Source organism: Ictidomys tridecemlineatus, chromosome 9, assembly GCF_052094955.1.
Source record: "Ictidomys tridecemlineatus isolate mIctTri1 chromosome 9, mIctTri1.hap1, whole genome shotgun sequence".
Taxonomy (NCBI): Eukaryota; Metazoa; Chordata; class Mammalia; order Rodentia; family Sciuridae; genus Ictidomys; species Ictidomys tridecemlineatus.
In genome coordinates, this window is record NC_135485.1 from 87,899,594 (window position 1) to 87,971,682 (window position 72,089).

Sequence of the window (72,089 nt, forward strand, 5' to 3'; positions counted from 1 at the left end):
ACCCCTACAGGGAGCTATAGAGTTTTTAATTAATGTGTCCAGGGTTGCACCATCCTGCCCTTCCCCCTTCAGCCCACCTGTTTTCCACCTTTGGGCCATCCCAGGGAGCATTCCTGAGCATTTCAGGGCCTAGGCCTGTACTCAGGAAGGAGAGAGATAAGGGAAAGAGGTCAGGAAAACAAAGGAAGGCTAGGAAATATAAAAAAAAAGGACAGAACACCTTGCTTCTTTTTTTTTTTTTAAGAGAGAGAGAATTTTTTAATATTTATTTTTTAGTTTTTTGGCAGACACAACATCTTTGTTTGTATGTGGTGCTTTGGATCCCTGGGCCACATGCATATTAGGCAAGCATGCTACTGCTTGAGCCACATCCCCAGCCCACACCTTGCTTCTTGTGATACCAGGATACTGGCTATGGCCCCCTTCTTCCTCCCAGGAGAAGTCTATGTTACCCCTTTTAAAATAAACCCTGCTTTATATGTTTGCCTTGGCATGCTTCTCTAATGTGAAACTTCAACATTTGAGGAAGCAGAACTCTTCACCATATCAATGTCTGTGTTAGTTATCCTGCTTTGATCATGACCCAATGTATGCATGAATTAAACCATAAAAATGTGTCTCACAAATATATGTAAATAGGCTCTACTAATCAAACAAATTAATTTATAAAAAGGCTCACCCAATTAAATCTCCTTTATTTTTAAACTCAGAATCAATTTATTAAGACCATCATTACATCTGCAAAATTCTTTTAATTTTATTATGCAAGGTATCCTAGTCACAGCAAAGAAATACCAATATGTTCATTTGTCCTGCTCATACTAAAAGCCAGTGGTTTACACAAGCACTATGTCATGAGTAGTCATCTTAGAATTATTCTTACCACACCTCCCAAGCTAGATAAGATCCTGAAATAACACTGTGAAAAATGCCATTACTTCATAGTTATTGCTGTAATTACCTCTAAAATAGATTCAACATTTGAGTCACAGAAAGAATTAATGTCTATCACTGTATCTGTAGCAATGTTGAGCATATATTCATTGACATGGACTCTTTGTGAAAAATTAAATAAGAATCACATAATATGTTCAATAGAGTATTTTGACATTCTGTCTTATTCTAATGGTATATATCTTTTATGATGTTTAATTTTGATTGCCTATACATTAGTTGTATTTTAATTCTGAACCATTCAATATTATCAAAACATAACCATACTATTCCAACATAGAGTAGAAATGTTACCATTTTAATATCTAAATCTTTTTTTTTTTTTAAAGACAGAGTGAGAGAGGGGAGAGAGAGAGAGAGACAGAGAGAGAGAATTTTTAATATTTATTTTTTAGTTCTCGGCGGACACAACATCTTTGTTGGTATGTGGTGCTGAGGATCGAACCTGGGCCGCACGCACGCCAGGCCAGCGCTCTACCGCATGAGCCAAATCCCCAGCCCTTAATATCTAAATCTTTAACCAAACCCAAATATTAATCAGTTAACTGTTCTTCAATAGGTATTTATTGAATACTTTCTTTGTGCTTAGTTCTATAGCAGGACCCAATATTACCATAGAACTTGAACTCAAGTTCTATTTTCTATAACTTTTCTTAGAGAAATAGGTCTATGATATATGAAGTAATAGCCAAGAATGAATCATACCTCACAGTGAATCCTAAGATATTTGGTATTGACTAGCTATATGAGGTACAGGGTTTCAGGAGAAAGAGATCAGTGGAGTTTAGAAGGTTTCAAATGAAATCTTGTGCTTAGAGGAATCACAGAATAACTGGCAAGAGAAATATGCTGGAAATGCACCACTATTCGGAAAGTTTTCCAGCACAACTGGGTTCAGGGAAGCAGGAGTAAATTACTCTCGGTGAAGAAATCTAATACCAACTTTGTTTTTCAGAGTAAAGAGGAAGAAGAATTTGAGTCACAAATACCAAGTCTTCATTTTCTTCCCCAAATTATCTATGCCATGGCTTTGACTACATCTAGTATTCCAACAATGTTTAATTAAAAAAAAAAAAAAAACTTAGATTTATATCTGCTGAGCCTAGATCTGAGGATATAACCACTCACCTTTACTGAGCCCATTCTTATTATATGCAGGTCATTGCTTTGACTGCAAAAGGATTATGTCACAAACAATCTTAAATACTTCAAAATGAGATTCATGATCTTCTCTTTAAAATCTGCTCCTTTTTCAGTCTTCTCATAATTTTCATGTGCTTCAAAATTAGAATCACTCTCGACTCTTACTTCTCTCTCAAATCTGTTTATCTAAATAAACCAAGTACCTATGGTTTAGATGTGGCTTGTCCCCCAAAGTTTCATATGATAGAAATTTGGCCCCCATGTAATGGTGTGAGAAGTCATAGAACATTTAGGAGGGGAGCCTACAGGTTATTGGAATCTGTGCATTTGGAAAGGATTACTTCTTCTGTAGAACACAAGTTTATTACTGCAAAACTGAGTTGTCATAAAACAAGAAGACTGACCTCCCACTTTCCAGTCACTGACCTCTGGTTTCCTGTGCTGCCTTGTGATCTTGATCTCACTCTTCTCATGATGCCACACCTTCAAGGAGGCCCTTGACAGAGTCAATTCCATCATCTTTGTACTTTAAGTCTTCAAAACTATTAAAAAAAATGAAATTCTTGACTATATGTGTTACCCAGTCTCAAATTTTTTTTTTTCAGAGAATTTAATTTATTCAACCATCGTAAGTAAGTATTGAGCCTATGAGTATCTGCTTCATGCTTAATACTGCTGCAATGCTAGGGGCTAGGGATTGAGAGCAAAAGATGTTATGAAAGGTTTCCCTTCCCTCAGGGGCCTGAAATACAAGGAGAAAGCATTAAATAAATATCCACAGTAAAAACAATGTTTCTAATTGCCATAAAATATTTTATAGAGGTAATATATGCTCTTAGCACTTTTAGGATCACGACATAATTATGATTCACTATGATTCTAAAGATAGTAGTGGGATTTTACTTAGTTTCAGAAGAATTGTGAAGATGTAAATGAAGAGCTACAGAGGAAATGCTATTCCATGTTGTCTTTATAGCAGTGAAATATGGACTAATATTTAAGTCCTTTCTTTTTCATATTCTAAAACTCACCTGCACTACTTCTCTTATCCAGGCAACATCACTGTCACTTGAACTAGACAATGGCTAATCTCATTACAAATGCTCTCAATTTGTTCCACTTTTCTCAACACAGTAGCAAAGTGCAAATCCATTTCTCCCCAAGTGAGTAACTATCAATGTCTTACTATTTAATTTAAAACACAAATCCTTTATATTTTGCACAAGACTCTTTTGTACCCCTCTATACACAAGAACATACACACACACACACATACACACATACACACACACACACACACACACACACACACACACACACCACTTATTAATTATATAGTGTGTATTTTACTAAGTTCTAAGCCAAGGGGCTCTAATTCAGTTCTCCAAAGGAACCAAACACCAAATCATTGTCATACATGGTTCATTTTCTCTGGGAGGATTCTCACACTCAACTTCTTTGTCTAACTTCATCATCCCTACCTTGTATCTCTAAACCCAAATGTCCCATCTCAAAAGCCTCCCATAACTCCCTACATGGTAAATTAAGGTGTTCCTTATATACTCTCACATTAACTTATCTCCCTGTGTAGCATGAACCATCGATATAATGAAATATGATAACTTAATTTGTGCTATTTCTCTGCTTAATTTTTCTTTCAAATAGACTGGAAGCATTTGTAGGTACCTGTCCTGTTCACCCCATATCCTTAGTTTTTAATACTGCACTTGACCAAGGAACATATATTTAAGTTTAAAAATTAATTTTCACCACCAAGAGCAACTAAGTCTCATGGCAAGAAAAGTAGTAAAATATGTCCTTAAAAATAAATACATAAATAAATAAAATTAAAACTACAGTTTTCCCAAACTCACATTAAGACTATTATAATTTTAGGTTCTTTTTTTTTAATATTTATTTTTTAGTTTTTGACAGACACAACATCTTTGTATGTGGTGCTGAGGATCGAACCCGGGCCAAACGCCTGCCAGGCAAGTGCGCTACCTCTTGAGCCACATCCCCAGCCCCATAATTTTAGGTTCTAAATCATGAAAAACTTTATCTGCATGATAAATATTTTAGGAAAAAAAATAAACATATTAAAACAGTATTCCTACTACTGATAAAATGAGCTTTTAGCAAAGTTATAAAGATATATTCTAAATTTTCAAAAAAACTTCTTCCCAAAAAATTAACCAAAAAAATATCAAAGTTGTAAATCAATTTAATTAAATAATTACAAAACTCTTCTTAAAAACATGCTCTAAAATTGTTTATTGACTTGCGGTTTCATCATTTAAAAGGCATTAAAGAACAAAGCTGCATGAGACAAATTAGAATCAATGTTTTACATACACAGGGAAATAGTTTGACTTTTACCATCAAGTGCATTTAAAGAAAAACACAGTATAAGAGGAAAGGTAGATACTGTGATAAGAGGGAAGAAAGGAGAGCAAGCTTCAGTTAGAGAAAACCTCTTGGGATATAGACTACTATTTGTAAGAGAGTCTCTTATTTTTTTAAGTCTTTTCATTATTTATATAAAATTATGGAAGGAAAAGAAAAATGTACATTTTAACTGATTATTGACAAATTCTCTTAAATAGCTTTCTGCTTTAATATGATTCCTTAAGAGCAAAGAAAAAATGCTTTAGTGTTTGAGATTAACTTCACTTCTGTCTCAGTTATTAAGTATTAGTGTTTTAGCCAGGTGTGGTAGCATATTTGTGTAATCCCAATATATCAGGAGGGTGATACAGGAGCATTACAAGTTCAAGGACAGCCTAAGCGAGTTAGCAGGAATCAGCAATTTAGTGAGACCCTGTCTCACAATATAAAATTAAACAATAAAAATTAAAACTGACTGAGGCAAGCTCCATGATAAAGTCCTACTACCAAAACAAAAAGTTTTTTTTTTAATTCAGAAGTCTCTAATGCTTAAATCAGTGAAATATAAAAAGAGGATTGAGAGGGAGGGAGAAGGGATAATAAAAGAGAGGAACTATAGAATGAAATTGACCAAAGTATGCACATACATAACTAAATGTACCACAGTAAATTTCACCTTTATGTGTATTTATAATGCACCAATTAAAGTAAATAATTGGAAGGAAGATAAACAGAGTAAAAGAATTGGAACACGGGGAGGGTTGATAGAGGGGAAAAAGGAAGTACTGGGGACTAAAATGGAGCAAATTATATTCATATGCATATATGATTAGGTCAAAATAAATACTGCTATTATGTATGATTATAAGAACTAATAAAAATAATAATGTAATTAAATTATGGTTAAGGCTATATCAGATAGAAATGGTTGAGTTTCTCTAGCAGATGCTAGAGAAAAACTAAAATTTATGAAGGGAATAAGATTGCTAGAGTGAACATATTGTTGGAATGTATATTATTAAACATATACAGCCCATCATTGTTTTATGTTCCACTAAAAGGCACAGAGAACACATTATGTTATGGTTTGGATATGAACCCCCCTATCAAAAGCTCATGATTAGATTATAAACTGAATCCCGATTAGTGGATTGGTCCACTGGATAAATTAGTAATTTGGTAGGATTAATGTTCTGGGTGGTAGGTGAAAAAAGTGGGTCACTGAAGTGTGCCCTTGGTGATTTTATTTTATCTCCCTCCAACTCCCCTTCCTAGCTACCATGAGGGATAAACCCAGTCTAATTCCATTTTAAGACTGGGAGCCATCTCATCACAAAGTCATGAAAAGTTAATTTCTGTTTTACTATAAATTACTACAATTTCTAAACTTGTTTGGAATTCCTGCCTAAGCCTTGAACTTATTCATGTCTGGCTTTCCCTGACCAGGTAACATCCCTCTCTGAAACCTCAGTGGCACCTCATAAATTCTGATGTTGGGATCTGAATTTATTCCCTACCTTGGAATATCATGCCATGTGGTTCATCACCCTACTATCTGCCTTAGTATTATGTTTGTCAAAATCATGTTATCTGTAAGTTCTCAAGACACCCCCCTTTGCAACTTTTTGTGATATAAATTGTTGTTCTTGGAGGGCTGGGGTGCTGTTCTCTGGCCCGGGATTTCAGGTGAGACAGTTGCTGGCCATCTTTTGTGTACACAATTACAAGCTTGCTTTAATTTGATTTAAAATTGTAATCGGTGGTTTTTTCTTTGTGTCGGGGTTCAACAATGAGATGAGAAAATTTCTTCTGCCAGGTGCTCTACCTTACCTCAAGCCTAGAGCAATGGACTCATCCTCTGAAATCATGAGATCAAAATAAACTTTTTCTCCTCTAAGTTGTTCTGATCAGGTATTTCTGGCAAAGCAACAAAAAGTTAACTAACACACACTATTTGAAACAGGAATGTACTGAGAAGAGGGGCACTAGTTTCAGTAGGATATAGATTGATTTTTTTCTTCTCCATATATCAAAGTTAAAAGCACAATAGGTGTTCCAAATCTAGGTTTATTAATATTTGTGAGGATGATGACTTGGCCCCAAGGTCACAAGGTGGCAGGTAACCACCAGATGGCAGGAAGCTGAGATTACTATAAAGGCTCACAAAGTCAAAGGAGCAAGTCAAGAAGGATTGATACACAGAGAGTTGAGAGGGTGACTAAATAATGGTGTTAAGCTTGAGAGGAAAAAGTATCAGCTGATAATATGTGTGTTTCCTAATCCAAATGTGCTATCCATTCTTGGGAACCCATGACTTCAGAGGGAAATGTTTTCTGCTTGCTCTTAGACTCAGGTATCTGGATTCTCTGCAAATTTGGGGTTATAAACTTGGAGGGCAGGGAACATATCTGGGGAGTACAGAAAAACATGGCATTGTTCTAAATCATTGCAAACATCATGTCCTCTGGATTAATTAGTATAAAGAAGTCCCATTAACTGAACACAACCCCTTAGCTCAGCACATTTGGTCAATTACTTCATTAATGAGACTATTATCAGCAAGCACATGGTTGAATTTCTTGCATTGCAAACGTTCAGACCATTGATGAATGATGCTACTAGGTAATATAAAACATATCAGGAGCAGTGACAGCATTTGAAAATCATTCATTTTTTTACCCTAATTTTAAGAATAGAATTTTTAAAAAAAATTTTCCAAACTGAAAAACACATTCCCTGTTTTAAGATTTAACTTCTGAAAGAATGCACAAAATTCCTTTAAAAAATTCATGACATTTATCATCATCTGCCTTATCTGTTAAAAGAATAAATTTTACATTGAAACTTAACTTCTTGCAACATGCTACATCAATTTTGTTGAAAAAAATAAAAGATAGTAAAGAGAAAGTAGGAAGAAAAATCTGTTCAAAAACAGATGGTGTAGGCAAAATGATGTCCTCAATGTACAGTACCCCAGAATTTTATAGTCTGTATTTTGTATAACTTTCTTAAAGTTTAAAATTTAGACAAGAATTCTAAGGGCTCCAAAAGCTACATCTTGCATGATTTATTTCAGCAGCATTCTGGAAAAGGCAGAATATTTTCCTGTAAAGGGCCTCAAGGAATTTTTCAGAATGATGAACTTGTCCATTAAGATACTGCGTTTATTGATGCATGACCCTAGATTTGTACACTGTAAGAGTCACTTTCACTGCATTTAATTTGAAAAAAAGAAAAATACAACTCAAGATGTGGAAAACCAGAATGAGATGTTAACCATGAAAAAAGGAATCTCATTCCACTGGAAATACATAAGGTAACACATTGTAATAGGAAGGGAACATTTGATCTGAAAAGCTCTAGATGAAACAAAATGGAGTTTGAACAAAATCTGTTGCATAGTTAATTTGTTCCTTATGCAGCTACTTAGCAGCTTTGATTCTACTTTATATGTATACCACCATTGAGCTAATAGGACTAATAGGTAAACATTGCAGATAATCTCAAGATTTTTCTGTTACAATAAAATAAGTAAGAAATGGGTGCTAGAACCAATCCTGTTATTTTGAATTAGAATTAGAGATATTAGTATCAACTGGTATTCATTTTAATGCACATAGACATAGATGAGTAGATAGAAAGATATAAACATTTCAATAAATGTATATATATGGGCTAATTTACATATAAATATTTTTTGGTTGTCTCTACTAAGAAGAAGTAATACCCCAGTAACATAGACACATACCCAGACTTTCTTTCAACATACCATTATCCAATAAGACAAAAACACAGCTCTTTGAATAAGTAGTGCTACCAGAAGCAAAAATAAAAGATCAACCTAGGGTGTTTTGTAATGGGAATAAGCAAGCACAGTGCTGAGAAAAGAGGAAGGAAGAAATGAAGAAAGAAAAAAGAATAATTAACTTAAAAAAAACCTATAATACCAGTGAGAACTGTAAGATGATTTCACGTTATAAAATACTATACTTTTTTTTTTTTAGCTTTTGAATATAAGAATGTTTTTTATACCTTCAATTTTGAAAGTGGAAGAGCTAAGGTTTAAGAGTTACAAATTGTGAAACCCATATGTAAATACTAAATAACATTGTTTCTTCAAATTTCTTCCATTTATTTTGTCAGTGTGAAGTTTACCTAGTAATACCAAGTACTAAAATGTCAGAAAAATTTTAAGTGGTGAAGGCTAATTCTTACTTTTTAACTTCCCAAAGAAGACTTTTGGGAACTCAAATGTTTCTCACTGTTTGAAAAAGAAATATGCTTAATATAATTTACCTTAAGCACAATGATGGAAAGAGTTTACTTTCCTCTTTAAGTATTAAGTAGCTAGAGCAAAATGCTTAGGAATGTTAAAGTGGAAAGTTAACAAAGTGTGAAAAAAAATCAAGTGCATTTCTTTTGCATTGTAGAAATGAGTATTATATATTATACAGAAACTCTATAATGTATGTTGTTGTGTTTTATGTAAGGTAGAAATATTTCAATAGTTTGTCATTTGAAAATTGCATTGGCACTTTTTTTCACTTGAGGTTAATGATACACGACAAAGACATTTTCCTACTCATGTATTCCCAGAAATGCTCTAGTTAACGGTGCTTCACTAAATATCTCAACTTTTGTGTTCCTCTTTTAGTTTCCTACCTATTTCTCTGACCAGGAACCACCGATTAGTTATCGGTCATCCTCTCTTTAATCTGAAAAACAATAAGCGAATACACAAAGAAATTGAAAATATGGAACAGAATGTTCCCCAGGATCAATTTTAGTGATCAGAATGATCACCCAGAAAAGATGATAATTCTAATTCCTTATTTCTATAATCCAGGTAGAACTTTGAATCTCATGGTAAAAACATATTCAACACATGTCTAAGTCATAAGGTAAATAACTTGTATAACAAACTCAAAAACATGTCAATTAAACTGAACTATAAAATTCCACAATAAAAAGAATTCTGACACAATAAACATCTATTAAAAATAATGAAATTCAATAATGGCCAAGAAATTTTGGCATAGTGGAAAACACATTGAAATTTTAATTAGGAGACCCTTGATGTAGTGTTTTTTTTTTTTTTCAGTGCTTCAAAATGAAGTCTTGATATCAAAAGACAGGATACTCAAATTCAGAACTTGAGGAAACAGCACAGATTTGCAAAATTTTTTATGGTAGTTTATTAATAATCTACTTTAAAAAATTGAAGTAATTTCAAGGAAAATTTACTTCTACCTGTGGTGCTTGAATTTTCTGTATCCATAAAGTAGGGTGATGTGTTTTAGAACTTATGTATATATTTCTACCAACTCTAATGATTTTCATAGTTTTTAAGCATACTTTCATTAGGGCAACAACTGACTCTAAAACATCAAATACTTCATGAAAGAAACTCATGTAAATAGAAAATATGCACAATAATAGACTGTTTATGGTAATGATATTCATTAATTGTATACTTAATTCTACATTTTAACATAAGATATCAAAATTATTTAATGTTTTGTGATTTTTCTTGATCTAAACATTTATTTATTTATTTATTTTTGGTGCCAGTAATTGGACTCAGTAGCACTCAATCACTGAGTCACATCTGTAGCCCTATTTTGTATTTTATTTAGAGACATGGTCTTACTGAGTTGCTTAGTACATTGCCTTTTCTAAGGTTGGCTTTGAACTTGTAATCCTCCTGTCTCAGCCTCCTGAGCTACTGGGATTACAGGTGTGTGCCAAGCTTTTAATCTTGCTATCAAAAATAATTTCATTTAAAAAGCATACTTGTATCTACTTTATATTCTTTGAGACAGAGATGTAGGAGGATGAAAAAAATGCTAAATGTTAACTAATACTCAGGAAAAAAGAAAACTATAATAATTATAGTCAGATATTCCTAGAGCAAGATATTCATAATGAAGAAAATTATTTTAATACTTTATTTCTAGTGGAGGAGAAAATATTTTCCATATCTACTTTAAAATTTATTAAAATAAAAAATATTTGAAATCTGAATATAGAGTACCCCTTACAATAATTCAGTGTATGTTTTAACTGCTTGTTTATTGACCTACAAAACAAGTATTTGAGAACACAAGTGAATTTAGAGTTGTAATAACAGCAAAAGCAAAAATATAGAGAAGAAAAACTATTCTTTTTGGAAAGAATCATGGAAAAAATATATATATTCATAACCAATTAATTATTACATAAGAATCAACATCATCATGGTATCTTCAAATATTTTTAACCTATTAAACAATTTATCATGAGATCTCTTTATCAGATATCCTCCTACTTTTCATAATAGTTTTAAGACATATCTCTAAGGTATAAATTGGCCAAGAAAAATAAGTACAATAAAATAATATTAGTTTATGATTTCTAAAACTTATTAGTTTATGATTTATATTTATATTTTTTTCCTAAGAGTTAACTAATGATTGAATGCATGAGACTGTTGCATTACCTGATAAAATATATTACTCTTAGTAAATTTAGAATGTAGTCTGAAACAAATTTTTTTATTGTATAATCTCAGCTGTATTGCATATAATATTAAATATTTCTTGAGAATGTTTATGATAATTTCATTGTCATCATTGATTATCCTAATTCTGTCAGACATTTGAACTTTAGTCCTAATCATAGATTTAAGTGAATTGTTTTTAATCAAAGTATATCCTCTCATTATTTTACTACTGAAATATTTCTTCTGCTTGACACAAACACTTTTAGTCAACTTTTATTCTTCTGTGTTCAAAAGACCTGACAAGAACAACATAGAGGAGAAGAGTTCATTTGGGGGCTCATGGTTTCAGAGGTCTCAGTGCATAGATTGCAGACCACATTCCTAGGAGCTTAAAGTGTGGAGGAACTTAGTGGTGGAGGGCTGTCTTGAAGGAAATCAGCTCAGGACTTTACCAAGAACCAGAGAGAGATAAAGCTCATCTCACAAAATATATACCAAAGGCATGCTCCCAAATGACCTTCCTAATCCAGTCACAATCTATCTGCTTATAGTCACCACTCAGTTAATACCTCTCAGTGGATTAATTCACTGATTAGGTTAAGACTCTCACCTTGCGCCTCAAAACTTTCTTGCATTTTTTCAAACATAAACTTTTGTGGGACACCTTATATCTAAACCATAGTATAAGCCTTTTCTAAAACATTTCATCTAATAGTGTATGATTAAAATAGAACATGCTTTTTTTTTTTGGTACTGGGAATTGCACTCAGGGACACTCAACCACTGAGCCACATCCTCAAAACTATTTTGTATTTTACTTAAGAGACAGGGTCTCAGTTGCTTAGCGCCTTGCTAAATTGCTGAGGCTGGCTTTAAACTCCTGATCATCATTGTCTCAGCCTCCCAAGCCGCTCGGATTACAGGTGTGTGTCACTGCACCCAGCTAAAATAGAACATGCCCAAAATGTTTTATAGATTCTTGAATATGTCCTTTCTCTTATTTAAAGAAGAATTATGGAATTGTGCAGTGACACATTGTTTCCCTCAAAATGATTCTTTGGTAATTTCTTGGTCTTTATGAACCCAGAAAATATTTTAACATGTTGTCACTGGTTTTCCATTGGCTGATGTCTAAAATATGATTCACTATCTCAATAGCTCTGCTAAAGAATTGGATGAGTTTTATTGTGAATAGAATCTAATAATTATAGTTTTTTAAAATTTCTGCACTTTAAAAGAAAATAGATTTTAAATATCAGTAATAATAATAATCATTAGAACAAAACATTAATAAATAGATCATTTGTCATTTAAATTATAAACTATACATTCTCTTATGTTATGAGATAATCATAATCTATGATCTTATACAATTGTGAAAAAGAAAAATTAAAGTTTCTAAGAAGCAAAATAAAAAAAATTGTGACATCACCTTTTGTATTAGAAAATATTTGCTTAAAATTTGTTCTATGAAACTTTGGAGTTTAAGGTTATAGAAATTCTTTTATTTTCTCTAATGTTTGTGTTGATATGTTGCACATTCACATTAAAGAAAGGTTTTACACTATAAATGCTGAAAACCTATTTGTTTCAAAGTATAAATAATGTATATCATATTTCTACAAAAGTATATTATGATTCATATGTAAAAATGCTATGAAAATAAAATGTAAAACTGTTACAAATAATGGAAAACATAATATTTAGTATGCATATGCTTGATTTTAAAGAAATTTTGTAGGTATTTGATATTATTTTATAATTATGGATCAAAATATTTTATACATAAATATGAAAAAGACAGTCTTTTGGAATTTTTTCTGGATCAATAAATTAAATTTAAATTTTATATCAGATACATACCTCAGGTACATAATTTAGTCAGCAGTAACCAATGAGTAACTATTGTATTCATTCTAAAGCTGATAAAAGAGAAGAATGTTAAACTTGTTAAAATAGTGACATAAAATTTTTTGAAAAATTTAATTTATACAACTGAAAAAAATAAATTATAAATAAGTAATCTTCAAATCCAAATGATAGTAGATTATTTTGTGGGAGAAATATAATATACATATAAAATATTTGTATATTCAGGAGAATTATACCTTCTTAATTATTCAGAATTGACAGGAAACCAATTTCCTTAATTATGTATTCAATTTGAAATGAATAAACAAATTTATCTCAATGTTTACTTTTAAGTAATTTTATTGCTTATATAAGATCAAAATAATACTTAATCTTATAACAAATACAGAAAATTTATCACACTATCAATACTCAATGAACACTTCCATCTAATTTATTTATATCACAACATTTTTATAATATAATTAATTTAATGTCCTCAATGACATTTGGTCATATTTGATATTTTGCCATTAAATGAATAAAGAGTCATTTTAAAAATGGTATACTCATAGATGCATATGATTTCATAGTTCTGATTACTTTCTCAATAGGGAATAATAGAAGTTCAATTGTTCCATTGAAGATAACTGATATTTTTAAGTGTTTGGAAACATAATTTTAAGTTTGCCTTTGAGGTTAGTTGTGCAAATAAATAATGTTGGTATTGTGTATGAAATAGTTTGTTACCATTTATATTACCACCAAATCCTAAAGCTCTTAAATATGGGAAAATTATATGGATGAAAGTGTTATTTATGAGTTGTTTGTCTTTGTTATTGTACATAATTCTGTGAAATTTGAGTACACTTATTTGTTTTAGTTTTTTTGGGAGATTCAACATGTACTTAACATAATTTAAAATATCAGTCAACAGTCAGCTGTGGTGGCACAGTCTTGTAATCCAGCTGTGTTCTTAGCCTGCCTTAGCAATTTAGCAAGGCCGTAGCAATCTAGTGAGACCCGGTCTCAAAATAAAAATTAAAATGGTCTGGGAATAGCACTCAGTGGTTAAACATCCTTGGGTTCACTGTGTGGTAGAAATAAATAAAGACACAAATAACTAAAAATATCAGTCAACATTTTGCCATATTTTACCGTGTTGATTTTATTTTCATATTGTGACTTTTATTTTTCCTATGCATATTTTAAGGGAATAGTCATTTTCTTTCTTATTTTGTATGCTTTAAATTTTCCAATCATCCCTTCTCCAAGATTCAGATATCCACTTAAAATTTATGCTAGTATGATTTTATTTGCTATTTCATGTTGCCTCTTTAAATTAATTTTGATTTAATTATTGGAATATTTATTGGAAATTAATTTATTCACAAGTAATGAAATATGAGACAAGATCTTTATTTTTTTTGCTGCAAAATTGACAATTATCTAGATAAAAAAATTTAAATTATCTATTCAACAACCCACTCCTATCTTATTTGCTTGTGGTATTTCCGTTACATGTTAAATATTTACACATATTAAGGTCTATTTATGATATGTCTAATTATGCATTTATGTCTATACCTCTAAGGCAATATTTCAATTACCATGCATTATAAAACTCACAAATATCAAATATGGAGAAGTCCATCCATTTCATTAATTTTAAGGCAACTTTCATTTATCCTTGCTTATTATTCTTCTTGGAGTGCTTCAGAATTTTTCTGTGAATGTTTTTTGTTACCCTTTAAATTGAGGAATACCCTATGTATGTATGTGTGTGTTTCCCACTTAAGTTATTGCTTTTGTGAACAAGCAGCATTTTTTGCATTTCACTGTAGTTTTAAATAGAGTTCTTAAGAATAGTTCATGATTGCATGTGCAAGGATTAATCTTTATTGTCAACTCCAATGAATTCAGAGATGCCCAGAAATTAAAACCAAGAACAGGGGCCTTTGCAGTGACTATATCTGATGATGTGGTTCAGAGGCTTTAGATTTGATTTGTGAGAAGCAGTTGGGAAAGTGTGGATAAGTCGACTAGAGAAAGCCTACAATATTAAGAAGCAGAGCTTAAGAGGTGATTTAAGTGAGGGCTCAAAAGATCAGCAGACTTCTAGAAATACAGACAGAAAAGGTTATGATCATAAGGTTTCAGATGGAATGAGGACTCTACTGGGAATGGGTATAGAGGGAATATGTGTGAAAGTCTGGCAAAAAGTTGCTTGCATTTTATCAATGCCCTGAGACTTTGTGGGAGGCTGAGTTTAAAGATGATAAACTAATTAAACTAGCAGATAAATTTTCAAGGCAGCACAACATTCTGGATGTGCATAGAGTATTGATGGCTCTTTGGGGCTAATGTTACAGTAAGAATTAGGAACAGAAAACTGAGTGGAAAAGTTTGAAAAACTCCTTTTTTTAACCAGAAAAGAAACATATTTTAGTGTTGTGGCCAAGAAGAAAGTAGAGATTAGAACCATTAAAAAGAAGCCAAGCCATTGGGCAATACGAAATTTGCTTTGATGGCATCTTAAGAATTGGCAAGACCTTACCCATTTTAAATGTCTCAAAGGAGTCACTGTTTAAGCCTTTCATTTGAGAAGAGTGCTGGGGGGTCAGGGCACTTTGGAAATTTCTTCTAGGGATTTCTTTTGCTAAGTTCAGAGGGCATACCAGTTATGATTTTTGAAGGCTTCTAAAGAGCTTGCACCAGAAACAGTCCTTAGGACTGTCCAAGGGATGCAGCTTCAGAGAGCTTCCACTGATGTTTCAAAAGAAAATCTGGGAGACTCTACAGAAGGGTCAGAGCCCCAGCATGCAGGTCTTGACAAGCTAAAGTATGAAGCTTTGAAAGTAAAGCCAGACATGTAATGGAGACCCCAGAATATTAGAGATGTCAGTAATTGGGAACATCTGCTGAAGGAATTTTCATGCAGTGAGCAGAGCCAGCCCTAGAGAGTGGCCATGTAAGTTGCATCCAACAAGGCTATAGGACCACAGCTGCCCAAGACACCCTTATGTTCCCCAGAAGTCTGCTAAAGAGCTACAGGATTTAACATTTGCTATGTTTAGTTTATTTTGGTCCCATACCTCCTTCTAGGCCCCCATTCCTCCCTTTGGGAAAGGAAATGTTTACTCTCTGCCTGTCTCATTAGTGAAGCGTGTAACTTTTCTTCTGATTTTTATTGTGGCTCACAGCTGAGTTTGCTTTGAGTATTAGAGACTTTGAACTTGAACTTTTAAGCAATGCTAGAATTGTTTAGGTTTTGGGGGACTGTTGGAGAGGCACAAAATGTATCTTACAGTGTGTGATAGACATAAGCCTGTGGGGGTAAAGGGTGGAATGTTATGGATTGGCTCTTCATTGTTCTATAACAGCTCTTTTTCTAAAGTCTTGGTCATCAGATTATGATGCTATTGGGGAGTGATAAAACCTTTACAAAGTGGGACCCAGTGTAAGAAAGATAGGTCTTTATTATGTTACCATAAAATGACTACAAATTTTTTTCAAATATGCCAGTATATCTGATATAATGCCAAATTATAAGAAATATAAAGGAAAAAATTGTCCTACTTGCAAATTTTATAAGCCCAAATGAATGTTAAATTTTAATTTTCTTTTAAAATAGACAAAGATTTTGAATGTTGATATTCCACTTAGTGAATAGCTAAATTTTTTAATGGTTTATTAAAACAGTCTATGTAAAGAAAAATATTTCTGTTGTGTTACAGTCTAACTGAGCATACTGGATAAGCATTTAATGCTACACAATAATCCTCCTTATCTGCTGCATATTCTAAGACACCCACCTCTGAAGCCTCAGATTGTACCAAACCCAGTTTACACCATGTTTTCTCCATATATACATATCTATGATGAAGGTTAATTATAAATTAAACATATATAATTATTTATATTTATATAAATTAATTATATTTGAACTAATTAATTATATTTAAAACTAATGGATTATCTATTTTTGGAGTTTTCTATTTAATATTTTTAGATCACTATTGACTGCAGGTAACTGAAAGAGTGGAAAGTAAAACAGTGGATAGGAAGAAATCATGAAATAGAGCATTGACAGCAGCATGTGTTTTGTGAATCTACATAATAGATATGCATAACCTATCATATCACTTAAATTTAGTTATGTTCTTTTTCACTTTCTCATTTTTCTATACATATGCACACATAGACACAGGCATATAAACTTCCTGCGACTTCTTCCTTTTTATCCCTCATACATACACTGTACATAAAGTATACATAGGTGACACATCTGTATGGGCAGGTTTATGTATGTGTATATTGCATGTAGATAGAAATATAATTCATCCATATTTTCAAAATATCTGTGGGTACTTACCATATTTTAATATATGCAATTTCAAAGTTAGTTTAAATATTTTAAAATATTTAAATATTTAAAACTTCTTTTGCAGAGGAACAGCATATTATCTAATAAAAATTACTAAATTACAGCAATGAAAAAATATTTCTAACACTGGAAAAAATATACATTGCAAATCTCTATATATAGTCCATCTTTAAACAGTATCCAATATGAGTTTTTAGGTATTGCAGGGAATTTAGATTAGAGTTTATTACCTTTAATATCTATATAGACCAACCAATAATACAGATAAAGCTTGTGATATTCTACTTAAGACCTGTGATCAGTTAAACTAGGACCTGTGTTTCTGAGTGTGAAAGTAGCTCAATAAAACTAGGCAAGTATATTTCTTACCAAAGTTCTCATTGTTTAATGATAGATTATTATTATTTTTTCAATTAACACCAGGGGCTGAGCAAATATTTGTGTCTTTTACTGTCAGTGATCTCTGGTTCTAGCTCAAATTATTTTATTTTGGAAATTATGAAGTGAAGCAGAGCTATGATCACAAAACTAATTTGTAATGGAGCTCAACTTGCACCTGAGACTCTAATTATGTTGTCCCATGTTTTCTTGTCTGCTAAAAAAGAATTGCTTATCATCACAAATTACACAACAAATTAAACTATGATGAAATATGTTTTAAGACTCCTGAACATAAATGCATACACCATATTAAGATTTTTTTTCTTTGTTCTGAGTAGCTGATAATTCTGGAGAAAGACTTCTTTTTTAATGTAATCTCCTAAGCCTCTATTTTCTTTTAAAAATTAATTAAAAAATGAAAAGAAGATCTTGTGTCAATATTAAAGCAAAATTTCAATATTAAAGTTAATATGGAAACTATTTTTATTCAATAAAATTTTCAATTTGCAAGAAAATATAGAAACTTTATTATCATTGAACATCCTAGTGAAATTGGCATTTGTGACACAATTTTTCCAAACTTTTGTGCAATTAGCTTACTAGACAAATGTTAATTCCACATAGAGGAATTTTAAGAATAAGTGATTTGCAATATTATTTAAATTTCAAATTTTCCTACATAATCTTACACTAATCTTAAGGCTATAATTTGCATTCAGAATTCATTTTCAATGTCCTCAAGTTTTAGTTTGTTTGTTTGTTTGTTTGTTTTACCAAACTTTCTATTTTCATTGTTTTTTTGTCCCTAATTTTTCTAATCAACTCAATGGTACTTTCATTATGAGAAATACACTAAAAATGTAAATCTTTATTTATGTCAGTCTGGCCATCTACTTATTATACCATTTTATCAGTCTTTCCTCTCTCAATCCAATATATTTTCTAATCTTCAATAATTTTTTAAATATTGGTTTGGTTAAATAATTATTCTGCTAAAAGTTACTTCAATAATACTCATTAGCTAGTTATTTGTAAGTTTTTATCCTTATATTCAATATTATTTAAATTCATCCTAGGTAAGCTGTAATATTAATTTAAAATACTTAGAAAAATATTTTCACTTTTGGTTCTCTTTTAGAGAATTAGATTGATCATCTCTAAATATTAAACTGAGTTATTCATTGTTTCCTAATATTATTTTCCAACCCAGTTAATCTTTTTCACATATGGTAGGGTAAGTTGTTAAAATAATAATTTTATTTTGCTCTTCTTATAATTTCTTCTCATTAATTTTTGAATAAGAGGAAGTTTATTTTCCCAGAGGGAAAGTAGAAATTTTCATAGAACAAATTTTCTCCACTTTATTTCAGGAAGACCAAATACCTTGAGGGACTAAAGGAAAAATAAATGGGTAGGAAAGACCCAAGAGGAAGCCCTGGAGTGAGGGGAGAGGGAGATTAGCAGATAACAAAAGCAGAGGAGAGCAGTACTGATGTGGCAGAAAGTAAGGACTGGACTTCAAGTACTCTCAAAGAGGAAATGACTGCTATCACAAGCAAGATTTTCATGGAAAATTTTTGCATAGAAACAGTAATTTCCAGCATATTCAATTTGAATAAACAGCCACTTACTTTGCACATCTAATGTATAAATGTAACTGAAGGTTATGAAAAATAATATTCCTACAAGAAAGCCCCCAAAGGGAAAAAAAAAAAAAAACAGAAAGAAGGTGCAGCTTGGTAGAAGGGAGGGGAAATTAGCCAAGTATTAAACTTTCCCAGTAAGTCCTTTCCCCAAAACATGGGCCCTGAAGGAAGGGGGCGGATACTGAATGATGGGTTCTGGACTTTGACCTTCCTCTCCTGCCCTTGCAAATTAGTCCTAAATGGAGCCACAGTAAATTTGGAAACTGGGAAATAATGAATCCCAGGAAAAGAAAAGCAATGGGCAAGATTTTGAAAAACCAGCCTCTACCTCAGAGCAAAGCCTGTCCAAGAAAGGGACATGACCTTTGTCCTTGGAAAAACCCACAGAGCACTCCTAAGCACATTCCCACCCTGCTAAGTTGTTTATCTACAAATAATAGGAGAGATCTGCTGTGCCAGGTGTCCCTGACTCAGTCAGGCTAGGTGGGGATCCATAGCAGCCCCCTAGCAGCCACCAATCAGCATGAGACAGGGAAATACCTGGGATGCCAGATGACCCTCCCAGTAGTTTATGGTGGTTGATAACATTATTGGGAAACCATGTAGTTCAGCATGTACACCCCTCTTGGCTCAAACCAATCAGTTCAAACCAATACCCCTTTTGTTCTGACCAATCACCCCTACCCAACTTGTTCCCGCCAGTGAATGTGCTAATCATGTTTTAAAGTTGTTATTTGATTTTCCCGCGGTGTGTGATGATTTGCTATGATGTATGTAAAGTCCCTGTCCTCTCCAAAAAATGTATAAAAATGCTGCAAACCCTGGGCTCAGGGCTTCTCAGCAGCACCAGTTGCTGTGTGTGCACGCGGAGGACCGAGCTAGCTCGCAATAAACACCTCTTTGCTGCTTACATCGATCTTGGGTCTCTGGTGGTCTTTGGGGGTCCTGAATTCGAGCATAACAATTTGAGCCGGGTCTGGGCTCTTACCTCTCTAGGTAACAATGAGTTTCAACCTTTCTACAACTGCCTTCCTGGGTTAAAGTTTTAACCTGCACAACTAGCCCCTGACTGTCCAATTGGCAAATCCAAAGTTTCCAATGATTAAACCATCCTCATTGTACCCTATAAAACTAAAATCCCCTCTGTAACCAAGGGCCATTTCGCATCCAGAAAATGAGCCCCTATGGAGCCCAGTCCACAAATGAATAAATGGCTTCTCCGAATCTGTTGAAATCTGCATCTGTCATTCAGCGCTTACAGTTACATCCCTAAAATCATACATTCTCCAAGACTCAATTCAAATCACACATTCAATTCAAATGACACATTATGATAATGATTTGATACCACTGGTTATTGGTGATAAGTTCTGCTTCCTCACATGTTGAAGTTTGAGCATTAGAGAAACATGCCAAGGCAAGCATATGAAGCAGGGTTTATTTAAAAAGGGATAATATAGACTTCTCCCAGGAGGGAGAATGGGGACCATAGCTAGTATCCTGGTATCCCATGAAGTGGAGATGTTCTGCCATTTTTATATGTTCTAGGCTTTTTTTGTTCTCCAGCCCTCTTCCCCTTATCTTTCTCCTTCCTGGGTATAGGACTAGGCCTAGAAAATGCTAGGTCGGGGTGGCCAAATGGTGGGAAACAGGTGAGCTGAAGGGAGAAGGGCAGGGTGGTGCAGCCAAGGACTCGTTAACAACCTTCCTCCCTAAGTTCCCTGTAGGGAGGAAAATTCCTGGGACAGGTTACCTTGGCACAGGTTGAAGCAGGGGCAGGTTCTTGATAAGGGTGGGGGAGGGGCTCTGAAGGAATTAACATTTCAATCCTTCAGGGGACAGTCTCCAACCTCCCAGACTCACTCAAAATTGGCCACCTTAATTCCACCTGACTTGATTTACCTATCTCTTCTGACTGCCTAATTCTTTCTGCATTTTTTCCTGAAATATGTTTCGAATCTTTTCTTTTGTATAGAGTTTGTGATTTTATTTGTGATTTGTCATTAATATCCCTCTTATCTTTTTATACACAAATTATTTTAATTTCTAGATTGTGTTATCATTTAGAATCACACGTACTTATGTCTTTTCTCCACTAAAGTATAATCTGTTCTAAAATCGAAGACTGCTTTATAACTCCTAAGGGCTTTCAAAATTTCTAGCACTGTGCCTTGTATAAAGAAAGAATTAAATTAATATCCATTTAATTTGGTTTATTCATTTTAAGTTTTGTTCCTTGTGTACATATTTTTCCTTATTCCTTCTTTGACATTTTTAATATATAGCTTTTAAATTCATGTTTATAAATTATTAGTTGAGCTTTATAAGAGCACATTCATTCTTCAAATAGGAATTATATTTTCAACCAGTCTATTCTGAAATAAATTGCAAGTAAAATATTTGTTTTGTTTGCTAATTCCCTGTGTCTCAAGTACACTGGGAGTGTTTCCTCTTTTGCTGAGCAGTATTGCTAGCCTAGCCAACTTTGGGAGTCTCTGACTTTGACCATTTAGTTTGCTTTATTAGAAATGAGCTCCAGGTAAGTGTGAGAAATGTTACAACCTAACATACAAATAAATCCTGTGGGACACAATTTATTATTTTACAGGGTTGTTCTGCTCTACTTGCTTCCATTTCCTTGGTGTTCAATATTTTTGTTATGTTAAAACTGGAAATAATGAAATACTTAGTATAGAATAAAAGAACAATTTCGCCATTATGTCACAATGTAAACTCTATTAGTTTTCCACGTTTGGACTTAGGAGCATGGTATTTTCTTCTGTTTCGACAGAATAATTTGTAGGTACAGCAAAAATAAAACTCCTGACGATAATGAAAATTTTGTTCAGTTCTACGTCATCCTATGCTCAGAGAAAAGGCTCCTGGAAAATCTATAAAAGTTTGTCATTTGGCTGGTCAATCAATTTTATTTGAATTTGTTATGACCTTTGACTTGAGATAGGTCTTGCTTGTATAATCAGTGAAAGTAAAAAGATAAAATTAAACACTCAATTCTTTCTAACTATACTGACATAGAAGAGCCACTTTGAAAAATGCCTTAAATCAAGTTACAAAGAAAAAATTCTTACCATAGTATACATTTGATATTTCAAAAAAATATTTCATTAAGAGATTTTTTTTTTAAGATCCAAATACACAACCCAGTTACAAATACAAATCAACTTCTATACCCTCAGTTGATTTCTGTGGCATAATGATTCCCTTTAATCCCTCCTTTTGATGTCCATTGGATCTCTGTCCCTAAGTTGAACATTACCCTAGACTCTGCAATAAATCAGGTACTCAGTTCATTTACTGATGATTATTCTGCGGGCCTTACTCTGTATCACAGCAAATAGGGCTTTTCTCCTGCTTCTCCTGACACTTCTGTTTTTGCCTGCTATGTGTTCAGAAGTTCTTTCTGACTTCATATTCTACCTGTTCCTTTAGGAGTTCGTTTTGCTTCATTGTGTTTTTAATTTTCTCATAATCCCATACATTGACCATATTCATTGGCATTCCCTCGTATTCACTGGTATCCCCTTCTCCCCAGACTGCTTATCCTGGAAACTTGGATCTCAGGCCAGTCACCCAAAGTTCTCTGCTTCTTGTGTGCCTCCTTCATAATGATTCTTTCTTTTAAATAGTATCTCTTATTTTTAGTTATTAACATTGCTCTGCATTTCAGCTAAACTTTAGGAAGAACTTAAAAGAAATGAAATCTAAAAGAGACCCAACAAGTAAAAGCACAAAGATGAAAAAGTATGAGAGCTGATCAGATCCTGTAGACTATTTCCAGATACAGAGATTAGAGGTGGGGGTAGCAATTTCTCACACTGAAGCCATGGTGACCTGTGGGAACTGCTATTCCATGCACCGAATCTCTCCATGGCTTCCACATTGTGCACTTCTTCTTTTACATGAACAGAGACTCTGTGAGGCATAAATTCTATAGGGCCACCCTCTTTACTATGGTGTATTGAAAAAGTAAAATAAACCTGGTCATATGTGCAGCTCTCACATTTGACAGAAGCGTAACACCAAGACTCGTATAATTACACATGAAACTCTCTGATCATTGTGTTTTTCAAATTGATGGTTTTTCCACAAGTGCCTTTATTATAAATGAAATTACCATTCTGGTATAAAAATCCAGAAATTTTTCTGTAACGGTATCCTTGTAGGTTTAGCCCAAGTGATTGTGCTATTATAAAATTTATCAGAAAATAGTTCGAAGAATACTCTGAAATTGAAGTACACAACAGAGAATTGGCCATAGCTGGAATGAGTTCATAAACCAGAAGATATCAGTGCAAAGTGTCTTCATGATTTATTGAGGTCGCTACCAAGTCTACCTTTGTCTCCCAGCACTAAGATTGAATATTACTATCAGAGGCTAGCTTAGCAACCAAAGTATTGCTACTTCCTCAGGAGAGAGTCTCCCATCTGGTGTGACCTGTTATCCTATCTATCCATCCGAGTAACATGATATTATATACTTTACATATTCCCTAGTTATACATCTTGGTATGAAATTAAGTAAGATCAACTACAGGATGCAACAGAATTGACTGTAATAGATGGATAGAGTTGAAGAATGGTTTGTTTTGTAGTAAAAGTCTAGGAATGGGGAAAATAATGGTTCTATTTTACTTTGTTGTGTTGAAGAGCATGTTTGGTACAAATGTAAATGATGGACTTTTAATACAACAGGTCTTTCTTATGTTCATAGACTCGAATCTCCTGAAATTGTATTGCAAGTTAGGATGCCCTGGACTATGGTCTTCCTTTTCCTTTGTTAAGGAGGAGTTGTTTTTTAAAGTAAAAATGGCAGGATGACAATATGAAGTAATTGATAAAGACAATAGTTAAAATTATGTAATATTAATATTCTACTTTTATTGGATTCAAGAAGAAATAAAACAAATTGAAACAGGGAACTGGTTGTTGTGTTGTGCCTCAAGTTCCAATTTCCCATACCAGTTCCTTTTTTTCTCTATATTTCATTCTTCTCTTAGTTTCTTTATTGATTTTGTTCATGGTTCTTTATTATAAGTAGTTGAAAGAGTAAGGTGAAAAGTGTATACTTCCTCTTGTTCAGAACCAGAAATGCAACAATGATTTATGCAGGTATTTATGCTTTCTGAAATAGATCTCTGGCTCCTTGCTAAATGAAACCACCACACAGTTTTTGGTTCCCCTTTATATCTTACAGCTCAAGGACTTGTCTCTAGACTTTAAGATGGGACAAATGTGGCCCTCAAGTCTTTGCTTTTTTCTCCTAATTTAAAACTGTTCTTTTTTGTGTGTTGATAATATAAGAAATAATTTTCTTATGTATATCCTGTTTTTCTTTCTTGCTTTTATAGTAGAAAGGTAATTCTCTAATAATTCTTTATAGATAGAATCAGGAGAACTCTTAAACAGTCAGTCTTTCCAGTCTCTCTCTCTCTCTCTTTTATGGTTCTGGGGATTTAACCACTTAATTTTTTATGGTCTATGCAAGGTAAGCACTCTACCAACTGAGCTATATCCCCAGCCTTAAACAATGTCATTTTAATTACACATTATTTGCACCATCACTATCTTATAAATGCCAGCTTTTATTTTCATAGACCTCTACTTGGGTATGGGACTTTCTCTGATTCTATTATAGGAAGCATTAAGATGGGAGTTAAGAGGAGGTACAGATGTTTTTGGTCTGTACTTAAGCATTGCCAGTTGTTTGTGGGTGGCTTTTGGCAATCACAAAGTTACTATAACACATAAGTTTCAACATATGCCAAGAGTTGTGCTTCTGAATGTACTTTCTTAACTTTATGATAGTTTTGAGTCAGCAAGATAGAAAACAATGACTTGCAAATCTCTATGTAGACTTTACTGCAAAGGGAACATTTTCCAGATGATAAACTTTTATAGTTCATGTTCATGGTGTATTTGTTTAAAAGAAAATAGTAAAATCTATAGAAAATTCCTTTTTCTCACTCTATTTTCTTTTATTCCAGGCTATGTAGAAACTAACAAAAACAGTCTGTCCTTCATGAAAAAAGTTTCTTCCTGCTTTATTATTTATTTTTTTTCTTTGTTGGGAAAATTTCAGAATATTTCTAGATTCTAAAATTACATGCTTTGATCTGGTGCTTTTTATAGTCCTATTTTTTGTAGTTGAATGGAAATAGTGATCTTTTTTTAGGTTAGAAAAATATAAATAAATTTTGTTGTGTTTATGAATATGATAGCATAGATAAGTATATATACTGGTATTTTTTTCACACTATATAACATACAAATTTTATTTAAAAGGTAATAAATTAGTTTTTATAATTTTATCAAATTTGAGACTGACTTTCCCACTTTCCTAGCTGTAACAAAAATATTTTCTTGATGCAATGCCCTCCCTGGCATTGGCAAAGCAAAATACATGTGTGCTACATTCAATCATGTTTGAGTTCAAATTGGTGATGTTCTTGCAGTATAGTAAAAAATATGGTATATATTTTAAGTTAAGCAGATTAATTAAACAGTTTAATTCTTGGTTAGTAATATAGCTTATTAGTGAACCAGAATGTTAAGACACATAGAAATAGACTCTCCAACTTCCCTAGATTTAACAGAAATATTTTCTCCCTTGATGAAATTTGTTAGTGGCATTAAAGTTTGCTATTGTCTTTTGGCTACCCAACATAAGATTAAAATGTAAAAACAAATGGCATATGTAAAATATAGGTATAGATATATAGTTATAGATAGACATGAAATATCTATCTGTAGATAATCACATAATTTATTATGAAAATAAATTGAGATAATGTGCAAAGTGTGGTACCTTAAGGCAGCTATTATAGTAAGCACATTGTAAATGCTTATACATAGTAGCTGATATATATATATATATATATATCATTTCATAAATGTGTGAAAATTTAAAATAAGTTTTTTAATGAATCAATATACTTAAAATTTTACACCTGTAATGGAGGAACTTTAGATAGGGCAAAGAGGAGGAAGGGGAAAGGTGGGGGCATGGAGGTAGGAATGGTGGTGGAATGAGATGGACATCATTACCCTGAGTACATGTATGAAGACCTGGATGGTGTGACTCTACTTTGTGTACAATCAGAGACTTGGAAAATTATTTTCTATATGTGTAATATGAATTGAATTGCATTCTTTCATCATATATAATAAATTAGAATAATTTAAAAATTGTTTTACTCCTGTTGACCCTATACTGTCTTAATTATTGATAATTCTAAGTGTAATCAGACTTTTCTTTCCATTGCTATGAATATCTGCCTTTTTTTGTCTTCTTTTTTCATCTATTTCCAGAGTCATATTTACCCAGCAGTGGTGAGCTATAGAATACCCAACTCTTCATCTATTGACTTAGTCCTGCAAATATATAAAGAGTATATATTGAAACCCTGTTGAAAAGTTGGTAATTCGGATTTCTTCTCTGATACTAAAAAATGGTAGGGGAACTCATTTGTCTTAATTTTCTTCTTTATTAAGTAGTGAAATAGATGTTCTTTCCTACTTTGTATATATAAAAAATAGCTAAGAAATCAATTTACTCATTCAAGGTCACAAGACTTAACCAGATTAAAAGGCTCACTTATATGTAGAAGGAACATAACATTACATAGTAATCTATCACTTCCCCATTCTCAAATAAAAATATTTTAATTTTGTGACTTGGAAGCTCAAAGTCTTCAATATATATATATATATATAGATAGATAGATATAGATATATAGATATATAGATATAGATATAGATAGATATAGATATGGTCAAGTGTGGATCTTTGTTTTACTCAGCAGCAAGATTCTGCTTCATAGCTTAAATAAACACTGCAGAGTCATTTCTCTCCCCCTCTTTATCACTTTAATTGCTGTATTTTTTCTCTATATGTTCTCTTCTAGTCCTATAAAGGCTTGGTGTTTTCTACAGATAACAATTTAAAATCGAAATGTGCACAAGTGAAATAAATGGCACAGGAGGCTCATCCATTGTCCACAGGCAGCATGCTGCTGGTGTCCTGTTCCTGACTGTAAAGGTAACATGTCTAGGCAATAGCTGTGAAAGCAGCTTTAGGTGATTAAATCTAAGTCTTTCTGTCAGGTAACTGCCTTTCTTGATTTTCCAACAACTTCTTATTGTCTCATTACCAGTTCTCTTTTATTTTCTGTAGTTCCACCCTGGCAATGGCAAAGCAAAAGTGCTCATATAACATTCCTGTTGTTCAGGTGCCTTATCTTATGTTTATGTTTAAAGATGTTGATATGTTAATGAAGAAATACAAAATACCCAAAATGTGAGCCTGAAAATGTTAATGATTACACATGCCTTAGGATCTAAATTCAAATTCTTGAGTATTTTTAAACATATGAAATTTTATTGTTGTTTTCATTGTTATTTTCTAAGCAAATATTTTATTACAAATATCATCTTAGTCTGCACATTACTGTAAGTTTGTGAAGTGTAGGTAAACCCCTATAGGCTGGCTGGATGAAGATGGATTGTTAGAAACACGTGAAGACTAAGGTTCAGATATATTAGTTCAGCAGGGGATCTATTCCAGCCCTGAAACATCATAATTCCAGATAAAGAAATGCAGATGAATCAGGACTGAGTATATTAAAGATAAAGAAGTATAAAATCACATTAACGTTAAAATGTATCTCTCACTCAATTCTTTCTTACTTTGTTTTGTCTTCTTGACAAAATTGCCTGATTTCCATTGATAAATTGATTTATATTTTTTTCCCTTCAAATAGAGTTAGTTCAAGAAACTTGTGAAGGAGTAGTCAGTCTTCCTTACTAATCTATTAAAAAAATTATATATATAATCGGACTCTCTGTTCATATGTATACTCATAGAACCATTGTAGAACTGTGACATTACAGACCCCCCCAAAACTCTGTACCTTCAAATATCTAATGTGTTGTCATTTCAAACTGATTCTTATGAACAACCAACTCATGATATTAAGTTTAAGGTTGATAGCTTAGAAATCTGTAACAGGTTAATTTCTCACATACTAGTCATGATTATGATGGCTATTCTTTTTAGAGGCAGACAAATTCAACCGAGGGAAATGTGCTCAGAATATTAAAAATGGAATATATATATCTTATTGAAAAAATATAGATAGTTTAAAAACATAATGAGAATTCTGGATACATGACAAGGCATTTGTTAAACTACCAGCAGCAAAATTTTCCAAGCTTATTGATCTGGATCAGGCTGTCCAGTGATGGCTATAAGTAGAATGGAGGTCATTGTATATTCTGTCTATAGTGGCATGATTTCTGACTAAATTCAATTTAACAAAACTAGAATACTATATCTCTAAATATTATAAGATTTGAAAGATTTTGAGAAAATAGTATCAGAAGAAAAAATATTAAAATATGGTACATAGAATGAATGTAGAATAGATGCCTAAGGATGCAAAGTGGAAATAGTGAAAATATATACATATACATATATATATGTAAATATATAGATTCTTTATTCATTTTCCCTATTACACCCAAACCAAATACTCAGATGATTTCAGAACATATTAAAAAAGCATCGATCTATTAATATTGTTGTGTCATTTCCAAATTTGCTTTATTTATTTGTTAAATCTATATTTTGTGGGATCAGTGAGAGTTTTAGTTTTGAGAATCTTATATTTCTTTAAGAATGAAAAGTTTTATTTCATTATGTCTTAGAATATTTTCTTCTACTAGAACATATGTTGTTTAAAATATATTTTATGTCTTGTTCCTGAATTCAGAAATTCTGAAATAAGCTTTTCAACTTTCCTAGATTTAACAGAAATATTTTCTCCCTTGATAAAATTTGCTAGTGGAATTAAAATTTGCTATTGTCTTTAGGCTATCCAACATAAGATCAAAATGTTCATAAGTAAAAACAAATAGTTTATATAAAATATAGGTATAGATATATAGTTATAGGTAGATATGAAATATATATCTGTAGATAACCACACAATATATTAAGAAAATGAATTGAGATAATGTACAAGTATAGTACCTTAAGACAGCTATTATAGTCAGCACATTGTAAATGCTTATACATAGTAGCTGATATTATGTATACCACTTCATAAGTGTGTGAATTTTTTAGTGAAATAAAAAATTCTGAAATATTCTTGTTTTTCCTTTACATTATAAATTCAATTTTAAGTCTTTATTTCAGATCTTTTTTTTTTTTTTTTTTGTATCAGGCATTGAACCCAGGGGTACTTTACCACTGACATCCTCATCCCTTTTTGTTTTTTATTTTGGGACAAGTTCTTATGAGGTGCTTGGGGCCTCGCTAAATTGATGAGGCTGGCCTTAAACTTGCAATCCTCCTTCCTTAGCTTCCCAAGTCACTGGGATTACAGGCATGTGCCAACACATCCAACCGCCCTTTATTTCAGTGTTTACTATAACCAATGAAGCATAAAAACCAGAATTTATTTTTATACCTCCTTTTTATATTTTTGATCAACTCCAAAAAATTTAAAGGTTATCATTTAGACAAGGAATCAGATTTCACTGAAACAGTATCATATCCAAAATGATTGTTTAAAGGAAAATACAACACACACACATATATATGTGTATGTGTGTGTGTCTATATATATATATAATATATATATATATATATACGCTTTATGTATTTCATATATTTATGGAAATGATTAATATATTATACATATATACCCATGTAGAGTGTCAATTTAATAGCTCTTAGTACATTTACAGAGTTGTTCAGTAGTTGCAATTATTTTAGAATATTTTCCCAACTCCAAAATGTTATCAGGCATCTCATAGTTGTAATGTTCTGATTCTATCCACTGTCTACAGACACAATTGATCCAATTTCTTACTGGGTTCAGTTATGTATTCTAGATGTTCATATAAATAGATTCATAAAATATGAGGGAAATCTTTATACTTGGTTACTTTTACCAATACTCCTATATAGATCTTATTCTCCTATAGAGTTCAATACTTTCCCACTTTTGTGTCATTTTATTATATAAATATATAAATTATATTATATAATATATACAAATATATAATATGATATATAAATTATATTATTTGAATATATAAAGGATATTTTGTATCCTTCAGTTACAATTCCAAAAATACATTGTTAAAATTTCTACTTTAAAGAATTTTATGTCTTCTAAAGAAGCTAAGAAAGGAAAGCAAGTATACATTCAGTGTTTGTTATATTAATATTCTTCTTTATCATTTCTAATTCTTTGCATTTATCCTTATGGATTTGAGACCCTACCTGGTGCATTTCCTTATTCAATGCAGCCTAATTCAAAAATTTTATGTTAGAAGAGTAACAGCAAAAATAGTCTTTTTAATGTTTGATTTTAATTAGCCAAAATCAGAAAGAAATATACATTTATACAGTCTTATATTCTCACCACTTTAATCTTTACCAATATTACTTTTATATTAATTTGAATGAAAGTCTTGGGATACCTGATTTCTACTTTTAAAACTTCTTTTAATAATTATTACAAAACTTTGATAGCAGTGAAACATGAATTTTAGAAATCTAGGATTATATTTTCTGTCCTTTAATTTTGTAAGACAATTTTTATTTGGAAGGCCCGTGTTTTCCTTTAGCTACTGCTTTCTGGACTTGGTTGTTTCTGATGGTAAATCAGCTGTTCAGTTTTATTGGAATTCGATTGTTTGTGTTTGATAAGTTTTTGTTGTTGTTGTTGTTTTTAGTGGTTTCAAAATGTCTTGTGTTTCAACACTTTTCTTATGTTTTCTAGGTGTGGATATCTTTTAGGGGAGGTCAGAGTAGCTATTGGGGACTGAACCCATAGGTACTTTACCCCTAAACCACTGCACCAGCAATGTGGATATCTTTATACTTATCTTACTGGAACTTATATTTCTTGAATATGTGTTTTCTGTTCCTTTATTTTTCTCATCTCCTCAAATACTTATTATAAATATGCTGATATACTTAATGATGTCCTATAATTCTCTAAGAAAATTTTTTTTAACTTCCTTTTTTTTCTGTTATTCTGATTCTGTAATCTGTCTTCATCATTCTTTGAATTTTCTGACTAGTTCTTCTACCAGTTCAAAACTTTTGGAGTTCCTCTAGTAAATTTTTTTCAGCTACTGTATCTTCATCTTCCAGAATTCCACTTGTTTTTTATTGTTGGAATCATCACCAATTATTTTTTATTCTTTCTCTTTAACATTTTTCAGGCATTATCTGTAATGCTTTCACATATGATTCCATTGATTGTGGTATTCAAAAAACATTGTTAAGTAATAAAGAATTTTAACTTTTTTTTTTGGGGGGGTGGGGCAGGTACCCAGTGTTTAACTCAGGGGCACTCAACCACTGAGCCACATCCTCAGTCCTGTTTGTATTTTATTTACAGACAGGGTCTCACTGAGTTGCTTAGTGCCTCGCTTTTGCTGAGGCTGTCTTTAAACTTGTGATCCTCCTGTCTCAGCCTCCCAAGCCACTGGGATTACAGGCCTGCACTGCACCTCACAGTGTGGATGGCACATAGACCATGAGTTCTTTTTATTCATGAGCAACTTGGATCAGAACTGAGTATACTAATGAGTTTACTTAAGTGATGAGTTCCTAGATAGCTACTGGGTGGGAATGGGGCTCCTGTGCACGTAAATCATATGATTTTAAGGGCTGAAATTTTGAATCAAGCTATGCTCTGAGGAAGGGAAGGAGATAGGAAATTCACTTCCAGTCATGTGATAAATAATCAATCATGCCTATATAATGAAAACCCAATTAAAAATTCTGGATATTGACACTCAATAACACTTTCTTATTGGTAAACACATTGATGTGCCCAAAAAATAATGCACCGTGGTTCCGAAAAGAGGGGGCATAGAAGCCCTGTGTCTGAGATCCTCCTAGTTCTTGCCCTATGTGGCTCTTCATGTACCTGTTTCTGAGTTGTATTCTTTATAGTAAAAATGTAATCAATAGCATGGTGCTGGGGCTGGGGTTGTGGCTCAGTGGTAGAGTGCTCACCTAGCATGTGCGAGGTGCTGGGTTAGATCCTCAGCATCACATTAAAAAAATAAATAAATAAAATAAAGGTATTGTGTCCATCTACAACTCTCTCTCTCTCTCTCTCTCTCTCTCTATATATATATATATATATATATATATATATATATATATTAAATAGCATGGTGCTTCCTGAGGTCTGTTAGTTATTAAGTGATTGACTGAATCTTCCTAGGATACGGAAACCACAAATTTGTACCTGTTAGAAATGCAGATGACCTGATGATCCTAACTGCAACTGGTGTCCAAAATGAAGACAGTCTTGTTGAGGAATAAACTATTAAAATAGTGCTCACTGTGCTAATCTTAGGTCATTAATACCAGACCTAAATTGCAGTATGCTACTTGAAACATTCTCATCTTTTCCACCTCTGATGTTTCTTATTCAATATTTTGTTTGTTGGTTGGTTTGCTTCACTGATAAAGGTATTTGGTAGAAAAGCAAAGAATCCATGAATAAAAATGAGCCTCCACATAAAAATATTGTTGAGAAATGAAAATATATTTTATGGGAAATGTATCATGAGACAAAAACCAATAAATCTTGGGAAACTTAGGAAATTTATATAAAAATGGGAAGATGAGAAGATGTTATAAAAATGCCTGGGGTGTGAGTGTTTAAGAAGACAACCATTAAAATCATTGCTATTTTGGGGGGTTACAGATTTATCCTCTCCAAATTATCCCTGCCACAAAAATTTCAAAATATTTAGATCTTCTTTTTAATTTCTTTGAGAAACTGGTAAACAAGGCTAGGCTACAACCCAAATATAATTTAAGGTAATGAATTAAGATCTGTAAATTAACCAACATTTTTGTGGTTTTAAAATACACATGCTTTACAACATTGCAGCCTTCATATATTTTGAACAGGTTGATCTAGATACCTGCTAAAACTTTTCTCTCAACTAGCTGACTATTCTTGTATATAAGTCACGAGATAAAAAGAATATAAATCCTTTCCTACTTAAATTCAGCATCTCTCTAGTAAAAATACAATAAAAATTTATTTGATCTTCTAATTTTCACTCATTTGATAATGCACATAAAAATTTGAATTCTATATAGTCTTATGCCAAATTTTTGTTTTGTTTTTAATTTTCAATGGATAATTGAATGATCCTTAAATCAAGACTATAAAGTCAATATATACAACCTAAATTTTTAAAAAACAGTAAGCACTTATACTAATAGGAATAGGGTTTTTTGAGAAACTAAAGCAGTACAAAGACCCACCTGTAATCCTTGATTCTTGTGATCAACTCAGAAAGATATTGAACATGTCACTTAAAGTAACAAGCAAAAGTTTATTAAAGAGGTAGGAAAGGGAAGAAGGGAACACTTTTGAGGGAGAGAGTACATCCTTTCAGAGAGGGAAGGAACCACAAGTCTCTTCTACACTTCAGTTTTATTGGGGATCCAATAGAAGTTTCCAGAGTTCACCAAGTTCACCTTTTCACTTTTGATTGACAGCAAGATGACATCAGACTATCAATTCCCCACTGCCATGACAACTCTGGGTCACTTTGACCCATGCTGACCTAATCTAATTGGATTCTTAATCATAAATTCTTACCCATTTTATAGTTAAAAGGAATTGTCCTTATCTCCCCGAGTTTCTGTATCTGGTCTGTGAAAAGGTCTCAAAATGTCCTTCTTCAGGTTAACTTAGGTTTCTTTTATTGGCATTATTTTCGGCATGCATTTTTGCTACAGATAGCAGGTAGTTTGCTGAGGAATGTGTACACTTAAGCCAGATAGGGCTGCAGGTAAACTCTTTCTTGAATAGAGAAAGCATGTGGGGGTCATCACAGTGGGCTCATTTTAAAGAATTAATTATTTAACCTTGTGTTCCATCCACCCACATTTCTCTGTCCCCTCTCATCATCAAGTTATTTTATAATTAGTGTTTGGAAAGTTAATCTTAAAGCATGGCATGGTAATAGTGAAATGGGTATTGCACTATGATTCACGAGAAAAAAAAACTCTAATCCTGGCTCTTTTTTCAGCATGATTTTAGGAAAGTTGCTTTCTTGTCTGAACCCCATTTTCCTCAATTCTTTAAATAGAGTTGGTAAGACTTGACGAACAAGAATATATTTAACTGGGACATTGAACAAGCATGACTCACAGAATATGATCAGAACAAAAATTTATTTTTTGTTTCTTACTTTTCTTTGAAAATATGTTCAAAAGAGGAACATTATTTACCTCTTCACATTGAAGCTGTGACACCCTAAGACTATTATAAGAAGAAAATTTTCTTGCATCACATAGGCTCCAATACCTTGACTAGGGACATCTTCTTAAGAGGATGCCCATCCTTTTTCATTTAGACATATGGAATTTCTCCCCTCAAATCCTTGAGAAGATCTTTTTTGCAGGTTTCAACTTTTTTTTTTTTTAACCACTTTCCTATATCCTCAAATACTTAACTATTGCTCAGAGTAATTTTTTTTTTTTTTTGGTGTATGCTGTATCGACCTTCAAACTGTTTACATTAATAGTAATAATGATTAATATTATTTCATACTACTTCATTTTAGAAACATTTTTATCTTTTCTTCTTTTCTGTTATATCATACAGCCATATGTATTGAACTACTAAATAAAACAATTGAAAGAGAAATAATCATTTTTATAAACTTTATCTTTATAATATGAAAAAAAAAAAGGTAAAGGAAAAGAATTCTGTGTTTAAATCCTAAGATTAAACCAGGACACAGAATAACTAAGAATAAAAAAAAACACTAATCAAAGAGAATATGAACATTCAAATACCTCACTCTACTAGAGCCCACAAAAACTGTTATTGTTGGTTGTTTTTAATGGTAAATCTAATCAATAGTAAAATCTTAATATTCTTTTGATGATACCTTAAAATTTTCTATATTCTTAAAGCATATATTTATGCTTACATACAAGTGGAAACGTAGGTAGTATTCATTTTTTATAGTTTGTTTTTCCATTTTAGAATTCCTAAGTTGAATACATAATTAAATAAAATTTATATAAGATGGGAAACTTATTTAAATTACTTTATTGAGCTCAGCATGTGGTATTCATTCTCTCTAAATTTAAATAAAGCCTCCATCTGTTCTTTTATTCAGGCATCTCTGATTAAATCTTCACACAAAATACAGATAAACACAATATATGCATGCAAGTTATAAAAGTTCCATTAAAAGTTCACTTTCTTATTCTAATGTGATTTTGAATTCAAGAGTTTTTTCACCATAGCAGAATGTGAATCTCTTTAATTTCATAGCAGACATTGATTCCAGGCATTATAGAATGCTAATCAACATTTGCAGGATTATTGTACACAACATATTGTTTTCAAAACTCATTATTTTTAAAAGTAGATGCCCATGAGAAATTAATTTTATTTGGTGTTTTGGTTTTGTGAGTTTTCCTTCTTTCTTCCTTCCTTTCTTTTTTCTTTTTTTGTTTCTCATATATTCTGAATTTCAGGAGTGTAAATTTCATTCCAGTATTCACCACTTAAGACACTTTCAGGCTAAAAGAAGACCCCCAAAATGCAGTGTCTATTTTTTAAAGTATATTTTTGAAAACACCTTGAGAAAGAAGTACTGTCTAGGAAATTATCTTACTGATCTCAGTTGTCTTCATTTGGAAGTATTATTCTCAATGTTCAATTATTTTTAAACATTAGTAAATTTCTGAATATAATGTTTATAATATTTTAAATCCTTACTTTATTTAAGTGGTACCTAACATATGTTTGATAAACTATGTTTTAATCTTACCAAACTATTCTGGGATTATGTTTTATTCAAATTTATAAGGAATCAATGTTAACTAATTGAAAGTATATAACAAGCATAGATCTAATAATTTAAAAGTCCTTTTTTGTGATCAATAATTTTATTTTGGAGATTATGATGATTGGAATTCAACCTCAATTCTATTTAAATGCAAAGGCAATGTTTCTTCCTTTACTTCATAATAGATCCACATGATGAGTATTATTCTGTTCTTTACAGGTTAAGTTTAAGTATCACACCAGATGTAATCACAAGTGGATATTCTTGTAATATTATTCTTCTCTACAAGATTTTGCAAGTTTCTGCTGATATATATATTTTTTTCTATTTAAGAGTGAAAAAGAAGAGGCTGAAAGAAGAGGTACATCCTAGACTTCTGAGTATTTGCCTTAGTACTTCTCTTTGATTAGGGAAAAGGAGAATCTGGCAGTTGTGAAAATACCAATGAATTTTTCCCTTCATATCACACCACCTCACATTATTGGCAGAGAACTGAAGAATATTTAGAAGTATCTCTGCAAATGAGAGAATGATATCACATCATGGTAGTTTGGGTGTTGTCCCTAAGCTGAGTGACATGCTCTGCTAATTGAAGCATATAGGAGAATAGTCTTTTTAATTTTTTATTATTTCTATTTTTGGTAGGTAATGGAATGCAATAATATGGTACCACTGATTTCTCTTTTTTTTTAATCTTTTGAAGAATTGTATATTGTTCAGCATTTTAAAAAGTGATCATAAGCCAGTTGTGGTGGCATAAGGCTGTTACTAGGGAGGCTAGAGATAGGAGGATTACATGTTGCAGGCCAGTTTCAGTCACTCAGTGAGTATCTAAGCCACTTAGCAAGACACACACATCTATCCCTCCCCCCCCTCTCTCTCTATATATATATATAATTTTTTTTTTCTTTTAAGGGTTGGGCATGTAACTGCCTGAGAAAGTCCCTAGGTTAAATCTTCAGTACCTCTCCAACCCAGTTAAAAAAAAATGAAAAAGAATGAGTGGAGGACATGCTAAGTTTGCTGTTACTATAAGTAAACAGAAACAATTTTGCTAATAATATCAAAATGTATGTTATAGAATAGGTTTTGTTTTTCAATATTTTTGAATTCTGAGACTACAGATTCAATCTGAAAGCAGAGCTATTTGACATAACACTACTGAGGAGAATTAAATATTATTCATTACTCATAAATACACCTTCCTTTTATGAGTTAAAATGACATCACTGTTTCTGATTCTTGCCTTCAACATCAAACTAATTTAAAAACAAAAAAAAAGATTGTCAGTTTCTAAAATTAAATTTCAAACCAATTAGTAATGTAGTTTTGAAGAAGGCAGTAACAATTTTTCTGATTTTTCACATTGTTGTGTATTAAAAAATCATAAAATGCCACTATAGGCAGAATAGAAGTCCTATAGTCATCTTGACTACCATTTTTGCTCTCTAACATTAACTTGACTAATGTTTAATAAAATTTGGAATAACAGTTTATACAACAAATCATTTAATTATAAATAAGGCACTAAAAGAGTGTTCTTGTATCAGTCTTGTTAAATCCCTCTATTTGTGGCTGAAGTTTTTCCTTTCTTGAACATGCATGAGGAATCAAGCACTCTTTCTGCTGTCCTTCACACCTCTTCTGGAACAGAGGCATCTATTGTCAGTGAAAAGCTGGAGGACATTTCTTGGAGGTGCTGCTGTCTGCCTCTCTGGTGTTCAAGTCTATGTTCCCTTCACACCTTTTTCTGTTCTCATCTTAAATGGTCTTCCAAAGCCTCTTTATCTCCATCATGACTGGTGTTAGTATATCTTTGAAGGGAAACAATGCCTTTCCAAATACCATCAGATTATATCTGTTTTATAGAATGTATGGATGCTTTTCTGTATACATGTTTGATTTTGCTTTGGTACAGACCAGATTTGCTCTCAGGGTCTCCATAAGGGAAATAAATGAACAATACATAAACAAATATAACATAGATTAATATTTTGAGACATAACTACTGTATACTTTCTTTTTTATTCTTTTGAAATGCCTATCTATAAGGTATCTCTTTGTGCCTTTATAAAAAAAAAAACCCTCCATTTTTACAAACTGTATCAATTTCTTCAATATATCATGGGTTTATTCTTGACATTTGTGTCTGAGAATATCAGTCATTTAAAAAAAGTTCAAATTAAAAAAAAAATACACTGTTTTTCTCATTGTTCTGTTTCTTTTGTTTTGTTTTTGTCTTATATTGTTTTATGTTTTACTTTTTATTGTGAAAAAATGTTAGAAAAATAGTGACAATAGTGTAATTATCTCTCAGCTGCACAAGTGATTCTATTCACTTTCTTGTAATAATTTATTTTCCCTGATTTTGTTTTATTTTTCTTTTTTCCTGGAATATTATAAGGAAAACCCCAGTAACATCTTGTTTCACCCACAAACATTTTAGCAAGCATCTCTAACGTGAATGCTTTTTTTCTGAAGGTATTATGTAGCATGTGTATGCTACTATAACATTCCTTCTCACCTTACTAGAACCCTTCAAGCAAATGAATTTTGTATGTAGAGAAAAGCTTATACACATTGTATAATACTTATCATGCAAGATTTGATTATTTAATGAAAAACACTTTTAGAGGATTAGATTGCTGTTTGTTGTTATGTTTCTATAATCTAATTGTAGCTGCCTTGCATTTTACTTAGGATGAATGAGTGTGGGGCCTTGGTACGTATAATAATTCAAGTTCAAAATACAGCCTGCTGATGTCTCAGTTTTTCTCAGCTCCTGAAATTATATGATTTCATAGAAAATATATTACTGTGATGCTTTGTAAAGCCCTTCTGAAGATTTACATCATAAAATGATGAAGAAAAGAAATGGAGAGATAGATGCTACTCCCAAAATCCATAATTTCAACGATAAGATCGCCTAAAATGGCTGGTACTTTTACTATGGAAGATGCAGAGTGGACCATCCTAATGATGAAAAGTGAGTACTAAGTCCTAAAAATGCTGCCTTTCTCCATCATTCTTCACAGCCCTGTCAACATAGTGTTACTTATTAATGTAACTGAATACTTTTACTAAAGAGTGAGGTAGAAACATAAGTGATTTTTAGGTTTTCTTTTTTTCTTTTTTAAAGAAATTGGCAATGTAAGCAGGCACTTTAATAATTTTGGGGGGCCTATTTATTTCCTCCTCTTACATAAAAAATTTAGGGCATGTAGTCCGTGGATCTGAGATTCTCAAAATTTAGCATGTATTAGAATGACTTTTCAGACTTATTTAAATCAGAGTTTTGGACCCAAGTAGTCCAGTTTATGACTGAATAGGTGTAAAGGAGGCAGTGGGGAAGGTGAGAATGCACATTACTAGTACATATCCAGGCTGTGCTGAAAATGCTGTTTCAGGAAGCATACTTTGAGAACTACTACTCAGGACTTACCTGCAAACAAAACTTTCAGCTACAGTGAAAATATTGGCATTTCTGTAACTAATCTTCATCAAGTTTTGAGACAAAGATTTATTTATTTTTTAAATTTATTACTCGGTAAGATTTTTTACATTATATAGTTTACTGTGGTTATATTAAAATGTTTTTGCTTTGGGTATACACTAAAAACAAAGTTATAACAATGTATGTTATAAACAACATAAACTCAAATGATCTGAGTGATGGGGGGGGCGGACAAAGAGAGCATGAGAATGAGAATGAGGATATAAAGAAAAGAAAGTGTGGCTAAGGTTGAATTTCTGAAGTTGTGTCCACAGAGTTCCTGGGTAAAATTTTTATAAATTATTTGTAACTTTGAACTTATCTATTAAATATGTTTTAAAATAAAAGAAATGTGAGATCCAAGTCTTTAGTTAATTTTGTTTTCTATCATTACTACAAAAAAACCCCCCACAAACTTAGTAGCATAAAACAACACAAATGTAACATATAATTCTGTATGTCTGAAGTTTCTCCCAGTCTAACTCAAATTAAAGTGTCAGTGTTGCTTTATTGAGGACCTAGAGGAGAATCCATTCCCTTGCCTTTTTCTGATCCTGGACACCACCTGTATTCATTTTGAGGCTCTTGGTTTTTTTCTTCATCCTCAAAGCCAGCAATTGTGAATTAAGTGGACCTTTTCTTGTCACCTTCATTCTCCAAGTGATTATTTTGTATCTACCTAGATACTCCAAGGTAATCTCCCATGTCAAAATCAGTTGACTTTGAAATTAAATTACCCAGAACAAATTCTTCCTCCCTCTGAGAACCTGTGAAACCAGAAAATGTTATTTGCTCAAAAAAGGCAGCGGTGGGGCAGGCAAAGATAACAATTCACATACTTCAGACCCAACTGCAGAAAATGGAAGGAATAAAAGGAATCACTGATACTAAGTGATTTTGATATTTAGCCAGGCAAAGAGTTGGGATTTCAAATCTAGGAGAAATACTACTCTACTTAATAGCTTTGATGGGTCCCCTATTGGTTCAACTTTCTTTTTCCATGAAATGTAGCATTTGTTTATACATAATTAGTGTTATTGGCTTCTAGCTTTATATTTTTGAAGGTCCCTGAAGTCCTTCAGTTCACACACTATTCATTTAGCTCTGCAGAGATGGCAGATATGTATGAGTTACATGCTTTATCTTTTCAAAGAATATTATGGGACTAAATAATATAAACATTTGATCTATGTAGATATTGACAAACCTTATAGAATCAATGCTCACTCTTTTCTCTAGAACATATTTTCTTTTTTTTACCATATGATTTATTTTTATTTTTTTAGTCATACATGACAGCAGAATGTATTTTGACATATAATACATACATGGAATATACATACATCAATCATAATGTCAATTCTCTTAACAGTAAACCTCCTAATTTTAGCATCTTTTGCAATCTGAGTAATCTGAAAATTTCCCAAATCATCAAATACTGGTTCCTTTTTTGCTTATTAGATTCATTATCAATTTATCTGTTTCCTCTTACTTTTTTACCATAAGCCACAAGAAGAAACTAAAGAACATTCAACAAAGTTTTTGGAAATCTCCTTAGCTAAGTATCTAAATTTCTCTTAAAAAATCTTCCTACATAACTGCAGGAAACAACACTGACAAGCTTTCTTTTATTTATTTATTTATTTAAAAAATATTGTGATAAAATACTCCCAACACAAGGATTGCCTTTCCTCCTCCAGTTTACAATTTGATGTTCCTTCTAATGTGAACTGAAGTTCTCTAAACCAGCCACATCTATGTTAAAAATATTGTATCCTGTTGGGCCTTGAATGACTAAAACTTCATGATTGTGAGGAGATGGAATGTTATAGATCAAGAGCCAAAGTTATCTTGGGCCATCTTTAGCACATTATAATAGCCATTTACTATTAACATCTGTGTCTTACCTAACTTCCTCATGACCTCCAGATAAAACTCTTGGAATGTATGCCTAACTTTAGCAGACTCCCAGCCTTTACTAACATTAAACATTGAATGTGATAGCATCTGTATCCTATTGAAGAGATTTTCACATTTTACTATAGCCTATCTACCTCATGCTCCTACCAATTGGTAATATATTAGTTTAAGTCTCTTTTTTTTGTTGTTTTTTTTTGACTATAAAAGTTTGTGTAATCTCTCCTGCAGTAGAATATGACACTCAACGTAACTAAAATATTCGTTCCTCAGTCACACATTTTTGACTCAAAATAAAAGATTCTCACTTTCCTTTAGAGTAGAGTTGTATATCAAGACTTTATTTCTGCGCCCTCTTGAGTAGCAGTTGCAGCAGCAGTAGGATATTTAGTGTCATTTTTCTAGTAACAGTCTGTTCACAGTAATATAGGTGCTTTCTGTACGGATTTAGATTGTTTTTGTCATGCTCCTCACTTTCTTCTATGTTGTCAATTATACAGATGTTTATGTCCATATTTTACACTTACAATCTGTTCAAAGCATTCTAACCTGTTTTTATTATGCACCCAAAATTCTTCCTATCTCCACTGCCATATTCTCAAAACACTCCCTCATTTTTATGTGTTCTTTACAGTAGCTCAACAATGCTAGTGCCAAAATCAGTGCTCTTTTTATTTTTGCTACAACAATATTACCATGATCTTAGTCCCTTAAAATTATATAAATTTATTATTCTATAATTTTATAGTTTATATGTCCAGCTTGAAGGGGAGGTGGGGCTAATATTTAGGTATTAGCAGTGCTGATTGCCCTCCTTGTGGTTGTGGGGGAGAATATTTCCTCCATATGAGTCATTCTCATATGTCATCATCTCTTCTTCTATTTTCAAGGACCCTTGAAATAAATACCCAATCACATAATCCAAAATAATCTCTTCATTTTAACATCCTTGGATTAATAGACTATATTTAATTTTCAATCTTGTTTCTCTTTTGCCATGTAAAGTGAACTATTTGTAAGATCTGGGAAAATCTTTGAGGGGCCATAATTCTGCCTATAACAATGTTACAATTAAGCTCCATTTAATTTCTTTGTAGTACTGTATGTTTATATGTTCAAAATAGTAAATTAATAAGCCTTTGGAAATACAAAATTTAAAACTTAAACATGTATCTAAAAGACAAAGAATTAAAAAAAACTGAACTTTTAAAGCTCATTATTTATATGAAAAAAATTTTAAAACTGTTTCAACTTTTTTAGTACTTACTGAAAGTTTGTCAGTATGTTTGCTCTCTCTCGCTCATTTTTTTTCTCTCTTATGCTCTAATGTCTCTCGAATCTCAGAATTGTTAATTATTCAAGTATAATGGGTTTCATTTTTGCACTAGGTTTTCTACGATTTACATAATGGGTGCTTAATACAGGATTTGTGATTGATAAGTAGCTACAACACTAACCATCAGCTCAAAAAGGAGATATTTAGAAAGTTATAATAATGCTATACCTAACTTTAATTAGTTTTCCAATTAAAAGTAAAAGTCATATTACTTTCCTCAGTGCAGCTTTCCAAGAACAATGAAAGATGCAACGAAATGAACATAATAAGAGTAAACCCTCAGGGAATCAAAGCTTCTTCCTAAATATAAAACTAACATGGAGTAAAGTTTAATTTTTTTTCTGATGATCTGTCAAGTTCACAAAGAATAATTACAAAATGTGAGGTTGAATGAGAAAAAGATTTAATTGTTTCTTGCCCGAGAATTTTTTAATTTTATAAATGGTAACATTTAAAACAGAAGAATACAAATAAAATCTTGAAGTTTTATAATGAAAGATTTATTCACATTCAGAAACCACACCTTGTAACATACTCAGTAACCTATTAGCTCAAGCAATCCTTTTTTTTTTTTTTTGCTAACTTCTGTGGCAATCAGTATGGTTTTTATAAATTCTTGCCATTTATCACCTTATAGGTGATACTTAGATATACCAGTTAGGAAAAGTATAAAAAATAAAGATTTGCAGTGTATCTAGTAAAATACATTACTTCCTCTAGAAGCAGATTCAACTAATTCAATGACCTTGTAAAACTGTGTAGAATTTACACTTACTAGATCATATATTCCTTAAAAATATATTTATATTATACATGTAAAAGAGAAAATATGAAAAAAATCAAAGACAATTTTTTGTACTTTGCATGCACATTAATGTACATTTAATATGTAAATCTTTGTATAAAAATACATATATTTATCTACATTTACTTATTGACATACAGCATGTATAAACATTTCTTGAAATATTTGCAAATATTTTACTGTAAGAGTAATTACATGACTTTGACACACATATTGTTTTAAGAGTTTTATCACATTAAAAACTTCTAATATTTGCTAGCCCATTATGACCTGTGAGATGTTTACTCAATTTCCCCAAACTTGGACTGATGAAGAGATCAGAAATAAGAAATATAAAAATAAAGATAAGGACTCAACTAATAGATAAATAGCAGGGCTTTGTGGTTCGTGAATCAGCGCCGGTGGAGTCTGATCTCTAACAAAGAGTGATGTTTCTGTGCTTTCTTTTATATTCAAACACATCACAAGGAGTTATTGTGAGAGAAACTTATACAAAATAAAGAAAAGTGAGGCAGTGGGGAACACAGTGTAAGTGGGAGCTTATCAACTTGCGCAGTATTTCTTACCTCTCCATGCAGCTGGCACCTCAAGGCTTCTTGGGCACACTGACATCTCTTGCATCCCTTGGCAGCTGCCTTGGAATCTAGGGCTGTTTGAATCAATAAATTCCGTGGAAGACAGAATTCTCTCTGAGCAGAGTGTCAGCAAAAACTAAGCAGCGTCAAATCTGTGAGATAGCACTAAGAGTTCTCAGAAGGGCAATGCCCCTGCCTTGAGGTAGCTCATCAAACCCAAAATTCATTCATGGCTCCTGACACTAGGCCCTAGTATGTGCCAGGTCCTGGGTTTAACCCTGTCACAAAAACAAACAAATAAATAAATAAGCAAGCTAAGAATTGTATAGGCTGATTCAGATTAATTATTTATCCTCAAATTGAATTTAATGACTATTACTTTATCTTTGATCAAAGTCACTGATTCATTGGATACCAGATAAAATTTGTCTAAATATTGACTCTTTCACAATAAATATATTTGCTTTTCTTTGCCTAAATTACACTGTCTTTTTTATTATTTCACCACAGTACTCAAAATTTTGTACAATAAAGTAAAACACAATTTTATTAATTCTTTGATAAAACAACATGCTAATTTTGTCAACAGCACAAAATAACAAAGAAAAGATACTTTACAAATGGAATGGAGGGAAGTGGGGTGTGGGTGGGAGGTGCTGGGGACTGAATCAGAGCAGATTGGTTTCCATGTTCTTGTGATTATGTCAAGGTGTACCCTAGTGTTGTAGCATAACTAAAAAGAGTAAAAAAAAAAAAAAGTGGATCTAGAATATCTACAAGAATGATTAATTATAATTCTTCTTTTGATAATATCCAGAGATAGACTCAACTATTTCTCAGTCAGATGAATGATATCAATAGCAAAATAAATGATTGAGGATTCCTATATAAACAATGTTTCTCTTATTATATATAGAAAAATGAAACTATGAATATTTTTTATATTCTTTACCAGAGAAGGCAAATACTGTGTACATATAATGCCTCCAATTTTATGATCTAAAATTCAAGATCTTAAAGAAATATTAACTTGTCATTTGAAACTGATTTCAGAGATTTGATTCTTTCAGAAACTTGGAAAGTTATCTTAATGAAATATGCACATGACAAATTTATATATAGAGTATTACTAAGTGTACTTTTAAAAAATCCTTTAAAAGTTAGCTCAATATTAGAAATATGTCAGCTTTATTTGTATGGTAGCACAAAATTATAAATTAATACACAATAATGGAAGAATTTCTCATATATTCTTATTGAATTCTAGAAAGAGGTATTTATGGAAAAGTTAGTTGAGATTCTATTTTCTAAATTCTAAAAATGTATTTATTTGTGCCAACTATAATAAAATGAACTAGACAAACAAGTTCATACAGAATATACTACACATTACTTCTTTTCATTGCATTATTTTTTTTAAAACTTAATTCTTCTATCTCATTTCCCAAGAAAATCTGATGGATTATTCTTTCTTCTGTCTTATATGAGTCATTTATAATTTTTTCTCAATGTTTAAATTAAATATTATTATTCTGGCTATTGAGCTAAGGTAACTACTATAAAATTTATCTTAAAACTTTAGTACATTAGGTTTTGATTGAGTCCAGTATTTCCCAATAAGTGAGAGAGTATCTTGGTATTATTTTAAGAGAAAATAAACTTAGCAACTTTTGCCTACCTAGGCTAAGTTCACTTTCCTAAACACAACTAAAGGACTTTCACAATATGAATTTGTTGTATTTGAGCTGTTAGATTGCTCTTGTGAGTTGTAATTGACTTTTTTTTTTTTTTTTTTTTTTTTTGGTGGTGCTAGGGATTAGAAGCCTGGGCCTTGGGCGTGCAAGCATTCTACCAACTGAGTTATATCTTCAGCCCTTCTCTTTGTCTTTCTAAGTTCTCCTACTTCCCTTAGTTAAGTTTCCCTTCTGTGTGACTTTTTTGAAATCATCCTTCTTCTCTTAATCATTACAGGTATTGGTTTGACCTCCAATACAAGCAGTTACCAAATGCTAACTTTTGATGGAGTGCAAATGGCTGGATATCTGAAAATTTGAAAGTGAACGTTAATAAAAAGGAGTAAATACATAACCATGTCAACTATTCTCTCTGATATTGGACAGCCAAACAGATGAAGAGAAAGTTTCTGTCCGTCAAAGAGTGCTAGAAATAGAAAATGTAGTTAATTTTACTTTCATAGTATTGTCTCTTGATCAATCTCTGTGATTTTAAAAAACATTTTGAAAATTGAGTTTATGCTAGTGTTTCTTCCTATTGTTTGAATTTATATGGACATGAAATTGCTCTGGAGCAAATATTCATATACCGGGGGTTGTGATGTAACTTACAAGACAATTTACTTTGCTGTCCTATCCTTGGAGCTCAATGTGTAATGCATCTAAATCTGCATACTCCAGTGATCATGTATCTAACAGTGAGGATTGACAGATTTCTTACTGCAATACTGAAATTTTCAAAAAAAGATATTATAGGTATATTGCTCTTTTTGCAGTTATTTCTGTTTTTCAACTTGAATAAATTTTGAAGATTGAACTATACAGTAAGTGAACTATGTAGATAAAGGAACTTACCAGCCTGACCATGCAAGGTATAGATTTTTACTAAACATGGATATTTGTAAAGGAAATTTCCCATTAATATTAAACAAAATTTCTTTATTCGAGTTCATATGGTTTTATTCACTTTTGACATAATATATAGAATTTCAGTTTTAAACATAGTAGTAATTATATCTTAAGAGTGTGAGCATTCTACATTTCTTTTAGACTTCAATGTTTTCTGTGACTTTATGGAGATTACTTTGCAATATCTACATGACTTTAGCAAGTACTTACTTCAATAATCATCATTTTGTATAAATGATTTTATTACATCTTTGTTTAAATAAAATTTCCATTTACTAATGTGCCAGATACAGTTTAGGAAAACTAGATTTAAAGCATACAATGAGGCACTAGAAGTCCAATGAGAATAATTTTTAGCTTAGGCTTTCAAAAGTATTTATATGTTTTTGCTGAAATTAAAAGCCTCTAAACATTACAACAATTGTCAGCCAATTTTTATGTTATTATATTATTGTGTATTTATTTTAGAATATCAATTTTATATTTTATTTAAGCTCTTGACTAAGAATGAGGATTTTTGCTTTAAACAGTATGTTCAATGTACTAATGTAAATTTGTTAACGTTTTTATTCTGCCCTTTCTCCACAGAAATATCCCTGATAATATAAGAGAACTGAATATAAAGGTCAACAAATACAAGTTGAAAATAGTAGCATGAAAAGAAGAAAAAAAGCATTCTTCTTGTGTAGTCAGTGAAACTTTAAAAAAGCAAAATGGTGATTGAATCAAATCCCAGGAACTCTCCTATAGGGTGGTTCATTATGCTAGGCACTGGGAGGCCTTACAGGAGTGGTGGAGAATGTCAGAATAGTGTCCCATTCATCTTCTGCTCAGGGATCCCTGTTGGAATTTGTTACCTTATAACATGGGAAGCAAATGTCTTCTTTATCTTGATTTCAATAGGATATCATTGTAAATAGGTAAAGTCTATGGATGATTTTTTATAGTAGTTGACACTTTCACAATAATAAATGATCAATTCTTGGAATGTATATTTAGATATTTTTAACAGTTTTCAGCTATTGGAAGACAAGTTTTATGTGTATACCCTTATTATGCTTGAACACTACGTTTGCTTCAGGTTATGACCAAGTTATTTTCATATTACACATCAACATATAATACATCTTAATTTCATCTCTAAATAATGAATTGATATTTCATTGAATTTTCTATTTTAAATGCTGTCTGACATTATTCCTAAGACAATCTCAAGAGCATTACTCCTTTGCTATTCCCTAATACCAATTTTGAAAAAACTACTCAAGTGTTTACACACAAATATTTGACAACTTCTGGTAATAGAAAATGTCACCAATTGAGAAGGGTTTGTTAGGAAAATAGGCATTAAACTTGGAAGCAATAAAAATTTCAAGGGTTTACTCGTATCTTCATTTTTTAAAAAAATGCCATAAAAATCAACAATTTGATTTTCACTTTGTTTTGCTTTTATTAGCATGAGAACACTTTTTAAAGTTTGGGTTTTTTTACTATTTTCTTCCTGAGTTATCTCATATATCTTAATAAGTTAAAATTTATCTGCTTATTTCTGTGTAAGTTTACAGGAAAGCATAGTTATTTCTGTTAAACGGACACAGCTAAACTATCTGATCTTATGTATAGTTTTTCTTTCTTTGAAATACATACTAAGTGTTTTAAATAGACAACTGATAAGGAAAATTACTTCTTTTCAAAACACCGCTGATGTTTTAAAGTTACTTAAATGAAAATTATTATGCTGCAGAAATCTTAGTAAGTTATGTGGACACTGTTTGCTCAGGATCACTTGTTTGTTGTTTTGACCCGTCTAGAAATTTTTCAAATGAACACATTTCATTTCTGTTGTTATTTAGACCACAGATCTTATGACTTTGTCACAACTGACCTTCTGATAGATTTCTGTATTTTCTTGACATAAATATGCTGCATTCAGATATTCTACATTTTCCCCATATCTTCCTTATTAGCTATTCTTTTGGGACCAAGTTCCAGAATTTGGTGGGTATTGTAATGTGATCTTCTCAAGAAGCAGTCTTGCTTAAAGTAGTGGGTTTCATCTTCTTTCCTCATTTTTTTTTATTCTTTTCAAATTCCTATGAGGTGTGGTTGTAAAAAAAAAAAAATTCCTTAACTCAAGACTGCAGTTCGTAAAATTAGATTAGTGGAGCAGAATGTCAGACTTTTCTTTCAGATCTCACTGTATCTCCTGATTAATTCTGAATCAAGGTCATAACCTTGGTCTATCAGATCAGAATTTACTGGCTGAAGATTTAACTTTACAAACTATAGCAGTCTCTCCAAACTGACAATTGTTTCCTGAGAAAACCAGATGCCATTTATTATTTTTTTTAAGAGAGAGTGAGAGAGGAGAGAGAGAGAGATAGAGAGAGAATTTTTAATATTTATTTTTTAGTTCTCGGCAGACACAACATCTTTGTTGGTATGTGGTGCTGAGGATCTAACCCGGGCCGCACGCATGCCAGGTGAGCGCGCTAGCGCTTGAGCCACATCCCCAGCCCCGCCATTTATTTTAATTATGCTACATATAAAAATATATGTAACTAACTTTTCCAGTAAAAGGACCTATTTACTGTACATCTTTAGTGTCAATAACTAGCTATATAATTTTATTGATGATTCAGTTTGGGGGATCTGTTGAAAGTAAGATATGAAATATGATGATATTTTTATAGAATGCTTTTAGTAATAATTTAAATAAAAATCAAGTGACATGAAAAATAATTATTGAAATGATTTATCAACCATTATAGTGGTATACAGAAAACTTCACTTCCATAAAAATTTGTTAAAGATGAAATTAGTTTCTGGTTTTAAGTATGGCAATAGAGAGTAAGAATGATATGAAAAAAAATGAGGAAATTAGAACATAATTATGTGCTAATGCTAAAACTGACTATTTCTGATGTTCAGAGAATTTATACACCACAAATTGAAAGATCCACCCTTTATTTTCAATAGTGTAGGGATGCAATAGAAAGAATCATCCCAAATGATAGCTAAAGCTGTAGTTCATTGTTTCATTTTAGGTGAACAAAACTACTGGATAAGCAAGGATTGTGTACATCACTTATATAATTTCTGCATTTTCATGTGTCCCTTTTTACTTCTCTTTTAACTTTTTTATTTATAAGCATATAGGTGATAGATCTTTCCTTTAGATTTTTTTTCTAAGTAATTTAATCTGAGTTTCAAATGTGAAATAAAATCCAAACCATTTTATCTATCCTCTACTGCATAATAAAATTTATATATCTTTCCTTAACAGTTCTAATTTATATAAGAGTTAACTGGGGAAACTTATTACAATGAGTGGGAGGATGGTTAAGAAGATGTAAAATCTACATTTTAATACGTGGTCACTCATCTGTTCTCAAAAAACATTTTGCCAATTTCCAGTGGAACATCTTTACTAAAATGTAGAATTTCTAAAGCTGAATTCATATTAAAATATTATTTTGTTGTGGTTAAGAATAATAAAAGCAGCTGGGTTAAGATTTTGGTCAAAATCTATTTTTAAGATTCTGAGTGTAAGCATTATGGAATATTAGCTGTTTTATCCCGGATTTAACTCTTGGTTGTGGTTTCCATATTTTCATAAGGAAGGTAATAGTACCTGAATTAAAGTAAGTAAAATTGTTCTAATGAGTGAGTAAGTAGTATATGTGCATATTCCTTTAAATGAAACATGTAAGTAAAAAATATTCTTGTTTGTGTAAAAGAAGCATCAAATATAATTCATTTAAAGGACAATGAATACACACAAAAGTTATAATTACTAATCTAGTCATTTTTTAGAAAAGTAAGTTTAATCTTTATAGCAGTTTTAGATTCATAACAAATTGAGGGGAAATTACAGACTTCTAGACATAACCCTACAAACACACAATCTCATAACTCTGATAATTCTGTGCTATAGTGGTATATTTCTTATAATTGATGAATGTACATTAACACATTATTACGCAAATTTTGTAGTTTATCTATAGGTTCACTTTTGGTTTTTACATTCTACAAATTTCAATAAATATATAATGACAAATATCAACCAGTATAATGGTACATAGAATAAGTTCACTACTATAAACATTTTCCGTATTTCACCTATTTATCACTCCCTTTCTAATAAACTCTGGCAATAACTGATTTTGTACTGTCTCCAGAGTATTGGCACTTCCAGAATGCCATATTGTTGGAATTCTACAGTATGTAGGTAGATACATCTTGTTTTAGATAAGCTTTCAAAAATGTTTTCTTTAATTAGTAATATGGTTAAATTTTTCTCTATTTTCATAGTTCATTTTTTTTAGCACTAAACAATATTTTATTGTCAAAGTGTATCGTAGTTCATTTATTCATTAACCTACTGAAGGACATACTGGTTTTTACCAAGTCTGGACAATTATCAATAATCCTGCCATAAACATCTTTGTGCTGATTTTTTGTGTGGACATAAGTTTTCAATTTATTAGGGTAAAATCAAGTAGTGTGTTTGCTGGATGATATGGATAGAGTATGATTATTTTTGTAGGCTTATTTTTATAAGTTATTTTGAACTGCTTAAATGTCTTCCAAGGTAGCTATACCATTGTACATTCATAGCTTCAATAAATGAGAGATTTCAGACATACCTTGAGAATTTTTGGTGTTTTATTTAGAAACATATAATTGCTCATATTAGGTTCTAAAAAAATTAAATTTTGAGAGGAAGGGATAATTGATTAAGATGAAGCTTGAAAATATCTCATATACAAATTATTTATCCCCATTCATTCCAGGAAATTAAAGGACTTTATAAATTATTTTTAAAAATATTATACAGAGATTGTGTTTCTGTAAACATCATTTTCTGCTTTATTATAGTGCATGACCACAGACATTTTCCTTTTGTTAAAACACATAACAAATTTTTTGACAACTTTGAAAGTGAACTTAAAGAATGAGAGTAGAATTTAACAGAGAGAGAGGGAGAGAAGTAGGGAGGTAGGGAGGGAGACAGGGAGGGGGGAGAGAGAGAGAGAGAGAAAGAGAGAGAGAGAGATATTAATGTAGGAAACCCTGAGTACAAACACTAGTCATAATGATGAAATCTAACCTTTATTTTTTAACAGTGTAGGGATGCAATAGATAAAATCATCTCAAATGATAGCTCAAGCTGTAGTTCATTGTTTCACTTTAGGTGAACAAAACTACTGATTTGATATACCAACTCTTGGCTAAATAATGGCCATCTCAAATGTCTGGCACCTACACATCTCTTATCTTCTTCAGAATATGAAGAAAAATATAATAATGTTTTGATTTCTAAAAAAAAGTCCATTTTATTAGTCAACTTTTGTTCACCACTACCAAAATACTCAAAAAGAACTACATAAAGGAGAAATTTTATTTTGCCTCTTGTTCCAGAGGCTTAGTCTATGGTCAGCCAATTCCCTTGCCATAGGCCCACAGTGAGGCAGAACAATCATGGCAGAAGGGCATGGTGGAGGAGCACTGCTCTATTTACATTAGACAGGAAGCAGAGAGAGGGGAAGGTGTAGATAAACTCTTTCATGGCATGCTTCCTATAACCCACCTCTTTCAGTTATATTCCATCTGCCTACGGTGACCACCCAGTCAGTCCATTCAAACTAGGATGAACTGTGAGGTTATAGCTTTCATAATCTAATCATTTCACCTCTGAATATTTCTGCATCAATACAGGAGTTTGTGGGGTCATTTCCTATTTGAACTTTAACATTCCACCCATGACCCACAAAAATCATATCAATCTCACATTATAAAATGTGTTTAGTCTAATTGCAAGGAATCCATAGTCTTAACAATTCCTGCATTGCCCAAAATTCAATTCCAAAGTCTCCTCTGAGACCCAAAGCAAACTCTTGATTATGCGACCCTGCAAAATCAAAAGTTACATATATTTAGTACACAGTGGCACAGAGTAAGCATTCTTATTCCAAAAGGGAGGAACAGAGGAATAAGAAGAAGGAATGAGACCAAAACAGGACTGCAAGCCAGTTCAAGTAACATGACCTATATAACTCCATTAGAATATATGGTGGCAAAATATTTTTCCCCCAAAGAGCATCCTCAACCCACCCCTTTGTCCTTTCTAGTTTTAGAATACATGGCCTCTTTATAATCTTGGCTCTTTCTATAGTCATCAGCATATCTTTGCAAATAGTCCTTATTACTGTCATCTCTTAATTCTTGGGATCTCCATTTCAGCTTTGGCTTTACCTTCACAGCTTCAAGCATAAACCTCCCAGCTGCAGCCCTCAGGGATTCTGACCATGTATATTATGCATTAACATAGGTAATTTGGGGCAACACTTTATATCCAAACCATAATGCCAATTTCTATAAATTTTGAACCAATATTCTTTTTCATAATTCCAGAGTTTAGCTGATTTTAAGTTCTCTGTGAGGTTATTGATTTTTATGTTATTACTCAGAATGGGTGCTCAGCTTCATAAGGGAGATATTCTTTGCAAAAGTAGAATGCAAACTTTTAAATCCAAATATAACTACTATTTGGACAAATCGTCTATAGAAATTTCTAATTTTATTTTGAGGATTCAAATCTTAAGCTAAATGTCATTGCCTGATAAATGGTATGATTTGGATTCCAAATGAATTGGGCTTCATAAGCCTAAGACTCTTTGATATTTTTTTAAAAGAGAGAGAGAGAGAGAGAGAGAGAGAGAGAGAGAGAGAGAGAGAGAGAGAGAATTTTAATATTTATTTTTTAGTTATCGGCAGACACAACATCTTTGTTTTGTATGTGGTGCTGAGGATCGAACCCGGGCTGCATGCATGCCAGGCGAGCGGGCTACGCTACTCCTTGAGCCACATCCCCAGCCCCGACTCTTTAATATTAATTTTTGTGACAGTGATATAAGTTGCTATGCATCAAAGAAATTAAAACAATTTATTTAAAGTGAAACTGACAGCTTGTACTTTAATTGAATAACTAATATATCACACTGTCTTAGAAAGAATTTGAAAATAATTATTTTTGATCCTACAGACAAGTTAATGTTTTCTGATCAGTTCTATTTTTGATTAACTGTGGAGTTTTTAAACATTGCAATGGAGATTTCACCTGAAAAAACAGCTACAAGGCCTTGTATATGTGTGCACACTTGTGTTATGTGTTGTAAGTCGGTATGTCTGTATGTGTGTATGTCCATATATCATGCAGTTATATGACAATTGGCAGATATGATGAGGAGCGCTCATAAAAAATTGAAAAAATGGATCCAAATATCTTTGATTCACTTGATTCAAATGGGTCAATTTAAATTGGGTAAACAGATAAAAGTAAAGACGTCTTTAAAATTAAGCTTATAAGTTTTTCTAGGTGTTCAAAAAAAAACTAATAAAATGTTGATGTCTATGAAATAATTGCTTAAATTCAGAAATTTACAAGTATTGTTTCAAAATGTGAACAAAAAAGAAGGTTAACAGATGGAAAAGAAAAACTAAAAGGTTCTAGATATGGATTTAATAGAGGGAAAATGTGTTTCTGGATAAGAAAGTCTATGTGATTAAGTTAATAAAAGTGTTTAAGTAAGTGATAAAAAAGGTCTGTGTAAATTGGTTATATGTGTAAGTTTTTGAGCAAGTAATCTTAAAGAAACTACGGTTAAACAACAATTGTTATTTTTCAATATTGTAATATGTTATTTCTTTAAAAGCTAAACTTGGTTAATATAAAAACATCAATGTAATTATGGTGCTATTAATGTGTTCATATCTTCCAGGTATACAAGTCTGTAAGGTAGAAGCTTCAAAAGAGCATTATATCAAGCTGGTGTTCTAAAATTGTATGGTAATTTTAGGCTTAAAAGAAAAACATGTTGGAGATTTATTTATATCATTTGTGTTCTATAACTGCACTTGCTATCAATAAGTTATGTAAAGTTCCATGTTACTTTTTACATTGAGATACAATTTAAATGTATTTTTAAGTTAATGAGAGCCTAATCTATGTAAAGGTTTTATTGCAAAACACAAAAGTACCTTGCTACTTTTCTACAAAAGGTTAAAAGCTTTCAGCTTTTCTTTAATTCATGTTTTAGATGTGATATTATATTGTGTTAGCTAATATTCATGTGAACTTGAGCAACAATTTATGTAGGTCTTGTAAAATGATGTCTAAAAAGCAAAGATCAGCTTCAGAACTATAGTATTTAAGATTTATGAAGAATCCTGCCTTACCTGAGAGAAGGCTCTATGTCTCATCTCACTACATGTGAGAATGACTATGAAAGAAGTAGACCAAATTTCAGTACATTTAAAGTTGTGTCCAAAAGTTGGTTTTTGTCATGATTGCCAGGATCTCAAACAGGGGATATACTCCACCAAAATTCAAGGTAGCTATTATATGAACTAAATGTTTTTACTCTTGATAATTTTATTTTGTAGTTTTCTTATAAATGATTTAAGATTGCTTGTTAATGTTTTGCAGAGGTACTGATTTAAGAACACACAACCTGGGTTAATTTAAGATAATGAGTTATCACCTACAGGATAGAGAGATAGACATTAAAGCTCAGTACTCTTAATATAAGGCTGTTGAAATTTATTTGATGGATGTTTAAGATTAAGTTTTAAAATTAAAGTTAAATTAAAAGGGCCAAGAAAACCAATATTTGGCTCTTGCCCTCTGAGTCAGTCTGAATCAGGGAATAGGGGACTTCTCCAAAGAGCTTTGCAACTCTGGGCCACATAACCTCCCAATCAGATCAGGGAGATTAATGAGACGGCTGGAGGACAAAAAGCCAATCAGTGCATTTGCTATGAAGAGGACGGTCATCAGAAAAGGGAGACATCCCTGATGCTTCCGAGGGAAGTCATATGGTCAAGCAAGGCCTGGACCCATCCTAGCGCAAATGGCACTAGCAGATCTGAGAAGCTGCTGTAAGTTCCCCAAGGACTCCCAGGGAAACTCAGCTGACTCTTAACAATAGATAGAAACAAAAGTCAGTTTGACTTGCTTCATCATAAACACTTAGCAAAGACAGTTAAAGCCAAAACACAGCTATTCCTGGGCATTTTAAATAATAATAATAATAGTTAAATGTAACTTCTAAAAATAAGTAAACTGAAGGCTACAAAAGAGATTCTTAGGTAGGAATGCCTGATAACTATCAAAAGAAACTGCCAGAGTAGTTCTAGTTTAAGGCCCACAGATATCCCTAACCTACACAGGTAGGCTTGGTGTTTGCTAGTATGGTTATCCAGCCCTAAGTAACAGAGTTAAAGGTCTCTCTATTAGACACAGAGGTCATACTAATAAAAGGATTTTGCAAGATCAGATGACATTAAATTATTAAACTGTGTCTTAAGGGAAAGGACATCTGTAACCCTAAAAGTTAAATGTCATGTTTACAGTCCTGGTAACTGGAAATGTTAAAGCCTGGTGAGGAAACTTATGTACAATGACATGTTACAGCTGCTACAACACTTATTCAGTACTCATGGTTTTTGTTTCCCTCATAAAAGCACCCATCCCCAGATGACAACCTGTTTTTCCCCAGCCAGACCTCAAATGGAACTGACTTCTAAAAGGGAACTCATGTCCCCCATGTCGTCAAGGAGAAGGCATATACACCAAGTTACAGTCAGCTGGATGCCAAGGCACTGTCGCCCATACAGGTCCACTATCATCATCTGGAGATGGAAGACTGTGCTGCCAACGTTTAAAAGGATGTTCTACCCTTCTCTCAGGCTTATTTCTTAAGTTTACATCCCCACAGATCTCTCTTTCTTATATAAAAGTATAAGTAACAGCTCTGACCAACCATCTTCTGCTCTTGCCATAAAGATTCGCTCCTCCATGGGCCCCTCCGCTTGGGGGAGGACGCACCCATGGAGTGAAGACGTTAGGCCATAATAACAGAGGGTGCAGGAAGGACTGCAGGAGGATGGATCCACAGATCCCAAAACCCAAGACCTCTGAGTGACATGCTCTGGTGATGGCAGTTGGCATGCTCCCCCCTCAAAGCCGTCTCCTCCAAAAATATGCCAAGGCCACCACGAAATCTCCTAGTGAAGACGCTCGCTCGGATCAGGAGATATTCTAAGGCCTCCTAGAGGAAAACATGGCCGGTAAGGTATGGTCAAATATTTTATATAAGAAAGGGGGAAATATCGGGGACTAGAAGGAAATTCTCCTTCAATGATTAGCCTGACAGCCCCCTGGGAGACATCTTGCCTGGGAGGCATCCTGCAGCTACCTACCTCCCTGGAACATCCTGTGGTTATCAGGATCATCAGACATCTTGCACCTGGCAGTTTTACCACCCACATCCAGCAATTGCTGATTAGAGAGCTTTCCCATATCCAGCATATAAATACCCCTGTGTGAACAGTAAAAGTTTGCAGCTTGATCAGAACTTTTGTCTTGCTGTCACCTTTCGTTTCGTGTCTCTTGTTCCTTCATTCCTCCCCATCTAGGTTCGCTGCCCATGTTGATGTGTCCTGCCGGATGGGACATTTAATTGAAATGACAAACCAAAAACAAATTTTGTATATTATCAATATAACTAATTTAATTTATTATTTGCAATTAAAAAACATTTCATTAACTGAAAAAATTGGATTTTTAACTACATATATATATTAATATACATGTAATCAAGTAGTTTGGATTCTATGATTCAACAGGTTTTGTCTACCTAAGCACAGTTCAAAGTTATCATATCATATATTAATAGAAAGTAGACACAGTCTACATAGCAAATGAGTTATAGACAATGAAGCAGCTGATAGTATACAACATGTAACATTGATAATGTAGTAATGTTTTATTTAGTTTAAGTCTCTGATTGGTTGTTTATTCTTTTCAATTCTTATTTACATTTAGGTTTTAACTATTATAGAAAATATATAAATTGAAATATTTATGAGACCTCATGTAATATTCCCATACATGTATAAACTGGGTAATATTTCAATCAGGATGAACTTATCTATGAACTATGTCCTCAAATACATGTCTTAATCATGAAAACTTTACTAAGTTGACATCTAAGAAAGAAATTAAAAGATGAAGGGATATTAAATACACATTATTTTATTAGAGTTTGATAATATAATTTCAAAGGTATTAATGAAACTATGTCAGATTAATTCCAAGGGAGTACAGAGCAATGCTGTCATTTACTTTTCTGGGCGTTCATTCTAATTTTTATTACTGCATTTATGATAGTAAATTTTTACTGTTATACTGGTTTCTATAACTTGAACTCATGAGAAAAGAAATAGTACTCCAATATTGAAGGTTTAATTTTGTCCTTGAAAGAATTATATCGTCAGCCTAGTGTTTTTCTTTGTCTTCTTGTTTCATGGACACCTAGTTCTAATTAACATTTGAAAATTATACTGATATCCATCAGCCTATGATTTTTTATATATCTTTCTTGTATATTTACATTACACATTCACACATACATCATTATTTTGTACTAATGCTAAATGTGTATATTAATTTTAAATTGTCACATTTTGGATATCCATTTTCTCAGCTCATAATTGCCTTTATAGAAACTTAATGTTATTTAGCAAATGTTCAAAATTATAAGTGTTTGCTTAAAATACTTATATCATTTTCTGATTTAAAGAAGTTTGTATGTACTTCTTTTTTTCTTTGTTTTTACTGAACTAGATATCACCTGATTTTTTTTTTTTTGTATAATTTCAACGTAATTACCTATCCTGGAAATTATATTTCAGCTAAGTAAAATAATATTAATAAAGTTTCAAATTCACTTTTAATTTACCAGATTTAGCTTTTCTTTGTTCATTTGAAAATAAGAATTTGGGATATGGATATTGAGAATAATAATAATAATAAAAATGAACTAATCTTGACTATTAATTCCTAGTGAAAGAAGAGGTTTTTACATATTTTAAATCATCTTTAAAATAATTCAATGAAGGGGATATTATTATTATTTCCATTTTACTGGGATTTTATGGATAATGGATTTGGAAATGGACTTGACTTTGCATATTTAAAATTAAGATACTTCAGTTCTTGCTCTACCACCTAAGTTCTGAAACTCAGGTTTCATATTGTAAGCTCAGAATATTGATGACTGTTCCATAAAGTTATTGTGATGATAGAATAAGCTATTTTGTGACTGGCATAATATAAGCATTTAGTTAAAGGCAATTGGTATCATATGGCATAAATCTACCATGATATTGAGCCAATTTTCTTCTGTATAATTTAGACCCTGACCCAATTATTTATTTTCCCTTTCATTCAAACTCTTTTTGTCCACATATTTTAAGGATACAAATGTATTTACATCTAATTTATCATATAACAATACTGCATTCAGTGTCTCAGTATTACTGTTGAGTATTGAGGACAATCTTATTCCATTGTATTATACGTAATTTTGCCTTTGATATTTTGTTACCTTTAGGATTTTTTATCTTTATTCCTTTTAGTCTGAATATTTAGAAGAATAGTCAGTGAAAGACTCACTCTTTATTTTTTGATGATGATCAACTGGTGGAATTTTAAAAAACTGGATACCAGTACATTTTAAAAATATTTTCTATTTTTTTCTCTGTGCACTCTTGTTTTTTTGGGTTTTTTTTTTTGTTGTTGTTTGTTTGTTTGTTTATTTTGAGGCAGGAGTACCCAGGATTGAACTCAGGGGCATTTCACCACTGAGCTATACCCCCAGCCCTGTTTGTATTTTACTTAGAGACAGAGTCTCTCTGAGTTGCTTAGTACTTCAGTTTTTCTGAGGCTGGCATCGCTGGAGATCTTTCTGCTTCAGTCTCCCAAGCTTCTGGGATTTCAGGTGTGTGCTATCATGTCCAGCTTCTCTGTGCACTCTTTATAAAATCACATATTAGTTGCAAATTCGAACTTCTACTGTAATATTCAGTTTTTCATTTTTGTTTCCCCTCTCTCTCTCTCTTTTCCCCTCTAATTTCTATTCAGAAAATTTATAGTCTAAATTGGACTATCATTCATAGTCCCAACATCATTAGGTTACAGGGTTTTATAAAATGTCCTTTCATCTTTGACTGTTTCATCTTCATTTACATTGAGATATTAGAATTCTACTGAGGCTTTATGTTTGTGTGTTTTGTGAAGAGTCATTTTGTTAATGAAGACCTTTTGCCTACAATTGTTTATATCTGTAGGTTTGTATTTGTGAGTGTGTGTGTGTGTGTGTGTGTGTGTGTGTGTGTGTGAGAGAGAGAGAGAGAGAGAGAGAGAGAGAGAGAGAGAGAGAAAGAGAGAGAGATGTTATTTTTTGTTCGCTTATTTTAATCACTTTAGCCCAGTTGGTTTCTCAGAAATGTATTGTAAAATATCTTACCTAAGAGTACATATCTGGCTACTCTAATATTGATAACTCTTAAGAAATAAGATGAGAAATACCCAGTTGAAGTTTGCTTCACTTTGCTTTTCAGGACAGTTTTTCACTCTCATTCAATTTCCACTGGTCTTCTTGAAACTACCATAACTTTGACTCAATTTTTCCTGAGAATAACTACCATTTATTACTTTGTCAGGAAGGGATATTAAGATATCTATTTTGGTTTGGGGAAGGTCCTTGGACAATAAGCCCTCTTTCAGTGGACTGCTAAGCACCAGCTATTAAGCCTGCCTCCTGGAGGGGCATCCTTATCAGGAAACGTTACAGTGGTGGTTTCTAAACCACAGCAACTTGCTGCTTCTGGCCACCATCCATTGTGGACATTTAACTCTTAGGTTTCTCTGCAGTGTAAGTCATTTAAACCTTGTATATCTTCCAATCTTCAGAAAATGTGTTGACATTACTCATCTGATGCCTCTTTAGTGTTCTGTATAGGTATGAGATTACACATTTTTAAATGTTATTACTTTCATTTCAAATTCAAATATAGATCTTCATGTTTAATAATATCCCTCAACTGTTAACCTTTATCTTGGTCAAATCTCCTTTTATATTTCCACAAAAGGGTCATCAAAAACAATAGTTTCCTTTAAGCAAAATTTTATTTGACATAATTATACTTAGAAAACTGTCAACATTTTTCCTTTGGTTTCCATAATCTTATTGGGTAAGTTTCCCCAAACCCTTTCATATGTTTTAGACTTATTTATGTCTTTTCTGTGATTATATGTTTTTTTCTTTAGTGCTAGGGATAAAATCCAAGTCTGCATACATGCTAAGCTTGCACTTTACCAGTGATCTGCATCCCCAACCCTCTGACTATATTTTAAATTTCTCCACAGGATGGAAGTGGAAAAACTCAAGTATACTTGTAATTTTAATGTTTCTATATTATTTCTGCAATGCTCTATGAGAATTTGGCCTTGGAATTCTTCAAAATCAGCCTAATTCTCTAAGGGAAGAGAATTATTGCTTTATTTCCATTGTGCACTGGATGCTGTCAAATAAAGTTTAAAGATGCTCTTCATAATGATTCTTTCTATAGTTCTCTCATTTTTTGATCCCCCAAAAAACTATATCTTATTTATAATATTGCCAATAGTGAGAAAACTTTTCATCATGAGAGCCAAATTTTAAAACTATCCAAAGCTAGAAAAGAAAATTCAGGTCACAACAACTTAACAAGCATCGCACAATAACTGGAAGATGCATAATGAAAAAAAATCAAGAATTTGGATTCTTAGACAACTCTAAATACTGCTTCATAAAAGGTAACATTTGTCTTAAAATTCATCCTCTTAATGTTTTCATTGTCTTTCAAATTGAGAAATCTGTGGGGAGTGCACAGAAAGCAAGGTAAACAAAATAAGAAACCTACTTATAAACTAGGATTACTTTATATTGCAACTTATACTTGTTTGATATTGTATAATAATTTTTGCATGAAGAGGTCTTTTACAAAGTTTTCAATTAATTTATTCACTTATAAATTTATTCTGATGTTCAGTCAATGAAGGATGCTTCATCACAGATAAAAATGTAGTTAACATGTTATATATTTATATTTATATATATTAAGCTAAATAAAGTATTCTGTAAAATAATTTATTCCACAGAAAATATCTGATGTTTAATATGTGATATACCAATTGATAATCACAGGTTTACATTCTTTATGATATAAAACTATACCATAAAACCTCTTTTTGAACTCAGTTCATCATTTGCCTCAACTCTATAGGAAATCTATAAAAAAGGTTAAAATAATATTTGAGGCAGAAAAGGAAAAATAGTATGAGAAACATATCAAGAATTATGTTAGCTGTTCATTTGTAGGTCTGTAATTTCTTTACTACTTTTGTTATTTCTGTTATTTAAGCTTTATTTTATTGCATGGTACTTTTTTCAAAAACAATTTTACATTAAGAAAGAGTCCTAGAGATAGCGATACGTCAGGAGAAGAAAGCACATTTCACAGCTAAATTTTATGTGCTGTACACTATTCTTTTACAAAAAGAAATTGAAATTTCTGAAAAAGTAGCTGTTCAAGGAGTAGAGCAAGAAAGAATGCATAGAAGTGTTATGAATTTATATATTTATACGTGATATATATAATATTTATTATATATATATTTAAATGTTATATATTTTGAAAAAAAGGAGCATGGCAAAGAAATCAACTTGAGGCTTGGGTTGTAGTTCAATGGTAGAATGCATGCTTAGCCTGATCATGATCTTGGGTTCAATCCCCAGTATCCAAAAAAAAAAAAAAAAAAAAAAAGCTCAGAATGGAGAAACTTTTAATAATTTGAGTAAAAAAGCAAATAACAATAAAATATACAATAACTCCAAGAATAAAACACTTATCACACTTATCAACTTGATTCTTATATGAAGGGATACATGAATGAATAAGTAAAGGGGAAAAAAGAATATACAAATCTTCCTTACAGAAAAATCCCAAGTGATAAATATAGAGGTGATAAAGAAATTAAAAATTCCATTAAGATTCTTCATAATAATGGCTACAGCAAGACCCATCCAAAGATGAATGTTTGAAGCAGTGGATGAAACTCTGAGGTCAGAATGTATGATTACATAGCTTGAAAATATCCTTCCACAAAAAACATTTATTAATTAGACTGATTAGTTTTCACATATGTACACAAATTCCTAGATGTTCCTTCTTCCAGATGAGTTTGATTCATTCCCCAACTTCAGGTATGTACTGGACCTACTGACTAACTGACAAGTTTTAGAGCACAGAAAAAAATAAAGTGTTTTTACAAGGAGAAGCTTGAAGACATCACCTTAAATAAATGATCAAATTTAACAACACCAGTGATAAAACATGTTGGTATCAAGTATCGCAAACATGATGTGACAAGGACAATTTTCCTCTATGATATTACTCTCCAAAACATGTAAGCCAATTTAATCATGAAAAAGTACAATCAAGCCCAAATAAATTGAGGTACCTTGTACAAAAGACCTGGTCAGTACTCATTGACCATGTCAAGGTTGTGAAAAATAAGAAAAAAAAAAAACTAAGAATCTATCAGGATTGGTGAAGATTGATTACTAAATGCAACATATCTTAGACATCACCCTAGAATATAAAAAATGCCATTAGTAGAAAAACTCTACAAGATTAGATGAAATTTGTAGTTCAATAAACATTATTCTAGTCATACTAGTTTTTTTTAATAAATTATGTAGACATTTAATATTAAGGGTTGTTGTGTGAGATGATATAGAAAATTGAGGGGTCATCTTTGAAAATTTGTGTAACTAAAATTATTTAAAAATTTAAAAAATGAAAAAAATAATCAAATTTAAAAAATAACAATGTTGATTTACTTTTTTAATGTGAAATTCAAAGACCTGAATAAACCTTTCCCCACTTATTTTAAAAAATAAAACTCATCCACTACTCCAGGGAAAAAACAGTGAAAATGTGAGAAATGTATGCTTTTCCATAAACTGTAAAAGTTAATGAAAATTTAGTACTAAGCAGTACTAAATAATGATGCAATGCTTTATATCAAGTGACTGTGTACTTAGAATTTGTAGCAAATAAAAACATAAATTCATGTTTTCCATGTCAGTTAAAGAACTAACATTATTATGTGAGCATAGGCATTATATACACACATGTCTACATATATATACTTTGAGTATTAGAGAAAGTGATTTTACATCTTAGTTTCAGAGCTAATTTATCTAATCAGATACTTACATCCTACTTTAAATTGTCTTTTATCTGGTGAGTTTATTTGCAAGTTGATGAAAAAAAAAATACAGATATATTTCCTTCTACCCATTTATGTCATTTTAACACAATGACATTTTGAAGCTATAAACACACTTTTCATTTTTTTAGCCATGTAATCAAATAAAATAAATATTTTAGACAAATTTGTATCTCTATCATCTCTTCTTTGGAAATAACATTATCCCAACCTGAAGGGGAGGCCTGCCATTTGTTTTATGATTGATATCTTTACAATACATGTATCATGGTTTGGTTTACGATTTGAAACTTGTTACTGGCAAAATACACTTTTGAAATAGAAAATCTTTTCTATGTGACATGTGTCAGGATGTCCTTGAAGACAGAATGATGAGAAAGCCTCTTTACATACCTGTGATCTAAGTGGGAAAGACGATTCCCTGGGCAATCATAACTTTTCATTTCCACCTTTCAATTGTATCTACTTCAAATTATTTTTCAGCTTCTACTATATCTCTCTTGCTTCCTTTCCCTAGAGTCCTATTGCCCATCCCTGTCCCTGAAATTCCTTTCTGAAGCCTATTTTAATTGGTCCCTTAACCCCAGAGATGCCACCCTTTCCTCATAATAGCCCACACAAAGTTGAGCTTTTAGAAATAGTAGCAAGTCCTTCATGTCCTACTCCTGATGACTTCCATCTTCTGAACTCCGACTTTTGACTCCATCGATCTTGTAGAGTTGTTCTCATCAAGGTCACCAGTGACCTCTAACTTGAGAAAGGTGCAGAGTCTCTAAATGTTTTTTTTTTCCCCTCTGTCTTTAATATTTGGCAATACTTTTATTTTTTCTGAACTTCTAAAAATCTCATGCAACTTTCTTTTCCTTGTTCTTCATAAATCATAAAACACAATATTTTACATTTAATAAAGCCCTGCTTTGTCCTCTTTTTTGTATAAATCCTCTCTCATTCTCTTAGATGCTAATAAATATTTCTTAAGATAATTCTAGCTTTTTAGTAATCATAGGAATGAAAACAAGGTAGACTTCAAAGAATCAGAGTGATGAAGAAAGGCAATAAAAGATACAAACTTGTGTGGTAAGTGCTCCCATATGCATACTGATCCAGAAGGAAGGATTTACTCAACCTGCACTCCAGATACCTCCTAAAAGTGTGACATCTGAGCCAAATTTGAAGAGTGAAAAAATAGATGACAGAGATAGAATTAGAGTGATTGGATGCAAAAGGAAAGACCCATGTAAAGTCTGCCTGCACAACTGAATATACCTGAAGATATCAGGATATACTTTTGAACTATAGGGGGATTAAAATATCATTGGACTCATCTTTAAATGATATGAAAGAAAAAAGAGGTGAGAAAAATCTCAAATATAAAAATCCTTGAAAAGACATTTTTTTTTACCCTGTACTAGGGATTGAACACAGGGGTGCTTTACCACTAAGCTATATCACCAGTCCTTTTTAATTTTTATTTTGAGACAAAGTCTAGCTAATTTGCCAAGGGTCTCACTAAATTGCTGATTCTGGTGTCATACATGCAATCATCCTCCTCAACTCCTGGAGTCACTGGGATTACAAGCATGCACCACTGCACTTGGATCAAATGAAAAGATTCTATTATGCCACCCTAAAATATTTGAATTTTACCCATCCAACATCATCAGGGTCATGAATTACATTATCTTATTATCATAGAAGGCAATAGAGTTATGCTAAATTTAGAAAGACAAATTTGGAATATTTTTTTCTAAGCTGAAGAATGATAGTGCCAATGAACATGAAGTGAGGGGAATATATTAAAATTTTCCAAAATTTGCAACTGACAGAATACTTTTAGTGAGGGAATGTTCTAGAATAATTTCTAGATATTCAGTTTCGCAGGTAATAAGGAAGTGTTGTAATTCATGACCCTGCTAAAAACAGGGCACAGATTGTGGCAAGTGCATATGTGTTTCCCCTGTATTTTTCCCTCTAGGGAGGGGGAGAAAATAAGTACAGTTTGGTACTACCTTACTTTTTGTAAGATATTAATACAGAGATGTTCAGTATGCAACTGGGTTCACTATTTGAGGACTGAAAAGACCTATCTTGTCTGAGCTTCAGGTGTGAAAATCTACATTTTCTTCATCATGATAGTAGACAAAACCGTGAGAATTAATTTTCTTACCTTACAAAGTCCATGGAATGAAAGCAGAGAAGGACCAAGTGTGGATTCTGAGTAAACACCATCAATGTTCCAACAGACAGCAGGAAATAAATCAGAACAGTATGTAAAGAGACACAAGAAAACCAAGGAAAGAAGCCCTTTGAATTTGTAGCATGGGCGAGTTTTGAGTAGCACATTAGTTAACCCATTTCCGTGTGTGAAGATAGCAGCTAGAAAGTATGAATTGAAATTGGTAGATAACAATTAGCCATTAACTAGCTAGTGGTGATTTTTGGATTATATGAAAGCAATAGGTGCTGGATTGCTGTGGGTTAAGAAGTGAGTAAAAGGTCCAAAATAGACATAGCTTAGAAATAGACATATACTGGGCCTTTTAAAAAAATTGTGATATATATATATATGTGTGTGTGTGTGTGTGTGTGTGTATTTGGATATGGTTTAAAACATAATGACATAAATATCTTAAAGAGACAGTTGCAGTTAAAGAGGTTTATAGAAAGATAAAAATAGACATACTAGACTTCTACAGATATGCATGCAGAAATGCATTTATTATTGTTTATTTATATTTGTGTGCATATGTATATACAAACATATACATATCCTATTCTCATCGCCCTTTTTTTCTTCACTAAAAGTAGACATTCTTTCCCCTAGCACATTTGGCATAATAATATATTCTAAAAATCACTCAGAATATTTTGATAGAGTTTGCACCTAATTAAATATTTAGCCTGCACAGAATACCATTTAATGGATATAACCAATGGAAATTGAATTATTTCTAGGCATGGCATCTCTCCCATCCTCATTTTCTATTACAAACAATAAAATGAGGAGTCCTCTCCTGCATATGTTGTTTCAATGGTTGAATGTATATCTTAAAGAGAATATCTAAAAATTGTACTGCTGGGTTAAAGTAAACATGTGTCCAATTTCTACTGTTCTATTCCATGTGGTTTATAATACTTTGCACTTGATGTTTGGAAAAAAAAAAAGACTATTTCTCCAGAGAGTCAACATATATTGTCAAGATTTTATTTTTTGTGGTTTTTATCTGCTATGAAAAATGGTATCTCAACATATTTTTCATTTGATATACGCCATAGTCTGATGTTTGTGCTTAGTTCCCACACTTCAATTCATATACTAAAATCTTGACATTCAAGAAAGGGTCTTAAGAATAGAGACATAGGGAGACTTTTATGAATGTGGCAAGTGCCCTTGTAAAAGAAGTCTCAAGGAGCTTGCTTAGCCTTTCCCCATGTAGACATAGTAAGAAGTTGCCACCAATGAGAAAGCAGGCCACGCCCCCCAATACTGAAACTGCTGGTGCCTGGATCCTGAACTTCTCAGACTGTGAAACTATGAAAAATGTTTCTTTTGTTCATGAGCTACCTAGTTTATAGTGTTATGTAGTAGCACCTCTTATGGACTAAGACAATATGTTATCTTTCATCATAATTGAAGTCAAACTCTATTTGTAGGATACAAATTTTATTTGTATTTTTCAGGTCTATTTGTTTTGAACATTGAATTTCTGGCAATTTCCATTAATCTACAAAGAATAAAATGACTCTTCCTTGAACCCGAAATGTAAGTCCCAAGTAGCTAATGTTTACTTTGTTTTCTGTTGTTTTTGGCTATGTATAAGATTTTATAAAATATATTTAATGCCCTTTATCAGGATGAAGCAATTTCTTTTAATTGTGAAATATATATATGTGTGTGTGTAATTTTTTTATATTAATGGATATGGAATTTGAAAAGTTTCCCCCACAATCCTTAAAGTAATTATGCTTTTTTAAAGTGATAATCTGCTATTTTTCAAAATCAGTAAAAATGCAATGATATATAGTGGTACAATAACTCATGATGTCTATACTTAATTTATTTAACCAAAATTTTCCTTTGAGGTAAATGTTCACAATATTTTGTCAAACTGCATATGTGAGGATTAAATATAATTCAATTTTTGTGCTTATTTTTATAAATATTTCTAGTTATTTTCATGAGCTAAATACTAGAGGTATATTTGATTAATCAAAGGAGGACCATAACTCCTCCATATTTGGAAACATATATGAAAAAAAATTCATGTTTGTCATTATCAAAACAAAAAACAAACTAGCAAGCAAACCACCAATAAATACACAATATCTTCACATATTACCCAATAATGCTTCCATAGTCATATTTCCATTTTTTTAGTATTATTAATTTTTAAGAAAAGTTTAAATTTACTTTAGAAAAGCTATAATTTTTTAATATTTAACTTGAAAACAAATTTAAGCTATAATAGTATATTTTTCTTCATATTTTATTTGAAATTTTTAGGTTAATAATATAGTAAATAAATCACAAGTATTTTGTTTCCTTGTCAAAAAGTTATGACTCTTAGTTCTGTGTTCTTTCACATGGCATAGTTTAGATCTCTTAGTACAGTCATCTGTAATATGCTGTTTCCCTTATTTTTGTTACCTTCATTTAAATATTGCTCATGCTTTTTCTTGTCTGTTACTACCTATTGGATTGAAGTATAATTGGATTATATAATGAAACTCAATTGTTAAGGAATATCATACTATTATTTATTCTAATTATATATCACAAATTATATTAATTTTATTAAAATTTACATTATTATATTTAAATATTATCAACTTTGTACTTTTCTGTGTTATATTCATTTTACATCTTTGCCTCAGATTAAACTATAAATTTATGCATCAAAATTATCTAAATAAAACATTCTATTAATGAAAGTTACTCAAATTGGCTATTTAAAGAACATGTTTTATCAATAATACCATTAGTAATACTATATTTTAGGTAGTTTTTACAATACTATAATATTTTTATGAGTATACCTTTCCTACTATGTTAACAGAAGATCATCAAGTGTGTGATTTCATAGGAGAAGATGTTTTTTTCCTCTACTGTTAGTAAATGGTCAAAACAGGCTTCTGGCTTTCCTTTATTATTTTTCTACATGGTGCCTACCCACTCATTTTGGACTAACCATAGACTGTTATAAACAAGAAAAATAAATGCTGAAATTCATATAGACAGTTTCTACTTTATTATATCTTTTCAATGACCGGTTAAACAAAATCTTTGAAACATGCACAAAATATGCAAGCTTGCTTATGATCTGACCATTTCCAAATAATTGACATAATTAATTCAGTTATTCATATTTTTTATTTTTAAATTTTTTTCTCCCAGTGGTCTCATTTACTTACAACCCTTTAAAACATTGGTCTTTTTAATTACTTATTTTGAATGGTCTCTAGTGAGTTCTGAGCAACTACTGCTAGACTACATACTGTCTTTAAATTTAAAAATAAATTATAAAAAAGTTTGTAGTAGCATCATTATTTAAGAATCAGATTGAAATCCCAATAGTATTTACTCTAATGATATTTCACAGTGCAGACATATTTAATAGTAATAAAGTCCAATAGACTCAGTTTTTATCTTTCATGGATCATGCTTTGGTGTTGTACCTAAAGTCTAAATCTCTGCTGTGGTATCTTCTAGAAATTGTATAAGATTGTGTTATACCTTTAGGGCTGTGATTTCTTTTAATTTAATTTTTTAAGTGTCTAAGACATGTACATAGATTTACATTGGTTGTGTGTATGGATATGTAGTTGCAGAAAACCCTACCCTTTCTACTGAGTTGCCTCTATTCCTTTGTCAAATATCAGCTAACTATATGTATGTGGATCTTTTTCTAGGCTTTCTGTTCTGCTTCACTGATCTATGTGTATGGGTTTTCACCAATTTCATTTTGCCTTGATTATGATCACTTAACAGTAAGTCTTGAAATAAAGTAATGTCAGTCCTCTTTGTTCTTTTTTCCTATTGTATTATTGATTGCGTTTCCTTTGCTGTTCCATATAAATTAGAATTATTTTGTCAATATCAACAAAATTGCTGAAATTTTGTTTGAGATGGCTTTGAATCTATAGATCAAGTAAGGTATAATTGTCTTTCTATGCATGAATATGGAATATTTTTTATTTATTTAGATCTTTATTTTCTTTCAGCAGACTTTTGTAGGCTTACATATATATTGAGTACATTTTACTATATTTATACCTAAATATTTCAGGTTGGAGTGTTATTGTAAATGAAATTGTATTTTAATTTTCAAAATTCTTATTGTTTATTATTGGTATATAAAATAATTATGGATTTTTGTGTCTTTACCTTGGATCCTGAAAACTTACATAATTACCCATAAGTTCCTTGTGTTTTCTTTTGTGAATTATTTTAAACTTTTTAAACAATAATCTTATTATCTGTAAACAAAGGCAGTTTTATTTCTTTATTCTCAATCTGCACAACAGGGCTGGGGATGCAACTCAGTGGTAGAGGACTTGAGAGCAAGTACTAAACCCTGGGATCAATCTCTTTAACTGCAAAAAAAAAATTAAATAAATAAAAATATGTACAATTTTTACTTCACTTTCTCTTGCATTTCCCTATATTGCCCTGATAGTGTGGTATTCAATGGAAATAGTCAGAGGGAAGATCTTTGTTTTATTCCTGATTGTAAGGGGCAAGCTACAAGTTTCTTGCTTTTAAATTTGATGCTAATTGTAGGGGACTTTTAATAGATTTTATACAAGGTTAGTGGTGTTTAAGCATCAATTGCTTTACACATATTTGATAAAGGATTGTAAACTATTTTATGATGAGAATACAATTTTTTGAACAGTGTCATCTTTTGATTATAATTAAGCAACAATATCACCATTGTTAATATATGACTCTATTTTGGTTCAAATTAAAATCTAAATCTATACTCTGCTTGCTCTAGGCATCATCTATACTTCTGTCTTACAGGTTACTGAAAATGCATTAATTATAGAGGAAACTGTAAATGTCATTCTTGGTGCTGTTTATATTCCTTTTACATTAGAAGAGGCAGTGAAAGCTGGGGACAATTAAACTCCTACAGAATCTGACAGAATGAGATGGCTAGAGAATGAATTCTAAAATGGTAGTTAATGAGCCACTATTTTTGCCTCCATGAAAAGACAGAAATGGAGGGTGCATTGAGAAGTCTTTTTTCCTTCAATAAAGGAGGTTTTCTTTTCTATGTGACAATATAAGAAATAAGAATATGTAAGATATATGCAGTCTTTAGACCTGGAAAGTTTTTTTTTTTGTTTTTTTTATCAGTAATTGATTATCCACACTGAATACTATTCAAATACTAACAAGTCACTTTGATCTTAAATTAAAATCCTCCTACATTAAACGTTCCCACTGTTTACAATCCATAAAACTACATTACAAACAGTTCAAAGTCAAGGCTTATCAGTCATTTTCAAGATAATGTAATGATGTACCGATATTTTAGACAGAGATGCTCAATTTTTAAAGCTTCAAACAGAATTTCTGTGAAATAATTTGTTACTGGTTATGCTTGAATTTTCTGTGAAATCATGATTTTCCATAAGATTAGTCTTAGTGCTTTATATTTGAGCTTTAATTTCAAGTTTTCTTATATTTTCAACAAATGTGATTCTATTTAAAACTTTTAAAATATAGGTCATCTTTCAATTCCATCAATCATTTAATTTTATAGTAGTGGAACTACATTTCTTTCCTTCCTCTAACCTTCAAAACAGATATATCATGGCATCAAACAAAATAAACCATCACCATTTGCCCAGGATTATTATAACTCAAAAAAAAAAAAAAAAGCCTCTCACAGATCCTACATCATATAATGGTAAACTGGGTTGAGGAACCTAAGAAAAGCTAAAGGCAGAATTTTAAATGACAACATCAAGTTTTGTGCCCTCCTGTTATATTAGTCAGCTTT